The following is a 50910-nucleotide window of genomic DNA, read 5'->3' as shown; positions in this document are numbered from 1 at the left end:
ATAATGTGTAAAAATAAACCATTTTAATATCCAAAATGTAGGTAAAACCGTATAGCAGAGAAGGAAAATTTAGTTTTGGTTGCAGATACAAAAATTTTTAAATCGATAATAATAAACAAAAATGTATTTTAATTTTACATTTTAGTACACTTAGTATTTAAAAAATTGTTATCTTCACAATTTGTTTATTATTGTAAATAATAATTTCAGTAATTTTTTATCTTTCACACTAAAATTTTGTGTTAGCTGATTAAAAATTTGTTTTGAACATCTCCGAGCTTTAAACTGATAAAAATAGAAGCAAAAACACAAAAATTTGTTTTTTAAACAGTTATTTTTGTGTTTTCGAAAATTATTTCTCTTTAGCTTACTTATAAAAATAATTTGATCTCAGGATTGTGTACTGAAAAAATTATACTGGAAAATAGTTTTTTTAGAGCTAGCTAAAAAAAATGTTAACACAAAAATGACTAGAAAACGAGATACCCATCTGATAATAAAAAGTTTTTAGTAATAAATAAAGTCCCCTTTTAATCCCATTTTTTGCCAAAAATTGAATTAATAAATCTCTGTGATCATTCAAATTGTTCATAAAATTTAATAATTAATTTTTTTCCATCACAATGTGTGGTTAAATTTTAGAAAAATTTCAAATCAATTATAAATTAATATGAATTAATTATTTAATAATAAAACAATGAAATTGAGTTGAAAATTAAATAAACATAAATATTTTCAAAATATATGCTTACTTTTGCATCGTTCACATCTTCTGTCATCTTGAAATCCTCTATTTAATTTAAAAATGCGACCCAAATAATTCGCAAATCAATTCGATCTAACTTCTTATGCAGTTGGTACCACAATGCGACATTAACTGAGTGTCTTCGCCAATGTCTATGTCTTCAGGTTTATTTCCCCCCCTCTTTCCCATTTTTTTCTTTTAGTTTCCTTTAGCTAATAATAAACTGACTTTAAGGACAGAACTATCCTCCAGGTTAGCTAAATTGTCAAAATCGATTTAACTTTTAAGCAGCCCGATGTTTCACATGACTGATTTTTTTTATTATTCGAAGAATTTATATTTCGTGTCTCCGTCATTTAGGAAATCTCAAATTCAGGAAAACACATATTTGACATGTCAAAATAATGTCTATAATAAAAAAACCTAAAAAACTGAATATTTTTTCAAAAGAATAAGAAGTTAAAAAAATAAAAACGTGAAAAAATGTTCATTGGAAAAAAATGAAATAAACAGATAAAATTTTGAAAAAACTCCTTGTTTCGTGTTCTTCACAAACAAAATAAACAAACAAATGTTTTTTTTAAATCCTGTAACAATAAAAAATTACAAAAATAACAATTTATTAAAATAAAAAAATATTGTAAATAATAATGAGAAAAACAAAACATTCCCAAAAAATAAATTTCCAAGATTGTAAAGTTACAAAAAGAGAAAATATTTGAAATAGAAAATTCCCGAAATTATAAAATTTCCAAAATACAAAAATCCTTTGAAAAATTCCCGAATAATAAAATTTCCGGACAGTTTTTTTTTCTTACATATTATTAATTTATGAAAATTATTTGTTAAAATTACAATCATAAAATATTTGGATCAAATAATTGTTTTTAAATATTCAATGCAATTTTTTTTTGTTGAAAGTGCAGAGTAGGTGTTTAAAATTATTGTTCTTGCAATAAAAATCTTGCTCTTGTATTGTTTTATTGGATCGAGAAATATTTTTTCAATTGTTTTTATTTCAAATTTAAATATTCGATAATTTTCTAGTGACTAAGATTTTACAGAATCGCATATTTTATAATTCGGGAATTTTCGACTTCGCTAATATTAAAATTTCGAAAATTTTCTTTTTAAATATTTTCTTTGTCGGGAATTTTACATTGTCTAGATATTTATTTTACAGTGTGATTTAAGCACCCCGCTAAATATTATTAAATAATAGAAGAGTTTGCTTCAATATAAATGATTATTTTTCAATTTTGAAAAAAATTTTTTATGTAGTTATTTTTTCAGTTTCAAGACTTTTTTTAAAACATTGGTTTAATAATGTAATAGCAAAACACAGAAAAGCCAGGAGTTTTTTCGAATTTTTTAATTGTTAGTTTTTTACTAATTTAAACGAATTTTTGAAATCGTTATATAGTTTTTAACTTTTCCTTTTTGAGAACAATATTTTCAAATAAATTGTTTGTTACCTATTCAGTTGTTTATTTTCGACAAATTATTTAATTCTTTAAAAATGTTTTTTAATAAACATACTTTTCAAAATATTGTCTTATTTATATAATATTTATTTATTTAATATTATTATTTACGTAATTATCTGAAAATATGAAAACCGGAAGATTAAAAAATTTCTAAGTATCAATTTTTCAGTTATTTATCTTTTAACTTATCCAGTTTTTCAATTAAATTTTTTTTTGCTTTTTGGAGGTCACCTTATAGTAGATAATTATCCTACAATAGATAATTAATAATTTAAAGTACTAATGTATGTAAAAAGTTGAATTAATGATTATTGATTGTTAGGTGGTTTCCCCTGTTTTATTTTAAATTACTTTTTTTTTTACTTGCAAACCTTTGTTCAGAGAATAAATAAAACCGGATTTTTTTCAAATTTTATTTTTTAAGTTATTTTTATTGTTTTAAATAAAAGACTTTTCATTATATGATTTTATTTATATAATTATGTATGTAATTGGTAAACATATAAAAGCGGGGGGGGGGGGTTAAAAATAATGAACTAACATTTTTTAAATTAATTATTTTTATATCTTATTCTTGGAAAGAATACGTTCAATTGCTTTACGCAATTATCTAAGAATGAATTTTCGATGACTTTTTGCTATAATCATTTGCAAATTCATAAAATTATTAATTATTAAAAAAATTTTAATGAAAAATTCAGTTTGTCTATTTTTCAACAAATACGCTCAATTTTTGACGGAATCGTCTGATAATGTATTTGGCTGACTATTTACTATGATCATTCTGTTGTTTATAAAAATTCTTTAATCAATTAATAATTCCTATAAATATTTAAAGTATGATAGCGAAAATTCTTAGGAAAAACAAACTTTGCTTATTTCGTAACAAAAATTAAGCTGATTCTTTAAAAAACAGTCAAAATTTTAATCTTTTCATGAAAATCGTTCAAATAATTCTCAATTTTCATAAATTTGTGAAGAATCATAGCAAAGTCTCATCGGAAAGAGGTATTTAGTTGATTATAAAATAGCCCTATATTTTTTAAATTATCCGAACTGTGAATTTGTTCATAAAATGTTTTACCTAATAGAATTATTTTTTTCAATATTAATGAAAATTTAATAATATAATTTACAAAATGAATAAAACTATGAAATTTATGAATTTATGAAACTGTGTTTTATTATGCCGCGTATAGAACCAATACATTTTTTTAAATCAATAACAAAACTATAATTTTTAAGTAATTGAATGCATACATTATATTGACAGTCTTAATAAAATGTTGTAAAAAATAAAAGGTAAAGAAAATCGATTATTACCAAAAATTTGATAATTTCATCTTTTTTTAGGTAAAATTTAAATATTTTCTAGTGTCCCCAACTGATATTTTACTTTTGCACTACAAAGAAGATTCTCTAGAAAACTGTATACCACTGACTTAAAAATCGGGAAAAGTGATCACAGTAAACAACTACCGTTATCTTTAATTTCAAATTGAATCATTTTAGATTAAATTTTTGTTTACACAGTTTTTAAAAACATTAAAAACTAATGTCATTAAAAATAAAAAAATTTAAAGGTGTTCACATTTTAATTTCATTTATTGACTCGCGCGACTCACTGGATAGACGAGCAAGTAGTGCCAGCCTGTGTTAGGTCAGACCTAATGTGAATGCACTTTTGCCAATCTTCAACGAAGAAGAAACCAAATTTATTTTAAAAAATGTAAAACAGATCAATAAAATATAAATTTATTTTTAATATTTTTACTATTTTCACACAGTTCTAAAATTATTACAAAATAAAGAAAGAAACTTTTTTAAAAATGATTTAAACCCTGTTCTCCATTTTTAGCCACTCTCTTGAAATGAATGTTTTTCTTGAATATACCACAAAAAATACTTTCCCATAAATACATTTTTGTGATAGATATAAATCGCACATGTACTGTTTCACGAAGAGACATCACAGTGTTCTCTTTGGCACTTAGCCAACGTTCGAGCTTTACTCTTCGATCGAAAAAAGTGAGCCATACTAAAGTACGTTTTATTAAGTACAGTTTTGAATAATTTATTGAGGTTTTGAAACTTTTATTACATTTCAAATTTTTTGCATGTTTTAAGTATACAGGGTTCTTTAAACAAACTAATTTCGAAATTCCCTGACTTTCCATGACTGTTCCCTGACCAATGTATCATTTTCCCTGATCTTCATAAATTTTTTTAGGTATAAAAACAACCTTACACATGGATCAATAATTTTTATGCAAAAGCATGTTTGTTTCTAATTACATTTTCAACTAAAAAAGATGTATTTAAATGTAAATAGAAAGTTCATTTTGAACTAGAAAAGACCAATTTTTAATACAATATATTTGTTTTCAACTAAAAAGAGAAAAAAGTTTTAAGGTAAAATAGATTAGTTTAATCTTCACTTAGAAAATAAATTTTCAACGAAATAGTGGATTCCTAAACTAAAAAAAATTTCAACAAAAAATGGAATAGTTAAATTTGTATTTAAAAGAGTTAAAAGCGTAAAATTAAAACAAAATTTTTAACAAAATAGGCAAACTTTTAACCAAGGAAATGAATTTTTTATTAAAAAGAAAAATTTTCAACAAAAATGATAAATCTCTAAACAGAAAAAATTAATAATTAATCAGTCAGTTACATCTTCGACCAATAAGATGAATTTTAAGATAAGAAGATTAATTTAAAAAAAACAACTAATTCTTACAAAAATAAATAAATTTTGAACTAAAAAAATACACTTTTAACCAGCTTCATGCATCGCCCCCCACTTTTCTGTTTTCTTACGATTCGGAGGGGAATTGTTGGTCATCTAATCCAATAGATGGCGCTACCAAAAGTAGGTCTGTCTTTTTCATTGAATTGCATTAAGAAAAAGCAAAAATAATTAAAAACTTGATGCTGTGTGCAAATCAAAAAAAAAAAAAATATGAAAAAATAAGAGTAACTATTGCTAATTATTAAAAAAAAGAAAAAGTCATAAAAATATTTAGTTTAATATGAATAAAATTTAATTTTAAGATACATTTTGAAAGCAGTTCGAACTTCATATTTTTATGATTTATTTAGCTGATATTATTTATTTTATTATTTGTTCTAGTTGAAAAAATTATTTATTGTTAAAATTATTAATGTAGCTAATGAAAAAATTAATAATATTTAAGTCCTCAATGACAAAATTATTTAAAACATATACATGATCAGAAAAATTAATAAAAAATATATCACTTACATCCAATATAAATATAATAATAATTAAATTATGTAAGACTACAACTTAAGTTGCAAAGTAAAGAATCTTTGTACCTTTAAAATTTCAACAATTTGAAGCTCCGAAGCAAATATTTTTAAAATGTAATGGTAACTTTAATTAAAATGTTTGGAGGGAATAATTAATAGCTAATCACGAAAACTTTAAATTGTCATAAATGAATTAATGTAGGAATGACATTTAATAACAAAAATTCTTTAAAAGCTTATAATAACCACTGTGATCAATAATTTTTATGGCAAAATATTAGAATTTGAGATTTTTCAAATTATAATTTCCATCAATGGCCAGAACGACTTTAGGTATTCCTTAAAATTATAAATATTTAATAATATTTAATAAAATATAACAACTTAAATTTTTGTAAACAAATTTGATAAACAAATTCAAAATTTTGGTCCTGTCGCATATAAATTTTTTTTCTGCACTAAAAATGTGTTAAGCTGTAGGACGAATGACTGCTAGTCACAAAAATATTTGAGAAGTTAACAATAACCGTTGTTATAAATAATTCTCGTGACAAAATATTCAAATGTAAGGTTTTATCAGAATTTTTATTTTCTTTAATTGCTACAATGGCTACGGATATTCCTCAAAAATGTATCTTTGATATCATTTAGTAGAATATAACAATCAACAAAAAGTTGATTTTGAACCAAATAGTTCAATTTTCATTCCAAACAGATGAATTTACAATCAAGAAGATTAATTTTTTTACGAAAATTCATATTTTATCTATATGGTCTATTTTTAATTATTAATCAATAATAAAAAAGAAACATTTTCAACAAGTCAGTTGAATTTTCACCAAAAAAATTGGTTTACATAGCAAGAAGATGTTATGAGGGTCGTTCAATAAGTAAGGTGAAAAATACAGAAAAACTCATTTTTCTTTCAAAATTTATTCTTATTTTTTTACATAATCTTCTTCGACTTGTAAAAATTTCGTCCAACGCTCTTCCAACTTTTCTATACGCTCGGAAAAGTAGGAAATTTCGAAGCCTTTGAAAGACTCATCCGCAGCGGCGATTACCTCATCAGACGAAAAGCTTGTTCTCCTTAGCCTATTAAGAAGTAAATTAGGTTAATTAAGCCTCCGCCGCCCATAATTTTCCTCCACTACTTCCTCTATTTCACCTCTACTCACCTACTCCCCTAATCACCTAACCATCACTTCATCTTTCGCTACCCTTCCCCAACTTTTTCCTCCTCTGCTTCCGCTCACCACCCTTTCTTGGCTACAATTCCCCTTCCACTACTTCCCTTCTCTAGTTTTCACTTTCTCTATCCTACACACCTGTGCTACCCTACAAGCCATTTATTCACTTCCTTCATTTCCCCTGGTAGCCTGCCTTTCTTCCAATCAATTCTACTTTCCTTTACTTCCCCTCTCTAATTTTCTTTCACTTCCTTATGTTCCCCTCTCCTTCTTCCCCCTCTATTCCTCTAATTTTTCCTTTCCTCACTTTCCATATTTCTCCTACGCTCATTTATCCTCACAATATTCTTATTTCCCCTACTCACCCTCCCCTACTCACCCTCCCCTACTACCCTATTTTACTTTCCTTTTTTCCAATTCCCCACCCCACACGTCAGCATTTGCTTCTTTATCTTCTTCCTGCTTAACTTCCCCCTCTCTTCAAATTTTTGGCTACCATTCCACTTCTACTATTATCATTCTTCAGATATCACTTTCACTCCCCTATCCACCTGAAGCACACTACCATTTCTCCCTTCCTCTTCTCTCACTAGCCTCCCTCACTTCCAATTATTTGTCGCTCTTTCCCTCACTTCTCCTATTTCCCTTCTTAAATTTCACTTCATTTCCTCGACATACCCTCCCTTAATTTTCACTCATTTCTCCCAGATTCTTATGTATTTTTTCTCTTTTTTCGTCTACTCATTTTCCCTACTTTCCTTCCTTACTTTCTTACTACTACTACTTACTACTTCCTTACTTTCATTACCTTTCCTTCATTTCTCCTCCATTTCGCTAGTTTTCTCTCCACTCATTTTCCATACTTCTCTTCCGCTCATTTTCCCTCACTTCCCCTTTCCTTATTTCTCTTCACTCTCTCTATCTCTCCTTCCCTCCTTTCTCCTTTCCGCTTTCCTTATTTCTCTCCACTCTGTCTATCTCCCCTTCCCTCCTTTCCCTCATGGAAAAAATGTATGCACGGGGCTACGAAATCCTAGAAAGTTTAAATTTCTTAACATTTTTTTTCTAGGAGGACTTTTGTCTTCAAGTCACTTAGGTAAGTGACCTAGATTTCTGAATTGTAAGAGCATACTCATGCCCCTTTACTCGGAAATGAAAATGAAGGTAAGGATTAAAGTGGAAGTAAGATGAGGGCTGGGTAAATAATCATTAAACGTACTCATCATATCGAGTGAGAAATTGCAGTATCTACGTCTCTCACTGTTTATTGGAATAAATAATTCTATTCTAGATTCTAGGACAATAATCGTTTTATATTGTACCTTTATCATCGGAATCGCCTCACTTATCATCGCAATATTACACATTTTCTGTAATCTATTATTCTCAAACTGCAACTCGTCCTTTACCAAAACTTCTTTAATCTCAAACTCAATTATTAGAAATTTAAAAAAAAAACTTATAATTTCAGATCCTCTTAAATATATTTCATATTAACAGATTATAAAAAAGTATTAATCAAAAAGTATCTGAAACCTAAGGTTAATAGGGAGATACAAAATTAATTTCTTATTTTGTTCGTATTATGCTTAAGTAATAAGAAGTGCTTTTCAGCCAATCCCGATCAAAATTACTTTGAAAAAATCCACTCATGTTACATGAACAGAGATACGAACGTTTTTCGACTTCCGTTTAAATCAGGCGGTGGTGATCCCGATTTGTAAGCGAAAAGTCTGGTCTCTATACTTCCTACCATTTTTTCCAATTTAGATTTCATCGTTAATTTTTTTTTATTACTTGCCACTACCAAATTGTTTCAAATAAAGCAAAATATTTGTTTTTAACAATTATTTCATATGAAATTATTTCAAAGCTTACCACATTTACTAATAAAAAGGATACTACACATAAATGAATGGTGAACGTGTTATTAATGTTGATATAATGCAAATCATACAATTAAAATGGTATACTTCACTTATAGTTTCTTTTTTGTAGTTAAAGTATAAAAGGTAAAAAATGGATTATTTTATATTTAATAATTGTTAGAAATAAACATTTTGACTAGATTTAAATAAATTTAATAGTTACTTTTAACTTTTCTAAATGGAATAAAAAAATGTTGAAAAAAATCGCAGGCTCGAAGAATCGAACCCAGACTTTCTGTTTACAAATCCGTGTAGCTGCCGCCTGATCCAATCGACGCGGCGGTGGAAGCACGTTCACATCGCAATCTTTGTAAGGCGTGAAGATTTCTTTAAAGCCATTTTTCTTGATAATGGCTAAAAAGCTCAGCTTACTAATTGAGGAAATTACAAGTTTGCTATTATGTGAAGATTAAGGCAAGTTTTAATAGATAAAATATGGTGGGACTGTTGCATAGAAAATGTCAATGAAATCTATATTTATTATACCGAGTGTGGTATCCTCGTTCGAACGTAATAGGCCTTCTTTATCTATTTGACAATATTATCAAATTTACGATCTTGGTCCATCAATCTAATTTAGAAACAAATTTAAAACCAAAATTTTCATCCTTCAAACTCAATAAAAATGTTAAAACTAAAATATTTCCCGCTTGTAATTTAAAAAGATAAAATAGCAAATTATTTCCTTAAAGACAATGAAAATGTTTAAAAAACGGGTTCTTGACAATTAGAAAAAAATTAATAACTAAAATTTCTTCCCTTACAACTCAATGGAAACGATTAAAACAAAACGGGACTTTTTCAAATTCAGAAAAAAATGAGAACAAAATTTGCTCCCTTTCAACTCAATAAAAATGTTAAAAATAAAAAACTATCCACCTTAGCCCAATAAACATACTAAAAATAAAAAATGGTTTCTCCAAATTCATAAAAAAAATTAACAAAAAATTTATTCCTTTAAATTCTATAAAAATCTGAAAAAAGTGAGAAAATCTCTTTCATTTCAAATGAAATTAAGATTTAAAATTTTCTCTCTTTAATTAAATATAAATATTAAAAATGAAACATTTTCTTCTTTCAATTCAAATTTTAAAAAAATTCTTCCCTTAAGCTCAATGAAAATTAAAAAAATAAATAGACATTTCCAATTCAGAAAAAACTAATCAAAATTTGATCCCTTCTAATTCAATAAAAATTATGAAGACAAAAAAGGGCTTCTTCCAATTCAGAAAAAAATTGAAAATAAAAACTTCCTTTCATCAAGCCTAATAACATTTTTAACAATAAAATATTATCCTTTATTCAGTTTATAATTAAAAATTTTTTTTTCAACTTTACGAAATTCTTAAAAATATAAAATGTCCCTGTGTAAATTCAATAAAAATGTCCCGGTTTGAAACTAAAAAAAATGATAAAAATATTCAAACTTATCCCGCCTTTAATTTAATAAAAATGTAAAAAAGGTAATTTTTCCATTTCAAATCAACAATTCTCCAATTGTTATTCAGACATCAAAATTCAACACTTTCATCTATAAATTAAACATTTTTAACAACGACCAATTAAAATTATAACGTTAAAAGTTTAAATTAAACACTATAAAAAGTTAAAAATTCAATGCTTTTTATTTCCAACAATTCAGTTTCAAATTTCTTAGATTCAAATATTAAAATTGTGATCTCTTTTTTTATAATAAAAAAATTCAAATTGAATGACTTAATAATGGAATATTTTAGAATAAAATAATACTTGAATATCGCTTGGAATTGAAATAAAGCGTCTAATTATGGATCTATTTATTTTAATTGGTTTGAAAAGAATGTACAGATGAACTTCATTTCAAATTAAAATAATTTAATTTCAACTTTAAAATCTGTAAATTGTTTAATTGTTAACATCTTCACTATCGCCTCATAAAATAAAAAATGGTTTAATGTATACTTTTTTATTTTTTATTTTCTAAGCCTTTCGAGCTGAATTTTAAAATTTATCTGATTCAAGATATACGCTTGAAAAATGAAAACCTAAAATAAAAAAGTAAAAAAAAAAGATTTTAGAAATACTTATTCTAAACCAAATGATTTTATAACTGAAAAAGTTAAAAATTGGACTTATTAGTAAAAAGAAAGTGAAATTCAAAATTATTTTAAATTGATTTGTGTCGAGCATTATAACAATCTCTTTTTGAACTAAAATCGCCAATTTGATAATCCCTCGATTCCCATGGAATGTGTCAATTAGCACATTCCATTTCTCAGTTACAATACTAAATACACAGTAGATAGTCCCATCAGCGTGAGTAAGGATTCGAGTATTACGAAGACCACGTAAGAAAAATTGTTATAATTTAAAACTTGTTTAATTCGAAACAACAAGTCGCAAACACGCTTTCTAGAACGGATACAATAATTTGTGATCTCATAATTCGCAGCCTCGGCACAGCGCGTGATTGAAAAAAAATTTAGAAGGCTCTATGCGCTAAATCCTCTACAAGGTCGAAGTTCATGAATATTAATTTGCGAGCGATTCCTTCAGTTACCACACCAAGTATATCATCTTCTCACGAAAAAAGGGTAAAAACTGATTGAGATCGAAATTCTTGGGAATATCTCAGCATGCGAACAATTGGGAATACATACGGACATCGATCAAATAGGCATCGCCCGCTCTCAATGCAGAGACCGCGATCTGACAGCTGCGCGATCGCCAGGTTGCGGTCCCTGCATTAAAAGTGGGCATCGCCCATTTTTAAGGCATAGGCCGCAATCTGGCGATTCCGTAGCTGCGTAAGAAGAATCCATACAGACGGTGATCACATGGGCATCGCCCACTTTTAAAGAAGATAACACTCTAAAGATTCCGCTGCTGCGCGAGGGGAACACGCATGGACATCGATCAAATGGGCATCGCCCACTCTTAATACAGAGACCACGATCTAACATCTCCGGCATCGCCGGATTGCGGTTTTTGCATTAAGTCATCATCTTCAATTTTAAATACAGAGATTACAGCCTGGCGATTTTACAGCTGCGAAAGGGGAATTCGTGAAGGCGGCGATCACATGGGAATCGCCCACTATAAGTGCAGACAGTACTCTAACGATTCTTTCTAAAAGTGTTTTTTTTTTTAGAATTATGTTCCTACAATATTTTTCAAGACTTAGAATTTTCACAAAATCACATGGGAATCGCCCACTTTAAGTGCAGACAGTACTCTAACGATTCCGCTGCTGCGCGAGGGGAATACGTATGGACATCGATCAAATAGGCATCGCCCACTTTTAATGCAGAGACCGCGATCTGGCAGCTCTGGTAAATGGCGATCAAATGGGCATCGCCAATTTTTTTCACTCCGCGACTAATACCAGAATTTTTATCTCGAACGCTTTTTCCCTTTTTTTGTGAGCTTCTTTCTTTTCACCCTTCGCGATTGGCTGACAATGAAAAACCAATCGTGACGTTACGACTACGTGAACACGCATTTAACGTACAATCAATCAACGTTATTTTTTTTCTTCAACAACCATTAAAAATATTTAATAACAGCACGCCCGTGGTGAGGTACGTTACAAAACTAGTACAAAACTAGCAACTAGGTACAAAAATGTAATTAATTAATAATGGAGGCCGCCCGGAAACTGCCAGGGATCAGCTCTTTTTCTCCACTTCCATTTTTCTTCCTTATCTCTTCTTTTTTTTTAATTTTATTTATTTTTTTCCCTACCTTTTTTTCAATCACTTCTTATTCCTTTGCATGTGCCTCTTTTCTTCGCCGTACTCAGGTCAGAATTGCACCCAGCAATTTTTTTTTCTTTACTGACCCTTTGCAAAAATGCGATTCATTTTTCACCATCTTTTCTTCCTTCGTTCGCCCTCACTCTAGAATCTCGTTATCGCTGAGAAATTTAATACTGCTCGGCGGTTTGGCGGTTTTGAGAGTGCAGAGTGGTGTCCAGAATTTCAGGGAACGGTTTTTCGAAAAACCTCGTAACAATCGACTGAAAGTAAATTAATTCAGTCATTTTTTTTCTCACACCGCTCTGCATTCGTGACATGTAAATCATAGGAATGTAAGCTTACGACAGCAGTAATTTGGACGAAAGAATCTGCCCGGAAAACTGTTCGGAACAACGAAGCGGATCCCAAGACCGGTTCGCCCCAGAAAAGACAAACCAAGTCGAAGCTAATTTTTAAATAAAAAATTAGTATCATTTCTGTGCTGAATAGAATTTTTATATCTTCATTTTATTTATCAAAAAATTTATCTTTTGCAAGGATATGTTTTTTGTTTCAGAAGAGAAAAATATTCTGATGGTAGTTTATCTTTCCTGGTTTACATTCGAACGTATCTTATTTTTTATTCCAATTTGCATTGAGATTTGTCATTTCAGTATACTTTCTTTGGATAATATACATGATCCTTAGAATTGTTGATAACAGTCATGGGCGGCGACTTGCGATTTTGTAGACTGGATTTTTCAAAATTTACCACTTTTTTCTTTCTAAAAGTGTTTTTTTTTAGAATTATGTTACTAAAATATTTTTCAAGAATTAGAATTTTCACAAAATACACGAATTTTCAGAAATCGTTACATTTTCAACGAAAATGTATCGTTAAATTTTCTACTAAAAAAGTTGAATTTTGAAACAAAAAGTTTTATTTTCTACAAAAAACACGAGTTTTCCAGAAAATATGTAATGTTTTGAACAGTTAAATTTTTACCTAAAAATATAAATTTATCAACCAAACAGTTTGATTTTCAATCAAAAGTGAAATAATTAAATTTGTAGGTAAAATTAATCTTTAAAAAAAGGTTTTAAAATAAAATATTAAAATTTTCAACCAAAGACATGAATTTTTAACTGATAAAAATCAATTTTTGACTAAACAGTTGAACCTTTAACTGAAAAACGTCAATTTTTAACCAAAAAATTAATTTTCAATTAATTAGTTATTCCTTCAAACAAAGGGAGGTATTCTCATCTAAAAAGGATTAATTCTCAAACCAAATAGTTGAATTGATAACCAAAAATAGAGCAATTTTCAACCAAAAATGGAATAAATGAATTTTCACCTAAAAACTAATGTTAAAAACCACAAAAAAACCAACTAATTTGATTAAACATAGTTAAATTTTTTATCAAAGAGATAAAATTTCAACTATGAAAAACAGAAATTTCGAACTGAATAGATGAATTTTTAACAAAAAACACAATATTTTAACCGAAATATCGACTTTTAAACTAAAAAGTGAAATTTTAAACCAAAGACCAAAAACAAGAATTTTCATCCAAGAAAGAAGGACTTTCAAACCAGGAAGTTTAATTTTTGAACCAAAAAATGTAAATTTTCCACCAAAATTATAATAGTTAAATTTACAGTTAAAAACTAACGTTTGATAAACATAGACGAATTTTAAACAAAATAGTTAAATTGTCAACTAAAAAAGTGACCATTTTTACTAACTAGTAGAATCTTCAACTAAAAAATATAAATTTGTAACCAAAAAAAACGAACTGTAACCAAATAGTTAAAATTTTAATAAAAAAGAGATGAATTTAAATCTCAAAAAGATCATTTTTACAAACCAAACAATTGAATTCTTAACAATAGATAAATTTTAACAAAAAATATTTTTATTTTAAATAAAAAATAGTTAAACTGAAATAAAAAAGAAGAATTGTCAACAAAATAGGCCGTTTTTAAACAAAAGAGAAGAATTTTTAACCACACAAGATTATTTGTTTACCAAACAAGACAAATTTACAACTAAAAATTTGTTTAATATCAAATGGAATACTTAAATTTTCATTCAAAAAAATTAATTTAAAAATTGTAAAAGCTGACTTTTATACAAAAACAGATGTTAATTTTAAATAAAAAACAGGTGAATTCAACCAAAAAAAAGAATTTTTAACAAAAGAGTTGCATTTTCAGTCGATGAAGAATATTCAGTCAAGAGGAAGAAAAATTTAGGCAAATTGTTGAATTTATAAACAAGAAAATTAATTTTTACCAAAAAGAGACGTATTTTACCCTGGAAAAAATGAATAAATAATGAAATCGTTAAATTTTTACTTAAAAAATTAATTGTCAACAAAAAAAGATGAATTCTCAACGAAAAATGTAAGATTTAACAATCAATAAAAAGATATATTTGATTTAAATATATAGCAGTTGAATTCGACAAAAAAAGCAAGTTTTTAACAAAACAGTTGAATTTTTATCCGATTAGAGTACTTTTTTGAGGATCAAAATGGCTGAATTTCGATAAAAATAATAAAATATCCAATCAAAAAATGAATTTTCAACGAATAATAGTTGAATTTCCAATTAAAATTATGAATCTTCAACCGAAATAGTTAAATTTTCAGTTACAAAAGTTAATTTTAGCCAAAATAAATTAATATATAACTGTCAAATGATTGTTTTCTTTCTCAAATTGTTTATATAGCTCGCAGAAAATTTTTAATTCTATTTGTTACTTTTTTATAAAAGGAAAATCATTACCACTATCTATTTTTAAATTTATTTTTAAAGATAGTTTCTAAGCCGCCGCCCATGATAACAGTCGAGATTTGTTAGAACAAATTTTTAACCCTTCTATGCCCAACAGCTTTTCTGTCGATATTTACTGATTATTCACTGGATTCAGAAAGGTTAATTGGAAATTTATTTCCTCATAAATTTCATTCTCCGACACCACACTCGTGAATTACACACTTGTACAGGAAAATTCTTGATAATAATTTTACTCCACAAAATTCTCGTCTAATTTATTGCCATACACTATAGACAGCAGGCTGAGTGCGTCAGTATACCCCAAATATTTGTCCAAAAATTAATATTAAAATCAAGTAAAAAATGATAGAAACCCGCACCGCAAAATTAAATTTCAAACTCTTTCCCAACTGATTTCAAGCATATGTCTTAAATTAAAATATGTGTACAACAATATTTCCTAGCAAACTTTGAGGTCAAAGTTGTTTTACGCTAAGTTTTTTTCTCGCTCATAAGCTGACGATTGCAGCTCGGCTCTCACATGCGGAAATCCCATTGTGGAAATCCTATTTGCGAAGATCCCGGTTACACCAGCAGCAAGTGTGATCGCGGACACCAGGCAGGCGCGCCGTCTCACCCCCCCCCCCCCCCCCTCTTTTGGGCTGACGGTTCTCGGCATGTGAGATCCGAGCTGCAATCGTCAGCTAACTTCACAGTGGTTATAATCCGTTTCTTGCAAATAAGTTTTACAAACATCAAGTTAACAACATTTTTATCTGGCTCAATTTATGCAAATGATAAATAATATAGAAAATAAGATTGATAATAAAAAGAAATGATTGAAGATAAGTTATATTAAGCACAAATGAGATAAAGTTCTTACTAAAAATGAAATATTTCTTTAAAATAATTAGATAACTATTTAAGACAAATTAATATTTTTATTATGAAAGAAATGAAGTTTTTAAGGTAAATATTGTAAAATCATAATACCAAGCGCTCATTCATTATTATCAAAGATGAACAGTTTTCGGGATAGTTGAACAGAGAAGCACTCACCCTAGGTATTTTTACCGAAAATACAATTTATATAGACTTTGGGACCCGCCGAAAGATCTAACAAGTCAACACTAACGAGAGCATGATAAAAATGCAATAATTTGACGACAGATTGGCAGTCCTGCTGCATCTATCTCTAAATTCCTACTCTAATTAATCTGACTTGATTGCACCATCAAAAAAATCCCGGGATTTATAATTCACAAAATATATTTTTTTAATTAGGGGCCGTGCATAAATTGCGCGATATTTTTCTCGAAATGTTTAACTTTTTCAGGGTCTGTACATTTTGAAATTCTTTTACGAAAAACGTAATTGTTAATATTTCACATAAGAGAAGATTTTTATTTTAAATAAATAAATATTTATCATTTAATAACAAAAAAGTTCATCCAGAATGTTGACTTTTTAAGCTAAAATACGTGTTTTCTACAAAACAATTGAAGTTTTAAGAAAACAGTTCAATATTTAAACAAATTATTAATTTTTTGAGCCAAAAAGGGGAATTTTCTATAAAATAGATAAATTTCCAACCCAAAAATATGAATTTTAAATCCAAAAAATTAATGTTTAATGGAACTGTTGAATTTTGAACCGAACTGTTGAACTTTGAACCAAATGGTTTAACTTTCATTAAAAAAATTAATTTTCAAACAGAAAAAAAACGTTTTTCAACAAAGAAGTTCAATTATCAACCAAAAAGAGGAATTTTTAACTAAAATGACGAATCTTAAACAAAAGATGTAATAGTTGATATTGAAACTAGAAAATATTTTAATTTTAAATAAAAACAGTTGAATTAAAAAAAAATTTCAATGCAAAAGTTGAATCCTTGACAAAAGCAGATTAATTTTCAAAACAAAAGTTGCATTTTTAGCAAACAATCAAAAATGGATGAATTTTCAAAACAAAATTTGTATTTTTAATAAACAAACAAAAATCGATGAATTATCAGACAAGAAACAGCTAAATTTTCAATGGAAAAATTATTGTTTAATAAACAAATATAAAAATTAACAAAATTGTTAAATATTCAATGAAAGATATGAATTTTGAGCTAAAAGTATGAATCTTCAATAATAAAAAATAAATTTTCGACAATTTAATTCAACTTTAACCAAAAATATTTTTATTTTAAATCAAAAAAAGTTGAATTTATAAAAAATAGACCAATTTTGAGTACAATAAATGAATCATCGACTAATAGAAATTAATTTTCAAGCAAACAGTATTAATTTACCGAATACAGATAAACTTATAACAAAATTAATCAATTTTAACCGTATAATTTTATCGAATACAGATAAAATTATAACAAAATGAATCAATTTTAATTTAAAAATATTAATTTTGTACGAAATAAGACAAATTTTAACAAAATGCATGAATTTTAGACCAAATAGAATTTTCAACTAGAAAAATCATTTTTCTACCGAAGCTAGAATATTTAAAATTTCATTAAAAAAATGAGTTTTTAACCAAAAAGATGAATTTATAAAAAAATATATTATTTTAACAAAAAAGACTTTTAATTGAAAATATTTCAATATAATTCAAAAAGACAGATTTTCAACAAAATACAGCAATAATTATCCAAATAGTTGAATTTTCAACAAAGATGATGAATTTTCTACCAAGAAAGTTGAATCGTTAAATTTTTATTTAAAAAAATTAACCTTCATTAAAAAAAAAGAAATTCCGACCAAATAATTCAATTTTCACAAAAGAAATGCATTTCTAACTGAAATGATAAATGTAGAAAAAAATCCAAACAAATTAGTTTAACCTGCAATTGAATAGCTTAATTTGATACCAATTACTTAAATTTTCGAAAAAAAAGAATTTTTCTTCAAAACAGTTAAATATTCCAGAAAAGAATGTAAATTTTCTGGAAAAAAGTTTCAACAAAATAGTAGTATTTTTAACAAAACATTAATTTTTAACAAAAAGTTTTATGGCTAATATTATAATCAAAATGATTTTAAATTAACTAAGAAACAATTAAATTACTACTAAAGGAGATTAATAAATGATACTTTTAATAAAAAAAGATGAATTTTTAACAGAATTTTTGAATTTTTGAGGAAACAGTTGAATTTTCAACAAAAAATGAAGACTTTTTATTAAAATTTGTTTAGTTTTCAACACAAGAATTGAATTTTGAACTAAAAAAGATGAATTCTCAAGCAAAAATGTATTTATTTACAGACTCAAGAATAAGAATTTACATTAATAATTTTCTTTACATTTAATGTGCTATCTACTGAAAAGAGTTTATCGGCGTTTCGCAGACTTAAAAAAATCTTATCATTGTTGACCTGCCCCTACTCGCGAGAATTTACGTAATTTATGGACGACACCTTGGCTACCAAAATTATATCCTCTAAAATTTTCCTTTTCTCGGGATATGAATTTTTTTCAAGCTCTGCTTGACATTATAAGCTCGTTCTATTGAATTCTAAATATTGAGAGATTGGATAATAAATTGATATTGAAAAAGATAATTTATATTGAATTGTTTATTAAAAAATAAATTGGATCATCGGAGGGTGCCACATCCGTGAAATTGCCCATTTGATTTTTTGGGACACTTAAATATTACTCTAATTAGTTGAATTGAAGATGTTAGAGTGTAGCTGGGTCTTTCGACAGCTGCTGATTGCGCTACGCGTAAAACTGCCAATATTAATTATTTTATGACACGTAGAGATTGAATAGTGCGTTTTTCTATATCGCGGTTTTTTTGCGGCTTCGATTCATTCACATTGCACTGTAATGTACTGAAATTGAATTATTTAATAATATTAATAATGCAATTAATATTAATCATATTTAATCGACTGGAATGTCGAAGTTGCATTTCTTATCCGCGCTAGATAGAAATCTCCAGCGGTTTTTTAAATTCTCTTTTTTGTTATAGAATTTATTTCAAAACAGAAATACAGATTTGTTTGAATAGTATTCAATTTTCTTGGAGATTTCGTTTTTCCTTTGTAGAGAGCCAATCGCATCCTCAGGAATAGACAAAAACGAGTTCGAAAGAAAATCAATATTTGAATTTCCCGCGAGTAGCTCCTACTTTTCGAGTGATCTACGACGCATGCGCACTCCCGCGATAATTCGCATCTTCGGCGCGTCGCATTCGCAGAGACATCTCCATTAATTGACTAGATTCGTTTTGTTATTATAGATCTCATTTTATCTCTATGTCTCTCTCACTCTCTCTTTTATTCTCTCTAATAATTCTACATCTCACACATTCTCTCAGGATTTTAAAATTCTTGCTCTCCCTCTTTTGCGCCCTTTTTAAATTGATTTCAGACCTAAGTAACTCTGCGCAATTAGCTACGACATTTATTGAGCTTGATCTTACGTAGATATTATAGGCAACGGTTATTTTGTATTTTTTTTTCATCGCTGTCGAACGCAGTTTTTTTAGTTTTGTTATATTTTTCTTTAAGAAAAATTACCTCTAATTAACAGAATCTAGATTGAGCGAAGCGAGATTATTTTAGACACTTTTGAGACATAAAAGTGGACAAGTTGGAAATTGTCCTGCGTCTAGAGTTGATTATCTTGAGTTTTGTTGCCTTGATGTTTCAAGGACGAGATAGTTTTGCTTTATCCTCGGGTTTTTATCCTTTATTATTATTACTGTTGTTAAAATGTTAAATAAAAAAGATTAAGTACTGTGCAGGAATAAAAGAAGATTTAAAGCGGATTAGCTAGCAAAGATCTAATTTATCAATTCCATCAATAACTGTCTATATTGAATTGACTCTCATAAAGTACTTTTTTCACGAAGCGCCTTTTCTCACTAAGCGCCTCTCCCTTCCACTACCTCTAATTTGGTAAGCTCCCTGAACGCGCATTAGATGCACGTGCGCGGGCGGTATTCAAGTAATCCTCCAATGCGTCTCAGAGTTATTTCCCACCAAGACCTAGGGGCGTGGCTTAGATAATCGGGCACTTAGTGAGGATCTTAGTCTCGACCACCGGACACTTTGTGAGAGTCTACTGTATACGAACTTCTTTTTTATTTCATACCACATTTGAACAAATAGATTTAATATAAAAACAGCGATGGCGAAATATAAATTATGTAAAAGGCTTTTCCCTTTTAAAAATTTGGTAAAGTCAAATTAAATGATTAAAAAAGACTGCCGACCTCGAGGGAGTGCAAGCGATTGTTTGACCGATAGAAAAAAAGGACGATGCTCTAAGAATGCGGCGCAGTTAGCGCGCATCGCGTATTTCAAAATTTCTTAATCGTCGTCATCAAGACCGAGAAGTTCTGGTGGAAGTCTTCTGTGTCTACAGCACAAGGTCAAACAAAGGACACGTGCCGCGAGACGAAACTGGGGACTCAGAGCCCCAAGGACGACTGCTTTCCAAAAGCTGTTTGTCACTCCGAACCACACCACTGCAAAATGCAGGAATGGCACCTGGAAAATTAAAAAAATTAATTTGATTTAATGCATTCAATTTAAAACTAACAACAGGAACCCACATCCTTCGTAACTTTGCTATTCTCAAGAAAATTAGCTTTAAAAATAATCACGCATTTAACATATCATTAGATCAGGCGATAGCGCTCCTTATTTGTAATGAGAGAGTTTGGGTTCAATTTCTGTTATCAGTGTTCTTTGGAAGCTTCAAAAATGGTGGCTGAAGGAATCGAGCCCAGGCACTTCGGTTACAAAATCAGGGCGATACCACCTGATCTAACCAGGAGAACAAAGACTCTTACAATTGGGATTCACTTAAGAAACGTAGTTTATTTAAAAAAATATTTTAAACGAGGTCAAGGAATGGCAAATTTTTAATATTTACTTGTGGGGGTCCATTAACAACGGCGTAGATCCTGAGTCCTGCATAGGGAGCCCAGGCGATCCAGAAGGTCATCACCAAGACAAAGGACATGATGTGACTTGGATTGCTTAGATTTTCGGAGAGAGCTGTGGCGTATTCTTTGTCGTGGATCGGCACACCTGATCTCAGTCGTCTCATCATTGAAAAAATGTAGAAGTAGGTGTAGACGATGGTGATGACCGAGGGGCCTAGTATGAGGATAGATAGGGTGATTGTGTAGGCGGCCATATTGCCCCAGTCGAGCATGCAGATGAAGGCTTCGCCATCGAAAATCGGCTTGTTGAAGCCGAGCAATGGCGGGCAGCACATCATTGCTACACTGATCCACGTGAAGGCCATCCAACACTGACATCGTGTCTTTGTTTGCACTGTCTCGTATCTCAGTGGTTTCCTAAAAAAATATTAATTTAATAAGTCCCTTCTACTGATTCCAATGATAGTAAAATGCCCTTCCCTCGCACCTTTTCCCTCATCACCCTTTCACCATCTCCCTCTTCTATTGTTTCCTCTCACCTTCCTCTCACCCTCCCCCACCCTTCTCCACGCTCCCTTCTCCTCTTTCCCCTCACTTATCACCCCTCTCTTTTTCCCTTCTCTACTCTCCCCCTCACTTCTCCTCCACCCCTCACCCCTCTCCTTTCTTACCTCTCCTTACCACTTTCCTCCCTTATATTTTATCTTACATCCCTTTTCACTTTACCCTTATACTTATCTTATATATTAGATAAGAGGGAAGGGATCCTTATCCCTTCTCTCTTATCCATTTTTACTTTACCCTTCTCCATTCTCTGTTCTCAATTTTTCCTTCTCCCTTCTCTTCTTCTTACTTCTCCTTTCTCCCTTCACCACCCTCTCTTACCCTTTATCTCTATTCCCTTCTCGCTGTACGGATTTCCCATCTCTCTTCTGCCTTCTCACTTTTTCCTGCTTCCTCATCCTTTTTCACTTTACCCTTCACCATTTTCCGTTCTCAATTTTCCCCTCTCCCTTCTCTCCATCTTCATTTTTCCTTTCCCCATAACAATTCCATTCTTCTCACCCTTAATCATCACCAAGCCCCTTCCCTTTTACACCAGTCATTATTTTCATTCCTTTATCCATTTCCACCCCCATCGACCCACCCATCCACATCCCTCGCTCAAGCCTCCTTATTACTCCTTTATACCTTAATCATAATTTCCATAATCTTATTCATCGCACCACCTCACAGTGGCAAGGAAACGACTTTTTTGGCTCAAAATAACGTACAGCCCACAAATATTGACTGATTTGGTAAACAAAAATTTGAAAAGAAAAACTGATAAGATTTCTCAAAGAGTGGACGAGCCTGATTTTAAATAAGGCATTCAATTTTTTATGAATAAACAAATATGACGGAAAAAATGGCCATATTTTTTATTTGATGTTTCCGGTGCTCGTTAATAACAGGAAAATTGTTCGTAAGCCTAAGTTTTATAGAGTAAAATTAGTTAGAGATGTTCAAATATTAGATAATAAGCAAACCAAATTTATAAATGAATTATTTATCAAAATAATGTTTTCTACGATTTTTCATAAGTTTACGTTATTTTAGATTATATTGCAAAATATTTAATGAAAAATAATATAATGATAAAGACATTTCTTCTTGAGATTATTATTGTTAATATTATGAACAATGCTAATAAAATAAATGCATTAATCAGGCACTTTCCGATAGAAAAATTCGTTTTTTTTTGTCAATTTTTAAAGTTAGGATCTTTATGCTAATTTTAAGCAAAATTCATAATTCGGTTAATAATTTGACTTTTCTTAAAAATAAATTTAATAAAGAAATGCATTATTCGAGCATTTGTCGGCAAAAAATTCTCTTTTTTTCAATGCTAGCCCCTTCGGTTGGGGAATTCATGACAATTTCAGCAACATTCATAATTAGTTGATAAACTTCATGATTTTTTTCAACAAAATGATAAAAATGCATTAATCAGGCATTTTTTGACAGAAAAATTTACTCTTTTCTTTGCCAATTTTGTAAATTAGGAATTTTATGATAATGAATTATTTAATAATATTAATAATGAAATTAATATTTAAAATTTTTTTACTTTATCTGCTATATAATCAGAGATTGTAGCTTACCGACAGTAGATTAACCCTCCAAATCATGAAGGCAGAAAATCTATACAATATCGATCAACTTAAGAATCTTCAATAACAGAAAATGCTTAACGGCTTAATAAGACTAGATGGAAAATAATATTTTTTAAATTAAAATTATTTCTTGAAAAAAAGATCCTACTCCATCTTCACTCCATCTTCCCAATGGAGTGAAGATAGAGTAGGATCTTTTTTTCAAGAAATAATTTTAATTTAAGAAATTAATATTAATCATACTTAATCGACTGGAATGTCGAAGTTGCATTTCTTATCCGCGCTTGATAGAAATCTCCAGGAGTTAAAAATTTTTTTTTTTGTTATAGAATTTATTTCGAAACAGAAAGACAGATTTGTTTTACTGAATTGTATTCAATTGTATTCAATTGGTTGATTAATTTCACAATTTTCTTTAAACAAATGCATTATTAGAGCATTTGTAGATAGAAATTTGTTATGGCAGACTTTAGAAATTGTATCTTCATTATAGATACAAGAACATTTATGATTATTTGATATATTTTCTGATTTTTTAAAATAAATGCAATATTCAGGCATCGGTGACCGAAAAATTAGATTTTTTTCGATTTCAATCTTTTTTATTCGGAACTTTATGATAATTTCAGCAAACTTTATAATTAGTTGATGAATTTTATTTATTTTTTAAAGAAAAACCTAATAAACAAATTCATTATTTAGGCAGCTGTAGAAGGGAAAATTGTTTTTTTTTTGTATTTTAGTTTTAATATTTGAGAACTTAGTGATAATTTCACTAACACTGATACTTAGTTGATAAATTCTATGGTGTTTGAAACAAATTTAATAAACATATAAATTATTTGGGTATTGGTCGATGAAAAAGTTTCTCATTGCTGCCATTCTTTTAATGAGGCTGCAGATGCCTCAATAATACATTTGTTTATTAAATTTGTTTAAAATAATATTAGTCAAAAAATTATGAACCTAAAAGTATGGAAAATCGTAGAAAACATTTTTTTCAACAAATAATTTGTTTATAAATGTTTTTCTTATTATCTAATATTGGAACATCTTTAAATAATGTCACTCGCTGAAACTTAGGCGATTTTAACAATTTTCCTGTTATTGACGAGCACAGGGAACGTCAAATAAAAGATGGCCACTTTTTTCACCATATTGGTTTATTTATAAAAAAATTGAAAGCCTAATTTAAAAATCAGGCTCGACAACTCAAATTTTGTTGTTATCTAAATCTGTCAATATTTGTGGGCTGTACGTTATTTTAAAGCAAAAAAGTAATTCTTTCTAATCACCATACCTGGGTTCGATTCCCGAAATTTTAAATTACCTCCCCCCTCTTAATTTAAAGTTGACTAAATATGTTTAAATAAATATGTAATAATATTAATCTCACCGGATAGCCAGATATCGATCGACAGAGATCCACATGAAGGTGTAAACGGACACCGACCAAATAGTGACCTCCAGATAGCCGACCAATCGGCAGACGATGTCTCCGTAAACCCATGATCGAACCAATGCAGGATACACAGATAGGGGCACAACTAGCAGACCACAAAGCAGATCCGCTGTTGCCAATGAAAGCAGGTAGTAATTTATCACCTCGGAGGGACCTAGGGAAATAATTTTTCATTTTTCTTAATCAGAATTACTGATAAAATAGATGTAGAATTCGATTCCATCCTTTATCCCACTATACATTGAAATACATTCTTCAAGAAGTTTCAAGATCAACTCACTGAACTTGGACTTTTCGATATCCAATTATCCAACCCTTTCACAAAAGCGCGTAATCAAACTTTTCCAACTAGTGAATCCTTTTAAGCCTTTAATCGTCCCTTTAGATAAAAGTTCAGAGTAATGGAAGCAGAAAACTTTCTGATAAAAAGATAGAAGAGAGGAGAATAAAGTTTTATAAAGCTTTCTTTTCCCATTTTTGTTATTAAATCATGATGAAAATCAGTTCTATTGCACATTACATCTCTTTCTTAACCCCCTTTCATATCCCCTCTTTTCTTTTATCCTTCTAGATCCTACACACCCTTTCCCATTCTCCTTTCTAACCACGTACTCTTCCCTTTTTCTTTATCCCTCTTCTCTCCTCTTACTTCCACTAACTCTTACTTAAACTACCTCTCACTTCTATATTTTTAACTTCCTTCCTGTTTACGCCTTCCTTTGAAACCTTAACCCTATCCTCTTCCTTTTGCCCATCTATACGCCTGATCCCCTCCCATTTCCTATTAACACTCTCCACCAGCTCACTACCTAGTCCCTGTACTATTATTTTTCTTATCACCTCCTTCCCTTTCGCTTTACTATTTTTTATGTTATCGCACCCTCCTATCTCTTCCTCTTTACTCTCGTACTTACATCCTCATCGAAACCTTCTTCCTTCGTACCGTCTATTATTACTATTTTCAGTTTTTTTTAAACACATGTTTGCCAGATTTCAACTTGAAATATATTGCATTTTTCACAAAATGATTCTTAAAAAAAATCAATACAAAAAGAGATGAATTTCCAGTAACGAAGTTGAATTGTCAATCTATAAATTCAATTGTTTAAAAAAATGTTTGAATTTAAAACTCGAAACGATTAATTTTCATAAAAAAGTTAATTTCCAATAAAAACGAATTTCCAACCAAACATTTAAATTTGCAACCTGAATAAATTAATTATCAAGCAAATAGTTAAACTTTATAGGAGAATAGAAGAATTTTTAAGAAAATAATTAAATTTTCAACTAAAAAGATTAATCTTCAACTAAAAAAATGGATCTTTAAGAAAGCAGTTTAACTTTCAATAGCAGTTACATTTTAAACTAAAACAGATGATTTCTTAACATTAAATATAATAATTGATATTCCAACAAAAAATAAATATACTGCAAATAAAAAACAGTTGAATTCAGCAAAAAAGACGAATTTTCAATTAAATTATTGGATTATAAACCACATAGTCTTTTTTTTTAAGGTGAAAATTAAATCTAAAGAAAAAAATAAACTATTTTCATGTAAAATAGTTGAATTTTCAACCAAAGAGATGAATCTTCAACAAAAAAAGGATTGTCGAATTAAAAAAAAAACATTGAATTTAAACCCTTTAAAATCAATTTTCAACAAAAAAGCTCATTTTCAACCTAGAAAGAAGAATTTTTACTAAAATAGTAGAAATTTGAGCCAAACGAAATAAGTTTGCAATAAGGAAGTTGAATTTTTAGCCAAATAGTTGCATTTCTAGACAAAAAAAACAAACAATTTTCCAGAAAATAGTTTAATTTTTATTACAATTTTTATTTGTAAACAAAAAAGTTCATATTCACCCAAAAATTATAATTTTTACATCTAAAAGGACGAATTTTCTATCTAAAACAGTTAAATTTTTTGAAAAAAGATAATCTTTCATAAAATAGTCAAATTTTTATCTAAAAACGATGAATTTTAGCCAAAAATAGAACAGTTAAATTTTTAGTTACAAAATTAATTTTTAAACAGGAAAAAAACGAATTTTCAACCAAATAGATGAATCTTCAAACAAACAAAAATAAATTTTTAACACAGCATTTCAATTTCCAATTAAATAGTTAAATTTTAATTTAAAAAATGAATCATTAATGAAAAGTTTAATAGTAGAGTCTTCAACTAAAAACAATAAATTGTCAGCCAAACAATGTAATAGTTAAATTTTTAGTATAAAAGTCATTTTTTAATAAAAAAAGCCAAACGAAATTTCAACCGAAAAATTAAATCTTCAGCCAATAAAATTAATTTTTAAGAAATTAGTCCAGTTTTAACCAAGAATGAAGACTCATTTGGCAAAAAAGATCAATTTTTAATCTAAAATTACGAATTTTCTATCTAAAACAGTTACATTTTTTAAAAATATAATTTTTTAATAAAATAGTCGAATTTGTATCTGAAAATCATTAGCTTTTAGCCAAAAATAGAACAGTTAAATTTTTAGTTACAAAATTAATTTTCAAACAGAAAAAAACGAATTTGTAACTAAAGAGATGAATCTTGAAACAAACAAAATTAATTTATAACAAAGCATTTCAACTTCCAAGTAAATAGTTGAATTTTAATTTAAAAAATGAATCATCAATAAAAAATGTAATAGTTGATTCTTCAACTAAAAACAATAAATTGTCAACCAAACAATGGAATAGTTAAATTTTTAGTTTGAAACATTATTTTTTAACAAGAAAAATCCAAACGAAATTTTAACCAAAAAAATTAAATCTTCAACCAAGAAAATTTATTCTTAAGAAATTTTCAAGTTCCAACCAAGAACGATGACTCTTCTACAAAAAAAGATGAATTTTCAATACAAAAAGAAGAATTTTATATCCAAAACAGTTAAATTTTGGACAAAAAAGATAACTTTTTAATAAAATTGTTGAATTTTCTACTAAAACCGATCAATTTCTAGCCAAAAATAGAACAATTAAATTTTTAAGTAAAAAAATTAATTATGAAACAGGAAAAAACGAATTTTTAAGAAAATAGATTAATTTTCAAAAAAAAAACAAAAATTAATTTTAAACAAAGCATTTCAACTTCCATCCAAATAGTTAAATTTTGATTAAAAAAATATGAATAATCAATGAAAAATTTAAATGTTGAGTTTTTTACTAAAAACGATCAATTGCCAACGAAACAATGGAATAGTTAAATTTTTAGTAAAAAAAATTATTTTGTAAGTAGAAAAGCAAAAAAAATCTCAACCAAAAAATTAAATCGTTATACAATAAAATGAATTTTTTAAAAAGTAGGCTAAATTTCCACTAAGAAAGATGAATTTTTAACCAATAAAAATGGAAAAGGAGAGGATAAGTGGAAGCAGTGGAGGGGAATTAGGATGCGTAAAATAATTATGTGAGAGAAAGTAGGCTTAAGAAAAGAATTAGGATAAGGCTAATAGAGTGGGAAGGAGAATGATGAGATTGTTAGTTGGAAAGAGGCGAGGGAAGGGTAATTATAATGATGAGAGGGGAAGCATATAAAGGAATTAACGCATGCTGGAGTGATTCCAGATTTATAAATGAAAATCCGTCTGTCGAGCTTTTTTCTCGGAAAGGAAGAGATGGATGGGAAGGGGGAAGCACTGGAGGGGTAATTGGAAGTATGGGGGAAGTGGTCTAGGGAGGAGAATTGAAAGTGCGGAAAGAGGACATCTTACCGCAGAAGAGGTAGGATGCGATTACGAGAATCCATCCGTCATACTTTTTCCCGGGAGGAGAACCGATGGGCGAAAAGAAGGAAATATGGGAGAGGATGAGTGAGAGCAGTGAGAGTACTGAAGGTGAAATAGGGTGGAAGGTGACTTATGAAATCGTAAGTAATGAGGGGGTAAGAGCAGAGGAATGATGGTGATAAGAGAATAAGTAGTGGTAGGTAGGAGGAGTATCGAAGGCAATCAGGGTCTCTGGGAGTGATTCCTGAATTACAAATAATACCTTACCAAGGGTATTGAGGTAAGTTGCAATGATCAAAATCCGTCCAACTTATTTTCTCCTCGGAGGGGAAGTGAGAGGTATCATGAGAGAAGTAGGATGTGTAGGATAATTACGAGAGATGAAGTAGAGTGAGCAGGAGAATTATCAGAGATGAAGTAGGGTGGGAAGGAGAATTATGAGAGATGAATCAGAGCGGGTAGGAGAATTGTTAGAGGGAGTAGGGTATGGAGGAGAATCAGTGGAGAAGTAGTAGGCTGCGTGCGAGACATAAGAGAACGGAAGTATGGATGGAGGTAAGGAGAGGAAAAAAATGGAAGGGAACGGTAATTATGGGGATGAGAAGGTAAGGAGGAATAAAGGGGAATAGGGGAAGGAGGGGAGAATATAAATCACGTGGAACTGATTCCTGATTTTTTAATATTATGTCTTACCGCGGAAGTTGAGGTAGGTTGCGATGATGAGAAGATTTGAGAGGATGATGGCAACGCCGACCACGAAGATGAAGCCCGCCTGCAGGAGAGCCTCCAGCGAGGGCTCCTCCATGCCGCCACCCCTTCGTGCTGCATCCCCCCACTCGCCCTTAAGAGCCTCTACCCTTCACGCTCCCCAAGGAACCAACACGTGGACTATCCTCCAGTAAATCTTTAGCTTTACACTTTTATTTTTCACTCCGTCACTTCTTTCGTCTGTCTTCTTTCTTCCTTCCTCGACTACCGGAAACTCCTTTTAGATTGTCATTTCCGATGGTAAAAAGTTCTCAGTCATGACAAAGAGGTTCGATTTTTCCGCATCGCTGAAATCAAAGAATTCGAGACAATGTAGAATATTCGGAAAAAATTCCCCTTTGAAGTAGATGAATGATTTCTGAGATTTGCGACTGCGCGCATGCTTAATTTTTTGTGGAGGTGATTTTTTGTACCTTGTGTGAGAGGAGGATGAAGTAGGGTTGTCGGAAAAAAATTTCGTTCCCTTGTCTTGTAGGAACGATCAGATAGTGACGTACAAATCGAGAAATCAATATGGTTGGTGACTAAACCTTTTAGTCTAAGCGGTACTCTGAAGGTATTGAAACTTTTGATCGAATTATAACAAAGGAATAAAATTTGGCCTTGAGTTTCCTTCAGCCACTAGGAAATTTTAAGGACCAGATGTTAAAACTTTTTTTTACTTTTCTTTTGTATCACTGTATTTTTTAAACTAATCGTTTTATTTACATTTTATTCTCGGAATTTGGTAAAAAAATTTTAAGCTCTGTCGTCATTTCCTGAAAATTTGGAAAAATGTTAAAATTTTGCTTTAAATAATCTACAAATGAAAAGAGTTTATAGAGAAAAATCGTTACTCTTTAAACGCTCTATAAAAACTTCCTGTTCTACTTTTCCAACTTTGCACCGTTTTCAAAATAGTTTTATGCATATTTTTTGTTTTAATTACTATTTCGACTTCCTGACTTTTTGAACACGTGTCAGGCGAGTTTCTTACTAGTTGTAATGATAATAATAATAGACACCGATAGATTCTATTTTGATCACTTTATTTTTGCAAAAGTTGAAAAATTGATGTTTTTTTATAGGAAAACAAATTTATATCTGAATGTTAAGATTTTTTATTTGTAATTAGCTTTAATTCATACAGAAAATGTTAATAGATTTTTAAAAAAATGTGTACGATTAAAATAATTTATTTTAAAGATTGTGCAATACCTCGAAATACTAATAGAAATAATACTAATACTAATAATACTAATAGAAATACTTGATATACTAAATAGCTAAAATTTAGAAAAAAATTAAAATAGCGGCCAATATCAAACTCAAAGGTAGTTCGTTTGCAAAGTTTTCGGAAGAATATATTTAAATGTTTTCTGAACTTGAAAATTGCTCGTTCGTACAGTCCGACCAAGTAAAAAATTGGTTTTTTATTTGGCCGGAAAAGGTAATTTGGCTTTAAAAGTTGCATAATAAATCGCAATATTCTAAAATTTTGCAAAAATCCAAAATAGTAAATGGCCAAACGCAAAAGAATAGATTATTTTTTCGATTAAATATTTTTAAACATTGTAAACAATAAAATAATAAAAAGTCTAAAAGGCTTAATTTACAGTTTTTAAAGAAATACTGTTAAAATATGCGAAAATAAAGTGTTTGGTCTCAAAAATTATATAGTATTTTGAACCATCTATAATTTTGACAAAATTCAAACCAACTTTGTTGGGAATAGAAATTTGACTTTAAAAACCATATAATAAATCGAAAAATCGAAAATTTGGTAAAAATGGAAAAAAGCGATCAATTAAATCGGCAAAAATAGCTCATTTTCCCAGTTTTCACAGAAATACTTTTGAAGTTTGCGAAAGTAAAATGTTTGCCATCAGAAACTGTACGGTAACTCAAACTATTTAAAAGAAAAAAATTAAAATAGCGTTCAACGAAAAGCTCAAAAATAAGTTCTTTTCACAGTTTTCAATTAGCTGTTATTAAATTTTTCCAAAGTGAGAAATTTGGTTTTAGAAGCCATTTTGACTTTTTTTAATTAGGTAATTGCAATTATATAGTCTTTTTAGCTTTCTTTTTTTCTTGAATTCTTTTTTTCTCTGTAGTTACTTTCCTTCTTTTTTTTTTGAAGAATACAAATATTTTGCTAGAAAAAAATGTATAAATAGCATATCTTTATATTCCCCATATTTTTATAATATCGTAGTCTACATTTTCATCAAACTTATTTCTAAAATTATGTACTTTCTTGTTCATAAAATTTTTGCTTTATAAACTACAAAGTAAATGTAAAAATCGAAAATTTTGGAAAAATACATACATATTTTGGATTTTTCAATTCGGTCATTGCAATTATCATATAGTTTCTACTCTTTCTTTCTTTTTTTTCTTTCTCTACTGTTTCTTTCTTTTTTTTTCTATCTCTATTCCTTCTTTCGTTTTTTCTGCCTCTGTCCTTTCTTTCTGTTTTATATCGAAGCATGCAAATATTTCCCCAGGGAAAATAATAATAAATCTCAAACCTTCATCTTTCTAATTTTTTAATAATACCATTGTCTACATTTTCATCAACATTATTTCTGAAATTATGAAATCTCTTTTTGATGCAGTTTTCGATTTATAAACTACCTAATAAATTGGAAAATTGCATTTTTTTGTATATATGCAAAATAGCGGACAACCAAAACCTAAAGAAACATCTCATTTCCACAGTTTTAAGGGTTTCGTAGCCAATTTATTATTTTCCATGGAGAAGAAGTGAGAAGAAATTATGGGAGAGGGAATAAGGAAACTAACAGAAGTGAGGAAGGGGGTAAATAGGTTTAGAGAAGGCATAAGAAATGAGGGGAATTAAGGTGAAAAGACGTAAGGGGCGTGAGGTGGCAGTAAGACACATAAGGGAAAGGGCAGTAGAAAAAAGAGAAACGTAAAGTGGATGAAATGATTTTATGAAAGTGTGAGGAAGTGAATGGAAAGTAGAAAGGCAGGGTGAATAGAGGAAACTTTTGCAAGTAAGGGATTGTGAAGTAGAGAAAGTAAGGAGGAGTAAGAAATATTAGCGGAAGAGAAGGACATGGAATTAGGGCAGGAGGATTAAGAAAAATGAGAGGAAATAGAGGTGTATGCGTAGTGAGTGGAAGTATGGGGAAAAATTTATAAGGAGAATTACGGAAGTCTGGAGAAATGAGCGAAGAAGTATAAGTGAGGGAAACAAGGGGTAGGTGTGTAGACGAAGTAATGTGAAATTCCAGATGGACAAGTGGACGGGGGGATGTGAGGTGGGGAGGTAGGGTAAATTATGGGAATGAAAGTAAGAGAAAATGTGTGATGCGTATGTAAGAAAAGTGAATGGAGGGCTAGTAGGCTAGTGCAGGTGAGCAGAAAATGAGAATTGAGTGCTTGGAAAAGGAAGTGAGTGTTAGTTGAAAAGTGAGAAGAGGGGTAAATAATGGCGGAAGAAGTTGCAGAAGGGAGGGTAAGGGAAGGTTAAAGTGTGTAGAGGGAATTAGAGAGAGTAGGGGGAGAGGGTGAATAGGCAGAGTATGGAAGCAGTGGAGGGGGGAGGTTTGGAGAACTGAATTAAAGTCTTAATAGCCTACGGTTTCAATAATTGCATGGTTTTTTCAGTTTCTTTTCTGCATTTATTTCTTTCTTTCTCTATAGCTTCTTCCTCTCTTCTTTTTTCTCTATAATTTCTTTATTTTCTTCGAAAAATAAAAATATTTCTTTAGGGAAAAAAAAATAAATCCTATATCTTCACCTGGCTCATATTTTTATAATTTCATAGTCAACATTTCCATCGCCCTCATTCCTTAAATTATCTATCCTCTTGTTTGTGAAGTAAATAATCAGCCTTCCTGCATAACACTTGCAATAATTTTAAAACAAAAATTTAGAAGTGTTTTATTTTCAGATCTAAAGAAGAGGATAAAAAGTGAAATAAAATTAATTTCCAAAGAGAAAGGGTTTTATAACACGTTATATAAGCAATGCATTCTAGCGTACTGAGATTGGATCAAGAAAAGCGAGTTTCCGCGTAACGAGGCAGGCAAGCAGGAAATTCGATGACAAGGTGAGAGATGATTTCTTAGATGGCTTATTTCGACGTTAATAATTATATTCCACAGGCGCCATATAATTTTTTCCCTGAGAAAGACATTCCCTTGAAACCTGCTCAGTATAAGTATCGACCGCCATTCATAATTCAGCAGACTCGATTCTGAATGAAGTATATATAGTACATATTATGTACCATCGCATTTGTGTATAGGCCTTGCACCAGTTAAAGCGTAGGTCATTTTCCTCATTCAATAGCTACTAAGGGGCCGTTCATAAATTATGCTGATTTTTTTTTTATTTTCATCCCCGCCCTCTCCACAGCTTATAAAAAGTTTTAAAAAAATGTTATTTTTAATTAAGCAAAATGCATTTTCTACCGTAAAAGATGTATTTTTATCTCAAAAGACGAATTTTGAACAATATAGTTAAAATTCCGATCAGAAAATTTGTCTTTAATAAAATAATCGAATTCTGAAAAAAATGATTAAAATTGGAATAAAATAGTTTCATTTTTAACCGAATAACTGAAATAAAAATATATAATAATAATATAAATACAACAAAGAATGATAAATATAATAAAATATTTAATTATAATTAATCAAATTATGATTTAATAAATCAAAACAAATAATAATAATTATTTTTATCATTACAATAAAATAAGAAATTATAATTATAATGATAATAAAAAGAGAGGAAGGATAGAAGGAAGAAAAAAAGTAATATAAAAAGAAAAATTTAATAATATAATTTTGTAATAATAATAACAATATAAAAATAGAGAGGATTTTTTAGCCAGTTTAATTCAACGAAAAATATGAATTTTTATGAAAATAGTTGATTCATCAATCAAGTAGATGAGTTTCAAACAAAGAAAATTCATTTTCCACCCACAAAGACAAAATTTCAGAAAAAAGTTGATTTTTCTAGCTAGATAGTCGATTTAAGAAAAAAATTCTTGACCTTCAAATTGAAAAATAAGAATTTCCACCAAGAACGATAACCAGCAACAGGAATTTTTATGAAATATTTAAATTTTCTATATAAAAATATCATTTTTCGTCAAAATATTAAAAAAATTTAACTCAAGAAGATAAATTGTCAACCAAAAGTGGAATCGTTTAATTTTTAGTTAAAAACATAAGTGAAAAAAGAAAGAATTTTCACCTATTTGAATTCAATGAAAAATTATGCCTCTAACAAAAAACTTGAATTTTAAACAAATTAATTTAATTTCTAAACAAGAAGATTAATTTTCTTCCGAACAAGAACGATTTTTCAACAAAATTATTGATTTCCGTAATAAAAAATGCAAATATTGAGAAAAATGTTGAATTTTCAATCCGAAAATAAGATTTTTCAACAGAAAATGTAATTTTTGACTAAATAGTTAACATTTCCAATAACTAGTTTAATGTTTTGCCAAATAGTTGAATTTTTTTACCAAACTAGTTGCATTTTCAAAGAAAGATATGAATTTTTAACCAAAAAATTAATTTTCTACAAAGCAGTTGAAGTTGCAGTACAAAAATATGTTTTTAACATAGTACTTGAATTTTCAACAACATAATCAAACTTTCAACAAAATAGTTTCATTTTTAGCCGAATGGCTGACTTTATAACCCAAAAAGATAAATTTTGGACAAAAAGGTCGAATTTTAAACCAAATCGTTGAATTTTCAACTGAAGAAAATAAATTCTCAACTAAAAGTGATATGGTTAAATTTTTCAATTAAAAAATTGCTTTTAAGCAAAAACAAAAAGGACTTCTCAACCAGTTTAATTCAACGAAAAATATTAATTTTGAACGAAATAGTTAAACTTTTAAAAAATAGTTTCATTTTTAACCGAATAGCTGACTTTTAAAGTTACAAACATAAATATTGAACAGAAAGGTCGAATTTTCAACCAAATAGGTGAACTTTCAACCAAAGAAAATAAGTTTTCAACCAAAAATTGAATAGTTAAGTTTCCAATTTAACAAATTACTACTCAACAAAAATAAAGACAAATTTTCAAACAAAAAAATTGAATTCAAAAAAGTTAAATCCTACCCAAAGAAAAGATGGATTTTCAACACAGACTATAATTTGCTACCCAAAGACAATTGTTCAAAAAAAAAATTGAGTTTAAAAGCTACAACGTCAAATATTTAATTAAAAAAAAAAAAAAAATGGTTAAATGATAGACCGTAAACCATGAATTTTCAAATAAAAAGAAAAAATTGTCACCAAAAAATAGAATTTAGAATCCACAGCTAAAAAAATTAAATTTAAACAGAAATATTTTTTTTTAAGCAGTTGAATTTAAACTAAGGAGATGTATTTAACCAAAAGGGGAATTTCATGAAAATAATTAAATTTCCCAAACAAGAAGATTAATTTTCTGACAAACAAAAATGATTTTCAACAAAAGTGTTGAATTTTGAAGCCAAAAAGACGAATTATTTACACAGAAGTTGAATTTTTAACTCTAAAATAAAATTTTCTACAAAAAATTTAATTTTTGACTAAACAGTACAATTTTTAAAGGAATCGTTTTATTTGTAATCAAATTATTTAAATTGTCATTAAATAGATTGCAATTAAAAAATTGAGTTTCAAATAAGAAGTTTAATTTTATACTAAATTCTTAGATTTTCAAGTCATTAGGACGAGTATTTACAAAGTAGTTGAATTTGCTACTCGAAAAAAGATCATTCAATCAAAAAATTAAATTATTTAATTAATAATTTAATTTGTAAACAAATAATTGAATTTTCAATCAAAATAGTTGAATTATCAAGTAGAAATATAAATTTTCAACAAAAAAGTTCATTTTTATATAGGACGAATTTGATACAAAACTGTTGAGTTTTCAACTTAAAAGTTAACTTACAACGAAATAGTTACATTTTTAAAAAGAAAAATCGAATTCTGACAGAAACATGTTATCGCTGATATCCTAAATAAAAAATATTAAGATTAAAAAAAAAACAGTTTAATTAAACTAAAAATATGCTAATTGGAAAAAGCAGTGTAATTAAAAAAAAATGAAAAAGTTGTTAACTCCTCAACCAAAAAATATTAATTTTTAACTAGAGAGTTGCATTTTTAGCCAAAAAGGATGCATTTTCAGCCAATAAAATTAATTTTCTAGCAAAAAATATAAGTTTCCAATCGAATAAATGAATTTTCAACCAAATATTTGAATTTTCAACTAGAAAATTTCAGTGGTGAACAACAAAAGGAATATTTAAATTATCTTTGAAAGAAATTAATTCTCAACCAGAGTAAAATGAGTTTCCAACAAAATAGTAAATTTGTTGATGAAAAAGATCAATTTTACTAAAATATTGAATCTTCAGAAAACAAAAATTAATTCTTAACAAAATATTTAAAATAAAACCTAAAGTTACTTTTTTGAATTAAATGATCATTGTTTCATCAAGTAAGATCAAAAAGATTGATTTTCTACGAAGATAAATGTTCAACAAAGGAAATAAGTTTTGGATTTAAAAAGTCAATTAAAAGAACAGTTGACAGTATATTTATCGTTTAGTTTAAGATTAATTTCTTTGGTTGTAAAATTAACTATTTCTATTGTTGAAAATATTTCTTTTTGATTTGAAAAGTCATCTTCTCAACAAAAGATTTGATATTTCTTATTTCATGTATGAACGGATACATTTTTAATCCAGAAAGACGAAATTTCAAGAAAATTGTTAAATTTGTGGCTAACGAAGAGGATTCACAAATATTTTTGAAATTTCAAACCTACACAGATAAATTTTTATCAAGAAAATTCAATTCGATCAAGAAGGAAGTATTTTCAACTAAAAAATCTAATTTTTCACCAAAAAATGGAATAAACAAATGTTTTCAGTTTAAAAAATTAATTAAAAAAGAATTTAGACTGGTTGAATTCAATTAAAAAACACGAATTTTTAATGAAATAGTTAAATCCTCCACCAAAATGAATTTTTTCAATAAGAACATGAATATTCTGCTCAACTAGGCTAATTTTTAACAAAATACATTAATTTTACAAAAAGCAGTTGAATTTTTCACCTGCCATTATGAATTTTTAAGAAAAAGATGAATTTTCTACCAAACAGTTAATTTTAAAAAATAAATAGTTAAAAATGTAACCAAATAGTTCAATTTTCCACCAAAATATTTGATTTTTCAACCAAACAGTTAAATTTTCAAAAAAATGTAATGGAAAAATTTTAAGTTTAAAAGAATAATAAAAAAACTAATTTTCAACTGATTGAATTCAATTAAAAAGCACGAATTTGTAACGAAATAGGTAAATCCTCCAATAAAATAGTAATTTTTCAATTTATTTTCAATTTATTTTCTGCTCAACTAGACGAATTTTCAACAAAGTACATTAATTTTCCGGAAAAAATTTGAATTTTCTAGTTGACACTATAAATGTTTAACGAAAAAGCAAATTTTGAATCGAGTAGTTAATTTTTTAAATAAATAGTTATATTTTTAACCAAGTAGTTGAATTTTCTAATAATATAATTAAATAATCGACGAAAATAGTTGAATTTTTCACTAAATCGTTGAATTAAAAAAAATTGAATAGTTACAATTTCAGTTTGAAAAACTTATTCACAAAAAAATTCTACTAGTTTAATTGAACCGAAAAAGAAACATTTGTGACAAAATGGTTGAATACAAAGCTAAAAAGATAAACTTAAAGAAAAAGAATATTAATTTTATATCCAAAAAGACATTTTTTCAACAAAGTATATGAATTTTACACATAACGAGATTAATTTTCGACCTGACATTACGGATTTTTAACAAAAATTTTAATTTTCTAGTAAGTAGTCAATTTTTCTAATAAATTGTTTAATTTTTAACAAAATAGTCCAATTTTCTACCAAAATAGTTGAATTCTCTACTAGAAAGGGTCAATTTTCAACCGAAAATTAAATGATTGCATTTTCAGTTTGAAAAATTAATTTAAAGTTATTACCCTCCCCTCCCCGCCTCCCCCTCTCTCTATTCGCAACTCCCTTTTATGCTGCGATTCGCAATTGCTCTGAAGACTCCTCTTCGGCATCCCCACTACTGCCACGATAAGTGAAGCATGTATATGCTCTCTATCTCTCTCTCTCTCTCTCTCTTGCTCTGCACTCTTTTACTATGCGATTTCTTTAAAACTTATGAAGGTTCTTCACGAAAAATATCAAAGTTAATTCCTAAAAGTGTCCCTTCTGCTGTGTGGCCCCACTGCCACACACTGATTTTTCTCTCATCATTTTTTTAACTTATAGGTACAGAGTTCTGGTATTTTTTTTCTCTCTGCAAAATCAATTTATTCCGATGTGAATTTCTCAAGCGATTGCATAATTTCTTGGTAAAAGTGCTTTTAATCGATTTCAACTATACAGAGTTTGCCTCTTGCAGAAAACAGAGGACTGACAAGCCCACTGAAACTCTAGAACTACAAGAGTACAAAGTTAGACAAGATCCCCTTCAGACAAATGTCCGATGAATATGCAATTCGAGAAATTCTGACGTTATTAAACTTTCAAGATCTCTTGGACTTGGATTCTTGATGCGAGCAAACAGTTTTCATTGTAAGTTGAAACTAACTTTCAAACTTTGAAAACGCTTGCACTTTCTCTATCAAAAGAAACTGTTTATTAAACTGATAGACAAAATTTTCCTCATTTTTAAAATCTTAATTTGAGTAAAGACAATGCCTATTTTTGAAGACGAAAGATAATTAATAATTTTTACAATACATTTTAGTTTTATTATAAATATCAGGGAGCGTCCAAATATTAAGTGACGTTCTTTTCAGTGATTTTCAACTTATCCCTCTCTTGCTTTTAAATACGAAATATATATGTAACTTAATGTAATCGTAAATTAAACAATGAATAATATTAGTTAAAACTATTTGATAATAGTATCAGAATAATTTTAAGTAAATTCTTTTGACACTTTTTCATTTAATCCTATTTTTTCCTTTCTCGATTTTTCAATCATTTTAACAATCTTTTGAAATTTTTTGATGTCTTTTTAAAAATTCTCATGAAATTGACTTTTCAAAATATAATATCATTTTAAATTTTCCTTGTAATTTTATAGAAAAAATTGTATTCTCTTGAAATCATCCAAAATTCTTTTAAAAGCTACTAAGTATTTTGTTTGAAATCTTAGAAAATCGATTTTTTAAAAAATCTTATTGAGTTCTAAGTGACTTTTTATTCTTTTAAAATATATTAAATATCTTTAAAAATTACTCATTTTTTTATTCTGTAATTTTTTAAAATAAAAACATTTTCTTCAAAATCTTCTACACTCTTTTTTCGATTTTAGGAAATAATAGGAAACCTTTTTTTTGAAATTTATCTCGTTTGGTCACAAATTATACTATTTGGTTGAAAATAAAATTATTTTGTTAAAAATGCAAGTATTTTCTCAAAAAGTTATCTTTTGTGGTTAAAAATTGAACTGCTTTAGTTGCAATTGGAGCTGTGTGCTTTATTAAAAAGTTAGTTGAAGATTCATCTCTTTGATTGAGTTGATTAATAATTGAACTATTTTTTTGAAAATTGGTTTCATTTTTGTCTAAAAATTAATTTTTATCAACTAAAAATGTTGTATTCAATTTCTGATTAAAAATCTATATTTTTAGTTAAAAAATCAACTATTTGGTGAAAATTCATGTCTTTCGTAGGAAATTTAGGAATTTTTGTTAAAAATTTACCTTCTTGGTAGAAAATTGAACTCTTTGGTTAAAAATGGAACTTTTCTATCGAAAAGTCTTTTTTTAAATGCATTATTTTAATTAAAAATTCATCCAGATGGCTGATAATTTATTTACTTTGTGAAAATTTGTTTTTTTTTTGTGTGATGAGAATGAACTTTTCTACCTGAAAAAAACTGTTTCGCTTTTTTTTAAATTGATATTTCATAGTTTAACATTGATCTGTTTTGTTCAAAATGATTCTATTTTTCTGAAAAATTAATATTTACGATTAAAAGTGCATCATTTTTCGTTAAAAATAAAACTACTTATTTAAAAACTAATTTGTTTTGCTTGAGGATTTAATTATTTTGTTTAAAATTCATCCTTTTTTAGTAGAACACTAATGTTTTTTAACGAAAACTAAATTTTTTTGGTTGAAAATAAAACTGCTGGGTGGAATATTAATCCGCTTTGCTTAAGGATGCAGTTATGTTGTCAATACTCAACTATTTGGGCATGAATTAATTTTCATGCTGTTAATTCATATTTTTAGGTTAAAAATTCCATTGTCTTGTGGAAAATGCATGGTTTCGTCTGAAAAATTAAACAATACGCTAGGTTAAAAATTAATGTTTTTTAGGATTTAAATATTTTGTTTAAAATGAATTTTTTTCAGAAAACTAAACACTTTGGTTAAACGTTTATCCTTTTTAATTACAGATGAAACTTCTTGGTAGAAAATCGATCTTTTTTATTTCAGGATTTAACTTTTTTGTTTAAAATAAATCTATTTTGGTGAAAAATATCCATCTTTTTGGTTGAATATTGATCCTTTTTTGTTAAAAATGAAACTACTTGATTGAAAATTATTCTGCTTTGTATAAAAATTCAATTATTTGGTCGTAAATTAATTTTTTCGTAAAAATTATTATCACCGTGTTCAAAATTCAACTATTTTGTAGAAAATCCGTCTTTTCGGCTCGCAAATTCAACAATTCGGCAGGAAATTGATCTATTTGATTAAAAATTAACTTTTTAATTAAAAATTGATATGATTGGTTGAAAATTAAACTATTTTCAGTTGAAAATAAACTTTTTGGTTAAAATTTTAAGTATTAATTTAGAAATTTAATTATTGTGTTGGAATTTTGTTCTTAATAATTATATTTTGAAATTTCTGAAATTTTACTATTCCATTTCTCGTTAAAATTAGATTGTTTATAATTTAAAAATTAATGTATTTTGTTGAAAATTTATCTATTCTAGTAGAAAATTAATTTTCTTTTTGTTAAAAATTCATCATTTTGGTTAATGATTCAACTATTTTGTCAAAAATTCGTCTCCTTTAGTTAAATTAAACTGGTTAAATATTCACTCTTTTTTTTATTTGTGAAAAAGTGATTTATTAATCTATAAATTTCAGCATTCCATTTTTTGGTAAAAAATTAAATTTTTTAGATTAAAATTCAACTATTTGGTTGAAATTTCATGCCTTCTTTTGAAAATTCGTCTCTTGGTGTAAAATTGATATTATTTTGATGAAAACTGGTTGAAAATTCGTTCTGTTTTTTTTTGGTTCAGAAATAATTTTCCAAACTGAAAATGTAACTATTTTATTTTTCGGTAAAAGTTCATATTTCTTAGTTCAAAATTAAACTATTTGGTGAAATTTCATGAATTTGGTTGGAAATTCGTCTTTTAGTACAAAATTGATCCTCTCTGTTCAAAATTCAGCTTTATGTTACAAACTTGAACAATTTTCTTGAAAGTTTAATCATTTTTTTGAAAATTGAATTATTTGGTAAAGCCATCTTTTTTAGTGTAAAATTTAACTGTTTTTTTTTAAATTCGTCCTTTTGGATTGAAAATTCATTCTTTAATGATAAAAAAGTTATATCACCAGCCTGGTAGAAAAGCTTTAAGCCAATTGGGGTACACAAACAAATTTCTTAATTACACAAAGAAATTTCTTAATTTTTAATATTTTTAAACCACTTATAACAAAAAGACAAAACTTTAAAATAGAAAAATTAATTTATGAAATTATCTAAAAATGAAACTTATTTATTTTTCTATTTTTAATTACAAAAAAGGATCATTGAGATATAGAAAATAGTATTTTCTTATACATATCTACATGTCGGGTACCTCGATTTAAAAAATAATGATAATGATCATTTGAATAATGCTGATGATAATGATGGTGATAAGTATAGAGCTTGAATAAATTAGAAATATCTATTAATTTATCATTTTTTAGTTCCGTGACATCACTAGGGTCAGATTGCCCGATAATTAGGTAAGGGGTCAAACAAAAAAGATAAAATTGAAGATACAAGAATTGAATTTTCAAACAAAAAATATGACTTCAGCAAAAAAATTATTTTTACAGAAACTGAAAAAAATAAAATTTCGAATCAATAAAATTATATTTGTACCAAACATGGAGAATTTTAAACGAAAAAAGATCAATCTTAAGAAATGGACAAGTTACATCTTCAATTTTAAAATTAATTTTAAACCAAAAAAAGGCTTTTCTATTAAACAGGTAACTTTTCAACCAAAGACAAGCCTTCAATAAAAAATGTAGTTTAACTTTGACCCAAGTAGTTGAATTTTCAATTAAAAAAGATTAATTTGCAACAAAAATAGTTAAACTTTCAACCAGACATTAATTTTTAATACTTAAGCAAAGAAGAAGAATTTTGAACCAAAAAATTGCATTTTCATTAAAAAAATGAAATTTTTACTAAAACAGACGAATTTTTAAATCAAAAAGATAAATTTTCAACAATAAAAAAGTAGAATTTTTGGTTGAAAAAGATTTTAATTGACTTTTCAGGATAAAAATATGAATTTTTAATCAAGAAATAAGTTTTCATGAAAAAATTTAATTTTCAATCCAAAAAGAATAATTTTTGACCAAAAAGGTTGAGTTTTAAACAAAATTTTTGAATTCTTGACCAAAACGTTTTATTTTATCAAAAAAATATATGATTTCTTTTAAAACATATGATTTTTTATCAGAAAGAAATGCAAAAAATAGTTAAATTTCCATACAAAAAAGTTTCCAGATGACTTTTCAAGATCAATGTTGGAATTTTTTAACAAAAAAGAAGTTTATACCACAAAAAACTGAATTTTTAAGCAAAGAGGATGAATTTTTTTACCAAGGAGGATCAATTTTTAATAAAATATTTGAATTCTCTACCAAATAATTGTATTTTCATCCATGAAAGATAAATATTTCTACTAAAACAGATGAATTTCTAATAAAAAACGACGAAATTGTTTTTTCAAAGTTCAAATTTTATACAGAAAATGTTTCAGTTTATTTTTCAACACAAAAATATCAATTTTTAACAAAAAGTAAATTTCCTGCGAAACAGTTAAATTTTCAATAAAACGTTAGAATTTTAAACTAAAAAGTATGACTGTTTAAAAAAATAGTTTAATTTTCTACTAAGCAGCTTCAGTTTTATCCAAAAAAGACATAGTTTGTGCTAAAACGAGTGCATTTTTTAATCAAAAAGACAAATTTTCAATAAAAGATTTGAATTTTCATCAAAAAAGGGTTTAATTGAATTTTAAACACAAAAATACGAATTTTAAACAAAAAGTAAATTTTCTAGGAAATAATTGAATTTTTAACAAAACAGTTGCACTGCTACCCAAAAAAGATTCAATATTTCTGCAACAAAAATGAAATTTTAAATCCAAAAGAAAAATTATCAGAAAAAAATACCTTCCATCCAAAAAAGATTTCAGTTGACATTATCAGCATCAAATATGAATTTTAAACAAAAGATTAATATTCTAGGAAGAGAGTTGAATTTTTGACAAAAAAGTTAAATGTGCATCTGAAAAACAGACGAATTTTTAATAAAGAACGTCAAATTGTTTTGTCAAAGTTCAAATTTTATCCTGAGAATGTTTCAGTTTATTTTCCATCCCAAAAATATCAATTTTAAATATAGAGTAAGTTTCCTGCGAAACAGTTATATTTTTAACAAAACTGTAGAATTTTCAACTAAAAAGTATGACTTTTTGACAAAATAGTTTTATTTTTTTACTAAGCAGCTGTATTTTTATCCAAGGAAGAGATAATTTCCACTAAAACGAGTGAATTTTTTAATCAAAAAGACAAATTTTCATAAAAAGAGGTTAATTTTAATTCAAAAAGGTTTTAATTGACTTTTTAACACAAAAATACGAATTTTAAACAAAAAGTGAAATTTCTAGGAAATAATTGAATTTTCAATCTAACAGTTGTATTTTTATTCAAGAAAGATTAAATATTCCTACACAAAAAGTTGAACTTTTAAATCAAAAGAGTTGATTTTTTAACAAAACATTTAAATTTGCAACCAAAAAGAATATCTTTCTAAGAAAATTGTTAAATTTTCAACCAAATAATAAAATGTATAACTCAATAAATAGTCTTCAGGATTAATTTTTTGCGAATTTGCAAAAATGACGTACATGACTGAAGGGCCTGCTCCTCCCTACAATAAGAAATCGTAATAAAATGCTTTGAGCCTTTGCAAAGTTAAGTGTTTTGTCAAAAATTCAACTTTTTTCCTAGAACATTAATCTTTTGTTTAAAATTCATATTTTGTTGCTGATAATGTCAGCTGAAATCTTTTTTGGATGAAAGGTATTATCTTTTTGTGCAGAAATATTGAATCTTTTTTGGGCAGAAATGCAACTGTTTTGTTAAAAATTCAATTATTTCCTAGAAAATTTACTTTTTGTTTAAAATTTGTATTTTTGTGTTTAAAATTCAATTAAACCCTTTTTTGATAAAAATTAAAATCTTTTATTGAAAATTTGTCTTTTTGATTAAAAAATGCACTCGTTTTAGCAAAAATTATGTCTTTTTTGGATAAAACTGCAGCTGCTTAGTAGAAAATTAATCTAGTTTGTTAAACAGTCATACTTTTTGGTTGATAATTCTACCGTTTTGTTGAAAATGGCTCAAGGGGGGTGGGGGGCATTGAAGCTATTACTTAATTTAATTACGGTCCCTAACTTTCAAATCGAATTCTTTTTTTGCCCTCTGGGAATATTGAATGGTAAATTAAATAATTGAAACATTGTTTGTAACTGGAAATTGACTAAATAAAGTAAATATCGAAAAGTGAAGAGTCTATTACATAAAGATCAGCTCAGGAAGCCCCTCAGAGGGAGTTAGGAAATTACGTTTCACTTTTTGCCTCATAAACCAACTTCGATGGCACGTGACAACTACCTTGAAAGTTCGTGGCAAAATATCGACCCTTTTCTTTATTTACAGAGAAATATGACTCGCCACTGGCTCTGTGTCAGGGCTGAAGTCATCGAAAGTGATTTAAGTAGTGTACTTTCGCTTCAAGAAATCCTCCTGTGTTTACTTTATGTACCCTCTTTTTAAATCACTATAATGCTGATAAATCAATGAAATCTCTAAAAAAAATTTTATCCACCCCTTTTCTTCTTACATCATCCACTTAAGGAAATTTCGATATGGAAAAAAATTTGTAAATGGTAAGCTCAAATAACGTTCTGTCTTGTAAAATTGATGAAACGAAATTCTCGAAAATATCAGACTCGTTGTTAAATACCTGATTGTTTGCATACTGCGTCAATATGACTTTAAGTGGCTGCTTTTGAATTATTCTTTTAAATTTTCTGACATTTTTTAAATCGCAATTTCCAGTTAAGGAATTTTAATTAAAAACATTTATTTCTAGAAGAAAAAATTTAAACTTTAAATCATTCCCTAATGTTAAAGGGAACAATTATAGATAACAGGATAACCCCTGGACCCCATTAAATGAGGTATTCATCTATTAATAAAGATTAAGAATTTTCTGCACCATCAATTTGGTCTATGAAAATTTCCAAATAATGTCCCTTGATGTGACAATTTATTTCTGAATGTTTCTGAATATTATTAATGAAAGAGAGAATTTTAATTTTTTAAATTTTGTACGTTTTATTTTCAAAGATCAATTTTATGATTTGAAGATTCTAAAATATGACGAAAAAGAATCTGAAGATTTCAAGATAATTTCTGTAATTAAAGCAGGACCTAAAAAAATTTGAAAATTTGGAATTATTTTAGAAGACATAATATAAATAATTTTAACATAAACATTAGCTTAAAATAACATGTAGCTTTTTTTAACCAACGAAATAAAAGTTTTAACTTTTTTTAAATCCATACGATTTTTTAACAGGTTTTAATTTTTCATTAGCTTTGTTAAATCAATTAAAAAACACAACATTCTTAAAATTTGTCTAGATATTTTTTCAATCTATCTAAATTATTCAATAATCTTTTTGAATTTCCTTGAGAAAACTTGAAAAATTATATTTATCTAACCTTAAAGCAACTAAACAAGAAATACTTCAAAATGAAATAGTAATAAAAAATTTTTGTTGTATAAAGATTATTTCCTTCTTCAACTTATAATTTGCCTTAGATTTTTTTTTTTTGAGTAAAAAATCTTTTTCGTTCAAAATTCAACAATTTTGTAGAAAGCGACTTTTTTATTTAAGAATTCATCTATTTCTGTAGCAATTAAATTTTTTTATATTGCAATCTAAATTGGTTAACTTAAAACTAAAATCTTTTTACGTAAGGTATTCATTAATTTTAGTAAATATTCTTCTTTTTCGATAATTTGAAAGCTTAACTATTTAAAATTGACATATTTTTTAGTTTTAATATTGGTTTAAAATTCGTTCTTTTTTGGCAAATAATCAATATTCTTGATTAGGAATTTATCCTTTTGGTCGAGGGTAATTTTGTTTCATTTTTTTCTGTAAATTCAACGATTTTTTATGAGGAATAAAAATCTTTTTTGATCTAAATATCAGCTATTACATTTATCGTTGAGAATTCATATTTTTGGGTTAAAAATTCGACTAATTGGTTACAAATGAACTTTTGTTGTTGAAAACTCATGTTTTCGGGTTACAAAATTAAACAAGTTTGCCAAAAATTCGTCTGTTTCGGAATATCTTAATGCTTCAATTTTTAACATTTTAATTTAGTTTTAAATTTTAATCAAAATTTCTCAATTTTTTAAGATTAGGAAATTGTAGAAATATTCAAGTACGCTTAAGAGCTATTTAGACGCTTGAAAAGGTTATACAAACAATTTAAGGCTTGATAAATAAATCAAAAATTGAGAATGTAAGTTAAATTTTCAAAAATTTGATAAAAGAAATTCGAAGCTTTTTAAGAGCTTTGAAAAGTTTTAAGAGAATACATTTTTTAAAAAGATTTCTAGGCAAATATAAAGCAATTTCCTAAAGTTTATTGAAAGAATGTAGGAGATTTTGAAGAGAACTTCATCAATTTGGTAATTTTGAACAATTGTAGAAAAAATTCTAGTAAATTGAAGAGCTATTTAGAAGTTTTAAGAAAATGCAAAAATAATTTAAGTTTTGTAAAGATTTGAAAAAAATTTAAAGATTTTGAAGAGTTTTTAAAGGTGCGAAGAAAGAAAACAACTTTTCTTACAATTCCTGGGAAAATTAAGAATGATTATTCATTTTCTTCTTATATTAATTTTGAAAAGAAAAATAATAAAGGCTTCAAAAAATGTCGAAGAAAATTTGAAAGATTTGAAGATCATTTTTTTTAATTTTCAAAGATTTTCCGAAATTACAGCAACAATTTAAGTCAATTTACATTCATATATTTTAAACGAAATTTCATATTTTTTGTTTAAAAATTCACATGTTTGGTATCAATTTAATCTATTTTGGTTAAATATGTGTGTGGTTGAAAATTAATCTGTTATGGTTGAGGATTAAACTATTTTGTAAAAAATTCGCCTTTCTTGATGATTTGAACTTTTTTTAATTAAAAATAAGATCGGTTTTAGTTGAAATATGAACAATTGTATTTTTTGTTTAAAATTCATCTTTCTGGGTTAAAAATATAAGTATTTTTTGATAAATCATGTAATTTGTTGAAAATTCATCGTTTTGGCCAGAAAATTAATATTTGTGGTGACAAATTAATTTTTTTAGTTAGTGATTTTAACATTTTGTTGAAAATCAGTCTTTTTTCTAAATTCAAATGCTTCAGATTTAAAATTAAAACCTTTTCTTGTTTAAAATCTCAAATATTAAATTTGCTGTTGAGAAATTATCTTTTTTGGTTGCAAATCTTACTACTTGGTTAACAACTTAACTAATTAATTAAAATTGCATTCTTTAGTTGAAGTTAAGTTTATAAAAAAATGTTATGGAAATAAAACTGAAAGCAAATGAAAAAACCAAAAATAAAATATATTTATAAATATTTTAACCGAAAATGTAACGAAATTAATAATAATGTTAATGAATTTTGAATATTATAATAAGGCTTAAAGTTATAGGGATTTAAAGAAAAAATGTTTTTTCAAACAAAGCACAACATTCAAATAATAATAATAATAATGTATCTAGTCTTCTTTATAGTAGAATTTTTGAAAAATCAAGCTTCTTATTTAACATTTATTATATTTTTTAATAATAAATCATTAAGTATCATATTATATATTTCTATTTTAAAACAACTATGTGTAAGTATTAGCCTCTTATCGATTTAGAAGTCCAATGTAAATTATACCTGGAAAACTTCTAAATGGATAATTCATTAAATACTTAGGGAATAAGTCACTATATTAAAATATTAAATATGCATTTTGTTTTCCCTTCAAGAATAGTTCCCCTAGTAAACTTGATACTGAACTATTTTCTTCTTACAATATAGCTCCTGAGGACTTGGAAAAAAATATTTTTAATATTTCTAGTTCAATCAAATATCCAAAATTAAAAATTGAATATTTTGTATTGCACAATACTTGGTCAATAAAATTTTGAAAATACAATTTTTAAAATAGAAACATTACAGCTTAATTTTATTTTTAAATTATCATCATTATTTTTTATTAATATTTTCTACATTGGTACAACATATTTAAAGCGAAAACAAAAATTCTAGCTTAATAAAAAAATTTTCCTTCTGATAGGAATATTTTTGTAAAATGTATATCAAATAAGCTAACAAGTTTTTTCTATCCATTTTGTAAAATGTTTATTATATTAGATTTTATTTAAATGAAGTTTTCGAATTTTCGTATTTTTCAGTCCGCTAGAAACCCTGCACCATATTCGAATATATTTTTTGTAATTTAACGATTTCTAAGAAAAGTCTTTCTATATTCGACTCATCAAATTAGTGGTTCCTTGAAAATGTTCCCATGTGATTATATAACCCTCGGGGACTTTTAATAATTGAAGAGAGAACTCGAGTCCTCTGTGTGTGGTTAATTTAGCTTAACCTAATTATTGACACCCTACTATACTGTTTCTCCAAATTATAAAAATAAGAATAATAACATACAAAGAATAAATAAAAATAAAATAGAAGTCTCTAGAAACAGTTGTAGATTTTTCTCCTGAATTTATAATTACATTTTAAAGAAATAAGGTTTATTCTGTATTTTTGTTTGAAATTGCATTTCACTGTTTGTGTCCATATGCTTTGTTTAATTAACCGAATATTTGTTTGACTATGCACACGTACATTCCCCTTTGTCATCCTTGTGATATCAATTTTGCTGTATATTCACTCACAGTTCAAAGGCATTTAGGCGCGAGAAAACAATATAAACAAAAAAAAATGAGATCACTAAATTGATTATCTCTTGTGGTATTTTCTTTTTTTCTTTTGAACTTTTGGAAAAATTGGAACTTATGAAAAAAGTATTTTCAATTTTCGAGAAACATTTGAAATGGTTAGACAAATATAAAAATCGAATTAAAACAAACATTAAAAATAGATTTTTGGCAAAGATTCAAAAATAGTTACTCTGTTTAAAAAATATTGATTATCTATTTTAAAACTGGCACACAAAATCAGTCAAACTATTTTAAACATTTCAGAATTTGTTTAAACTTTACTATACAAAAAATAAAAGAATTAATAAGGAAAATAAAAAGCTCTTTGAAGATCTAGTGAAAAAACGAAGCAATCAATCACCTCCATATTCACATATTTCTATAAAAATAAATTTGTAGACTACCTAATGCTTTCTCTAATAACTTCCTGAGTAAATTGTCAATAAAACTACCCTTTTTCTTCCGTGTCAATAAAACAAGAGCCCCAAATCATCTACAAACAAAAATTATCTCCGACTGAACCTGTCACATATTGAAATAAACATACGACATTCAATTTCGCCCTCTCGAGGGAAAATGCCCTAACTTTGACCATATCTCTATTTTTCCCCTAAATAGATAGAAAAGTGATAAATTTTTTAGGAGCGAAATGCAATAGAGTGATTTCGGCTCCATGCAGCATCCCGCTCGCGAGCCTCCATGTTACAAAACACTGCCATCTTTAAAGATAATATTTACGAGCTTGAATAATCACCAATACCTTTTCGATCTCATCCACTTGAGTTTGAATCCTCTTTTCAGTTTCACTGATTTCACGCTCTTGCCGAAAAAGTTCACTTCGCACGATCGCGGAAAAATTTCGACAAGTCTGAATTTTTTTAGAGAGCGCCACTGAGATGCGCCCGGCTGACTAGGCTGGGCTTTACTACTGTGGATTCTGCCTTGGCCCTCTCTCTTTCACGTTGTCTCTCCCCATCTCCTTCCCTCTCCTTTTTCCTTGTTCCTTTCTCTGTTTCGCCGCAAGGGTTGACAACGAAGGTGCCCGGGCGTCGATACGCCAACGACGCATGCGCGCCACCCCCGATCCACCCTTTCTACCCTGGGCAGCGCATTGGCTGCTGATCGTGTTATGAGGAACGCTGCACAGAACGGTTTTTGGAATCGGGCAGACTAATTCTTAACGGCCTGGTACGTGCTTTACCACAGTCTAGGCATTCCTACTTCCGGCAAGGGAACAGGAGACAACTGCACCGTTTACTATTACGAAAGGGCTCTTTGGGCTCAATCGGACGCTTTGGTTTTTACGATTCAAGGCTATTATAAAAAGAGGTCTATTA

At 27.9% G+C, this 50910-nt stretch overlaps 1 protein-coding gene across 1 annotated transcript; it reads right to left on the bottom strand.

Annotated features, from left to right (window-relative positions):
* Positions 1-18415: 18415 nt before the first annotated feature.
* On the bottom strand, positions 18416-50473 carry LOC117182123 (G-protein coupled receptor 52). Its single transcript, XM_033375163.1, has 5 exons — positions 50334-50473; positions 29081-29442; positions 24582-24801; positions 21017-21446; positions 18416-20628 (listed from the first exon to the last, which is right to left on the bottom strand). Exons 2-5 carry the CDS (start codon positions 29190-29192, stop codon positions 20449-20451), a joined length of 942 nt encoding a protein of 313 aa, XP_033231054.1. The 5' UTR covers positions 29193-29442; positions 50334-50473; the 3' UTR covers positions 18416-20448.
* Positions 50474-50910: the final 437 nt, after the last annotated feature.

The sequence above is a fragment of the Belonocnema kinseyi genome, chromosome 10, assembly GCF_010883055.1.
Source record: "Belonocnema kinseyi isolate 2016_QV_RU_SX_M_011 chromosome 10, B_treatae_v1, whole genome shotgun sequence".
Classification (NCBI taxonomy): domain Eukaryota; kingdom Metazoa; phylum Arthropoda; class Insecta; order Hymenoptera; family Cynipidae; genus Belonocnema; species Belonocnema kinseyi.
The sequence above is the reverse complement of the archived record's forward strand: the minus strand, read 5'-3'. Positions and strand labels throughout refer to the sequence as shown.

Bases quoted from the DNA above. Each gene is read 5' to 3' on its own strand.
- LOC117182123 (XM_033375163.1), bottom strand. From the start codon at position 29,192: ATGGAGGAGCCCTCGCTGGAGGCTCTCCTGCAGGCGGGCTTCATCTTC. The intron at 24,802-29,080 runs GTAAGACATAAT...TTATTTCCCTAG, and splicing joins AACCTACCTCAACTTCCGCG to GTCCCTCCGAGGTGATAAAT. The intron at 20,629-21,016 runs GTAAATATTAAA...TTAATTTTCCAG, and splicing joins TTGTTAATGGACCCCCACAA to GTGCCATTCCTGCATTTTGC.